This window comes from Daucus carota, chromosome 7 (genome assembly GCF_001625215.2).
Source record: "Daucus carota subsp. sativus chromosome 7, DH1 v3.0, whole genome shotgun sequence".
Taxonomy (NCBI): Eukaryota; Viridiplantae; Streptophyta; class Magnoliopsida; order Apiales; family Apiaceae; genus Daucus; species Daucus carota.
Window position 1 is genome coordinate 29,561,489 of NC_030387.2, and position 60,948 is coordinate 29,622,436.

The 60,948-nt window shown below is 34.4% G+C and overlaps 5 protein-coding genes and 1 long non-coding RNA gene across 6 annotated transcripts; 4 read left to right on the top strand and 2 right to left on the bottom strand.

Moving 5' to 3' along the window:
• The first annotated feature begins 1,354 nt into the window (after nt 1–1,354).
• Nucleotides 1,355–4,492, top strand: LOC108194883 (receptor-like protein EIX2). The gene has a single exon (XM_017361821.2). It carries the CDS (start codon nt 1,355–1,357, stop codon nt 4,490–4,492), a length of 3,138 nt encoding a protein of 1,045 aa, XP_017217310.2.
• A 103-nt stretch (nt 4,493–4,595) lies between these two features.
• Nucleotides 4,596–6,289, bottom strand: LOC108193627 (uncharacterized). The gene is made up of 4 exons (XM_017360364.2): nt 5,809–6,289; nt 5,544–5,736; nt 5,125–5,460; nt 4,596–5,040 (listed from the first exon to the last, which is right to left on the bottom strand). The coding sequence occupies exons 1-4, from the start codon at nt 6,216–6,218 to the stop codon at nt 4,678–4,680; spliced, it is 1,302 nt and encodes a 433-aa protein (XP_017215853.2). The 5' UTR covers nt 6,219–6,289; the 3' UTR covers nt 4,596–4,677.
• A 14,389-nt stretch (nt 6,290–20,678) lies between these two features.
• Nucleotides 20,679–21,874, top strand: LOC135147760 (uncharacterized). Its single transcript, XR_010285557.1, has 3 exons — nt 20,679–21,099; nt 21,190–21,295; nt 21,404–21,874. It is a non-coding gene; the product is annotated as an uncharacterized LOC135147760 (long non-coding RNA).
• Nucleotides 21,875–29,731: 7,857 nt separating this feature from the next.
• Nucleotides 29,732–36,857, top strand: LOC108194884 (receptor-like protein 53). The gene is made up of 4 exons (XM_064082044.1): nt 29,732–30,394; nt 32,106–32,201; nt 36,248–36,408; nt 36,572–36,857. Exons 1-4 carry the CDS (start codon nt 29,732–29,734, stop codon nt 36,855–36,857), a joined length of 1,206 nt encoding a protein of 401 aa, XP_063938114.1.
• A 14,119-nt stretch (nt 36,858–50,976) lies between these two features.
• On the top strand, nt 50,977–54,429 carry LOC108193629 (receptor-like protein EIX1). The gene has a single exon (XM_017360365.2). It carries the CDS (start codon nt 50,977–50,979, stop codon nt 54,427–54,429), a length of 3,453 nt encoding a protein of 1,150 aa, XP_017215854.1.
• A 38-nt stretch (nt 54,430–54,467) lies between these two features.
• Nucleotides 54,468–56,853, bottom strand: LOC108193626 (uncharacterized). Its single transcript, XM_017360363.2, has 6 exons — nt 56,471–56,853; nt 55,832–56,385; nt 55,567–55,759; nt 55,394–55,458; nt 55,058–55,268; nt 54,468–54,973 (listed from the first exon to the last, which is right to left on the bottom strand). The coding sequence occupies exons 1-6, from the start codon at nt 56,636–56,638 to the stop codon at nt 54,611–54,613; spliced, it is 1,554 nt and encodes a 517-aa protein (XP_017215852.1). The 5' UTR covers nt 56,639–56,853; the 3' UTR covers nt 54,468–54,610.
• Between the last annotated feature and the right edge of the window lie 4,095 nt (nt 56,854–60,948).

The following is a 60,948-nucleotide window of genomic DNA, read 5'->3' on the forward strand; positions in this document are numbered from 1 at the left end:
TTGAAGCTGTTTGTTTATTTACTTGGCCAAACCAAGGGCATAAAACAGTTTAGTTACAATCTAATGTTCTTGCATTTATACTGATGTACTTTGTCACTAGATAATGTACTTAACGCTGCAACCAATTTTCAGATTTATTTCTTAGTTGCTAGGACCATAATTCAGTGATTTAAACATTGTTGAAATCAATCTATAGTGTTTTAGGGTCAATAGTACCTGTCAGTACTATTAGATTATATATATTTATTTAACATGTTAATTTTATATATGAAGAAGCTGTGAATGACTTTTTATGAATTGCTTGAGAAATACATCTCTTGAAATACTTGGAAGTTGTTCCTCATGATTCATTGCAATGACAGTATAATTCCAAAATTTTGGATTTCAGTTTTTTTCTAATTAACTGAGTAAAAATTTAATTTCTGTATTAGCTGCATCAAAACTTGAATCTAACATGTACCCAGATCTTCGACCAAGGACCATATATGCAGTTATCATACACAAGAAAGTATTAGGTCTTTACGTGTGCTGAAAAATTCCTTCATGCTACATGTATTATGTCTGCTTATAAATCTTATTGATCATATATAATACTTTGTGCAAAATTTTTAATTTGGCAAAATATGAATTCCCCCTTTTTACTTCGAATTGAAGATGTAATCTTGATTCCTGACCCTAAACTTAGTACTTTTTTTGTTTTACTTTGCTACTATTTGCATGTAATTTTTTAATAACTAGTTTTATTGGCATTGTAAGTGTATACTTTTTTTCTTTTTTCAAGTCACTCTTCTAAGGGGAAAGAATAAGTAGATTTGTAGTCTATCTGGAGAAATTGCTTCCATTAAATTCTTCAAAAGATTTTTCTATCTCTCTTATTTCAGTAAGAAGCAAATACATAGTTATCGTGTTATGCATTTCTTGATACAGCCAAAGGAAAAGATAAGAAGATTTCATTTACAATTGAATATACATATAAATTACGTAACTACACAATTTTTTTAATTTTCATTGCAACCCGCGTATTTCATGAAAACAAATATATTCAATTAATAAAATATATGCCTCTTGTAGATATTTTATCATATTTAGTATCAGGGTGCAATCTTGTTGATATTTCTAAGTTTTGGAGAAGAGCTTTAGACTATGCAGGGCAAGTGTAGACAAAGAGCTTTTGACAATGCAGAGCAAGTGTAGGGCTGCTTGATCAGCTTTGTCTTTAGATGCACTTGTCAAGAGATGACTTTGTCTGTTTACTTAAAAGTTGACTCCAAGGCTTTCAATTATGAATGGCTAGGAGTTAAGGATAAAGCGGCCAGATCCAGAGACTTTCACAAAGTTGATTTTGTCAATGATAATGAAGTCCAAGTTCCTTGTCTACTTCAGTGCTGTCTTTGATATGAATATACACCATTTGGCAACCAAAAGTTTACGCGCACTCCCTGTGATTTATCTGCTTTCATTTCCCTTCTTGATTTCTGGTACAGTTACCGTTATGAGGATGAGTGTGATTTATCCTCTGCATGCATTAGTTGTGATAATTCTGCTATGCATGAAACCATTGTCTTTTGGATCAGAAACCTCATCCATGAACAACAAGACAATGAGGTGCATTGAGATGGAGAGAAAAGCTCTGCTGGTTTTTAAACAAGGAGTTGTTAGTGGTACACAGAGACAAGATCTCCTTCTTTCATGGAAGAATGAAGATGAAGATTGCTGCAAATGGAAAGGTGTTGTCTGTGATGATCAAAATGGTCATGTGACTCACCTTGATCTTTCTTCTCCTTACACCCCACCTTACTCATTTGGAAGCGATGTTAGTATCAGCCATTCGTTGCTTGATTTACCATTTCTTAAGTACTTGGACCTCAGTGGCACATTCTTTGGACGACTGAAAATTCCCGAATTCATTGGCTCTCTCACAAGGTTAGTTCACCTTGATTTGTCACGTACTTATATAAGGGGACCGATTCCCTATCAAATTGGAAACCTCACCAATTTGCGGTACTTGAATGTCAGCCAGAGTAATATTTATGGTCCTCTCCCGAAGTTTATTGGCTCACTTAATAGCTTAAGGCACCTTGATCTTTCTCACTCTTTGTTTTCTGGAGTTATTCCTCAAGAGCTTGAAAAGCTCTTCAAGTTGCAGCATCTTGACCTAGGATATAATTTTTTAGCATCTAGTAGGAACTTTGAGTGGTTGTTTAATCTACATGATTTGGTATACCTTGATATCAGTTATGTCAACATGGCCCATCCTAGTATTTGGGTAAGCTTTATCCAGAGAATTCCTTCCATATCAGTTATGCAGTTAAATTACTGTAACCTCTCGTCTCCATTTCCTACATCAAGCAATTTCTCTACCTCTATCTCCGCCCTTCATCTCCAAGGAAATCACATCAATTCATCTATTTTTAATTGGCTCTCTCACTTGCATGGCAGTCTGGAAGTACTAGACCTGAGTTATAACATGTTAGCAGGTAGAATTCCACATTCTTTTGGTCATATGGCTGCTATAACTCATCTTAATCTTGGTCACAACCTCTTGAATGGCCCAATTCCAGTTTCTTTTTCTCTTTTGACTGACCTAACTTATCTGGATCTCTCTGCAAATCATCTTAATGGTGTGCTTCCGAAATCATTGCATAACTTATCCAGCTTGAAAGTTGCGGATTTCAGTTCCAACAATCTCACTGGGAACCTTGAAGATCTTTTATTAGGACCCTTAGCTCTTTTGGAAGAATTGTTTGTATCTGAAAACCAACTTACTGGATCACTGCCTGATATTACACAAGTCTCATCCCTCAGAAAATTTCAAGCAACCTCCAATGAGTTAAATGGATATCTACCAACAGCTTTTGAGCACTATTCAGGTTTAGTATTTTTGGATTTGTCCAATAACCATCTTAGAGGCTCTTTACCTGATTTTACAGGATTTTCATCTTTGGAAATACTATATCTTGATGGTAATGAGTTTTCTAGAAATCTTCCTGATTTTTCTGGATGTTCATCTTTGCAAGAACTGCGACTTCGTGGCAATCAACTTACAGAATGGGAGACTAAGTCAACTGGACAACTCTCCCATCTTATAGAGCTGGATCTTTCAATGAACTCTATCCACAGTACAATCTCTGAGGCACATTTGTCCAATCTCACAAGTTTAGGGTATATGAGCACATCATATAATTCTCTGACTTTTGAGCTCAGCTCAGAATGGCTTCCTCCTTTCCAGCTTCGGAAACTTTCTTTGGCATCATGCAAATTGGGGCCAAAATTTCCCAACTGGATTCGAAATCAAGAGTACATTGATCATCTCGACATCTCTAACAGCCAAATTTCAGATACCATCCCTATGTGGTTCTGGAATATCTCAAGCAGCTTGTCCCTTTTAAATCTGTCCTCCAACCAAATCACCGGTAAGTTTCCTTGGAAAGATGGCCATATTAGAGAGATAGATTTGAGTTCAAATTTCTTTGATGGACCACTACCACCAATTCCCACAAAGTGTTCAAAGATAAATCTATCTCGAAACAGATTTTCAGGAACACTCCTTTCCCTATCAGTTGTTAAGGATATATCCTTAAGGTTTCTTGATTTCTCACATAACCAATTGTCTGGCACACTTCCTGATAACTGGATCTACTTTCAAGGTCTAGTGTTTCTTAACTTGGGATATAACAATTTTTCTGGAACGATTCCAGAGTCGATAGGTCATCTAGCTTCTTTGGAGACACTGATTTTGAGGAACAATATGCTCTATGGTGAACTGCCTGCCTCTTTGAGAAACTGCAGCAGCCTTGGTTTTGTAGATTTCGGGTTAAATAAGCTATCAGGAAAGGTGCCTTTATGGATTGGGGAAAACCTAATGCATTTGTATGCTCTGATCTTAAAATCAAACAGATTATATGGAAGAATACCATTTGAAATATGTAGACTGTCGAATCTCATAGGTATAACCAGACTTGTCGAACTCAAGGGACTGAATTTGTCTGGAAATGGGCTTCATGGAGCTGTTCCCCTGGAGATTGGCCAATTGAAAGCGTTAGAAAGCCTAGACTTGTCCGCGAACAAATTTACAGGTGAAATTCCTCTAAGCATGTCAGGATTAAATTTTCTTGCATTCTTAAATCTCTCAAACAACAATTTTTTGGGAAGAATTCCCTCTGGCACTCAACTCCAGGGATTCAGTATCTCCACATACCAGGGAAACAGAGGACTCTGTGGTAAACCACTCACAGATATATGTCCGGGAGATGAACCAGCTGATCACGTCCAACCGTCAGTTGAAGAGTATGAAGATGATGGAGATGACAGTGAATATGAGAGATGGCTGTATGTCAGTATTGTGCTTGGTTTCAGCGCTACATTTTGGGGTTTCATCGGAACATTAGTACTAAACCGCCGTTGGAGATATGCATATTACCTCTTTCTGGACAACTTGAAAGAAAGATTATATGTTTGGGTGGCTATGCACATTTCCAGATTTCCCCTGTAGGGTAAAAGCCTTAAGCTATTGCTTAATAATGCAAAATGCTACATCTACTAATAAAAATTGAATTAAGTTCTTGGTAACATAGCAGAGAGAAGAAGCGACTCATTTTATTTTCCATTCAATTGAAGCACAGCCTAATTTAAGTCTTCTGCTCTAGTTTTGTTAAGCAAGTTAACAAGTTTAAAATCTCATTGCTTTTTGTTAAGTTTTTCCCAGTACTCATTTTCCCAAGCCTCTACTTTCCTTGTTGATCCAATCTGAGTATCGATGAATGCTTTTAGAGCTTGAGCATCATAGGGAGGAGGCATGGTGCATGGAACTGAATCCCTCGGAGAATTCACCAAGGAGGCCATCATAAATTTGTTGTAATCACTACCAGCAAGGCATGCCATTGTTTCCGGACACAGTTCTATAGCATTCGGAGGTATGCTAGGCTTGTACTTCAGTAGTTTTGCGTATTCGTTAAGCAGGTGGAACATGTAATCATACACATATTCCTGTTTCAGTTCCTCTTGGATGAAGCGACTCGATGCTTTGCCAATGGCTTGTGCCTGTAAATGACTCATAACGACAGCATAATCATAAAAATGGCATCAATCATAGCTTCTGACAGTAAAAAAACAAATAGAGGTTACCTTTTCGGTATTATTATTTCCCCATTCAACAGCAAATTTGAGAGATCTGCATTTATCTCTGTCTCTGATAGGCCAATAATGTGTCAATGGTACCATGCCTCTTGTAAAGAAATCATAGAAGCGCGGTGTAACGAATAAGGTTGGAGAGTCGCATGCCGGTATGTACTTTTCGCTTACTGACCAAGCCCATCCTTCTATGTACTTTAAAGCCAAATGCATTAAATGTCTGATTATAAATCTCAGGCCTAAATGTATAATGTAAAAGAAAATAATGTGAGTGCACTGATCTTCAAGATTCGATTGCTTGTATCCTACCTTAGATTCTTTATTCCAGTCCTGCAACATAACCATATTAACACATCGGGATTTAATATAAAAAATCCCGATGTGTTTGTGTTTGGTGCATATGTAAGAAGTACCTGAACAAACAAGCGAGCATTCCAGTCTGTTTTATCGGTGACATTGCACCTCATGAGGTGTGCCCTGGTTGCAGCCACAGAGGGATTGCCCTTCCAATACGCGAAGGGCTCCCGGTCTTTCCACTTGGTTCTCTTGTTTCCTTCCTTTATATCCTTCACTACATTTGCCCATGGTTTTATGTTGGTCTCTACCCTGCACCAAAAATATAAAACTAACATACCCCAAAACGACCAATCAGACAAAAATACGTACTCAACAACTCACCATCCCCAAAACGACCAATCAGGGAAGACAATATCCATGCTCCATACATCTGAACAATACCGGAACAATGGTGGGGGGGATGCATTAGGTCCACGATGATCCTTTGATCGAATTACTGGCCGATCATTGCAATCAAACATCATATCCAGATCAGGCAACCTCCCAGGGTACCACCTCAAAAGTTGTACAATACCCCATATAGTATACAAGTCTCTGGTTTGAATAGACTTGACATATTTCTCTACATAAGCCTTGCCATCTATGATCACTAACCGGAAATGGGCAGTCCTATTAGCTCTCTCAACCATGTCTTTCGAAATCCCTGTCTCTCTCCAGTGCCTTAGATCTTCATGAATCCAACGGAAGTACTCAGGGCAGGCCATGTTCATTGAAGGGTCATGATTCAGCATGTATTTGAGCAGCACTGGATTAGATTTCGGACATTTTTGTGTCTCATTCCATGCCAGACAGTCTCTGTCATTCTTGAAATACTAATGATTGGTTTTTCAGCTGAATGCCCTGTATGCACAGTCTGCATTGCAATTCGATAAGGATATAGTCAAATAAATTATCATAATTATCAACAATTTTTGTTTTAGGTGGACTAAAAGACTTACTATGTTGATGTAGCCTGCAAAAACCAAGACCGCGACGAAGAGGAAGAAGAAGAGAAGCAGCAGAGCAGTGGTTGTCGCTTGCTTTCTGAATGACCGTCATCTTTTCTGCGTAAAATTCTGTCTGAGCCAGAAGGTATTCTTGTACTTCTCTTCGTAAAACTTCTTCATAATTATGTTCTTAAGCTATGAACCACTTGGACTTAAAAATCTAAATACGAATCTGAATAAGTGTGTCTAAGTACTTCTCTTTATTGCTGGTTCCTCTTGGTTGAGTTCTACTCTTTCCTCATGGTTCCTCTTAATCGAACAGCATCTGTTCGATTGATGGTTTTGAATTGTAGCTAGATTGATGCTTAATGAATTTTTAATGCATGTATTCTGAATTCCTACTCTCAAATTACTTCTTCCATCTCCTCTCATTTTCTTTAGAGTTTTTTTTTTCATTGACACACATTTCAAAATGTATATAAATATAATTTCCGAAATTATTTTTAAAATTTTTCCTTTTTAATAGAATTTAAATATTAAATTTTATTTCGCAGAAAAAAAAGGTTAAAACTAATTTATTAGAGTATAATACGTGTCTAGCTCATCCCCCAAAATATTGCATAGTCTAGCTAGTCCAACGTATATATATAAAACCGATATTGCATAGTGTATTCAAAAAAGCTTGGGATCATTTATAAATCCTTATTAATTCGGTTGATTCTTTAGAGGTCTAAATTCATGAGAACTTTTAAAAATGTAGAGTTCATATAAGTAATGGTTCATATCTACGTCTTATCTATTATTGAAAGAGTTTTGAAAATATATTTTTACTTTTGAGAAATTTGTATTCATATTAATGAATTAATTTATTGACGAGAGAACAACATTTAACTGGTTGATTTGCATTTACCTGCTAATTAGTATATAATATATTTCTTAGAAATGATCTATTTTTTTTTATTATATCTAATTCACGAGTTTGATTTAAGTAGAAGTAGTAAACAAATAAAACCTGTAATAGATTGGGAGGTGAAAATATTAACACTAGTCTCAAATGGAGGTAAGAGTTTATCTAGCCACTAAATTTTAGTATTCCAATACAACTTTTATATTTTACGAAGAGGCCCCAATTCAAGGGAGGGCATAGACAGCAATTTTATAGAAAAAGGCCCGTAAGCCGGAGGATGTGAATGAGGTGGTTAATGTGGGACTGATAAATATATAGGAAAAATTACAAAACTTGGCACTTGAAATATTTTACGGTATAAGGCTAAATATAAAAGCAAATCTCGACTTGGACAAAATTCTATATATAACAACGATTGTTATATTAATTATGCTAAAATAGTTGGTTAATGGAAATAAAGCTCAAGGGAATTTAAACTATGGGTAACTTAAGATGTCATGTAGGTCTCATTAGAAAAACCTGAGCATTCATTTAGATTTTGGGGAATTACCAAAGATGAAATATTGCTCGCTGTGATAAAAAGTGGGAGGAGGTATTGGTGACACTACTACAAAATTGATCTTAGAAAACGTTACTTGCATATAGAGCCGGTCATTCGGGCGGGACGGGGCGGTTCGGGCCGGTTCAGGCGGTCTTCGAACCGCCACCGGTGGAACTGTAACCGACACGCCTAGACTGGTGGTCCGGTTCGGTTCGGTTGGCTGCATCAATTGGAACCGTAACTGTTTGACATGGTTTACACGGTTATCCGGTTTAAACGGTTTGACGGTTCATGTGGTTAGCGGTTCGGACTGCGGTTCAATCAGCTGTAGCATGTAGCTCTGTGTAGTTGAGGACTTGAGGATGAGGTACTGTACTACTGTGATAGATGTTTAAACTGGGCAGCAATTGATTTTTCTTTTTCTTTTTATTGTTTATTTTGTTTTAAATAACATGTAATAATTCTTAAATTTTAGAAAGTCGATAATAAGGTTTTATATGATATTAGTTTTGGAAATTATTTTTGTTAGCGCATAAATAAAACACTATGCAAGTTGCATAGTGTTTTATTTATGCGCTATTTAGTTAGTATACTTGCATTGCGTTTATCCGAAAAACTGCTATTTAAACTATTTTATATAAAAAATGTATATACATGCAGACACTAACATAGCGTTTTTTGAATAAACGCTATTGAAATGTATTTTATATTGAAGCGTACAAACGCTATCCAAAAAAACGCATTTTAAGTAATTATATATGTTTTTTTGTTTTTAAATATTAATGCATATATAGTGCTTCTACAAGCGCTATCATAGATAACGTATTTTAAGTGATTATATATTTTATTATTTCTAAATACCGATACATATATAGTGCTTGTAGAAACGCTATCCAAGATTACATATTTTAAGTGATTATATATTTTTTTATTTCTAAATACCGATACATATATAGTGCTTGTAGAATCGCTATACAAGATAACGTAGTTTAAGTAATTATATATATTTTTTATTTCTAAATATTGATACGTATATAGTTTTTGTAGAAACGCTAACTAAGTATTTTTATTTTATTTTACTTTTATCAAAATAGTTTTCATTAATTCTTATCTTTTGTGTGACGACCTGGATTTTTAGAAATTATATTATTTTATATTCATTTTTTTTTCGAAATGAAAAAAAAAAAGATGATCCAAAAAAACTAAAACAAATTAAATATTATAGATTACCGAACATAACATGCTTATGGCCTATGGGTGTGTCCAAACTTCATTAATGGATTTTGTCCAACAAAACTTGTTGTCATGCCAGAAAAAAAAAGAGAACAATAGTTTGCAAGTGTTTTGGTCCATTTTTTTTATGATATTATCTAGTTTCACCTGTATTTTTTTTTTGATAGGCAGACAATTTTATTAATCACAGCCTCCAGGGAAGAAAACAGAAGATAGCAGACCTAGAGAAAACATAACAACGCTAACCAACGAGACACAACCAACCTAAACTACTTATTAAGCTTAACAGCCGGAACATATAAGTACTACAGCCGCAGCATCCTATGACAGAGCATATAACTATATAAGTAAGAGTAACTATTTGTATGATCTATTTATATATTTTTTAATTTCTCACATGAGCTCTATTATATTTATGATAAAATAGTATGCATTGGATCTTCATCTTAATAAATAAGTTTAACTAAGAGTTATTAAGAGGTTTTGTATTCTCCTAATAAATAAGTTTATTTTCTTGATAACAAGTATTTCATTAAATTAAAAGAAATCATTTTTTATATAGACATCCTATACCCCACATTTGTTTCATAGAATAAAACAATATTTAAACTTTAAATTTGAAGTATCAAAACAAAAAGATCATGAATTAATTATAAATTTTGAAAGGGTTCAACAAAATAAGGATCAAGCCTCTATTGATTAAAATATATGGGCCCAATATGATAACATTTAGGCCCATCTACGTAATTTAGGTTTTGTATAAATATCACTCTCCTCTACACTCCACACCATTTGCAGCCGCAGCCCCACTCTACACTCCACACCATTAGCAGCCGCAGCCCCACTCTCCTCTGCACTCCACACCACTTGGGGGTGGCCTCATCATAATTCTATAATACAAAAGTTGTATATCTCATTAATAGAAGGGCTGATCATATGAATGAACTTCACCCCCTTTGCACCTTGAAGATTATTGTTCCATTCATGTGTTTTTTGTGGAGCAATATATTATATCTCTATTTATCACCCAAGTACTCTATCATGATTGAACCCGCTAAGAGGTATGATATAAATATATATATATACATATTCAACTTTATAAGATTTTAATTATATATATGATTTTTTATATATGGTTTGGTGGTATAATCACTTTGTCATGGGATGTATGAGTCAAATAAAAATATAAAGTTATGTTGATTGAATTTTTAGCGCATAAAAAGATATCTTCTAATTTTTAGAGCATAAAAAGTACTCTATTATATGATTTGTTTGTTGTGATAGTTGTGGTTCTTTTGTTTATTGCTATATATTTATTTTTTTACTAATCAGATTGCTTGGTCCTTCAGTCACATACACAAGTTTTTGCAAGCACTTGACGTTCTGGGAGAAAAGAGTCATTAACAATAGTAGAACTCAACCAAGAGGAACACAAGTTTTTGCAAGCACTTGACGTTCTGGGAGAAAAGAGTCATTAACAATAGTAGAACTCAACCAAGAGGAACCAGCAATAAAGCCGGCCGGAGTAAAGCCTTGAGCCTCAGTGGCACTTGTTATGACTTTGTATGCCTTCCACTTCACTCTGCCAGATGTGCCTGCCCGAGCTCCCGTATTTTGATACTCCCCATAAATGCAATACTGTAGTTTGTTCGAAAATGAACACTATGGGATAATATTATGTGTATATATGATGGACGTTTATGGATTATATATAAATTGACTGTTTTGTAAAATTGTATTTTGTTTCAATTAGCAGTCGATGCATTGTATTCTTAATTATAGCATCTGTTCGTAATTTGATGGTTTTAAATTGTAGAAAGATTGTACCAAAAATGACCAAAGAAAATAAGAAATGAACAAGTAAAACCTACTGGTCAATTCTTGTTAAGCACCTTACCAGTTAAAAACACTGCAAAATGATGAAGATGGTAGGTTATTGATCGTAGAAAATGTAAGATATGTATAGTAGCAATTGATCTCTAGAATTAATAAGGGACACATAAGTTGATCTGAATCACTAAGGGCAGACAAACTATCTACTTAGAATCACCATCAACAAAATAAGGTTTATTTCAGAAAAATTAAAGTTTCATGTACTTTTCTTTAAAAATAAATCCTTATTTCTGAAAAATTAGTTTAGTAACTGTTGTTTCAATAGACCTAAAATGATATGTGTAATGCTAGTTGGAGTTCTTGCTAGCAGTTGTTTTTGGGCCAGATTAATATAAAAGTATAACGGAGTTTTTAAGTTAAATAACAATTTAATATGTTATCAATTTTTTTTGAGAATGTCATTGTGTCTTGGTCCCTTTACCATATGACGCAACATGGACAATTGTTCCCATGATAGTATTGGTTGTGGCTTCATTCTCGAAGGTGTTTGTATTTGTAATTTTAAAATATTTAGTCTATTGGTTACCAATAAATTCACATAATAATATTTTTTAGTGCCATTGGGGGATATGTTGTGTTCATGGATTATTTTAACTAAGACTTAGTAAGAGGTTTGTATTCTGCTAATAAATAAGTTTATTTTCTTGATAACAAGTATTTCATTAAATTAAAAGAAATAATTTGTTATATAGACATCCTATCCCATATTTCTTTCATAAAATAAAATTGATTTTAAACTTAGTTTTGATTTTTATGCTATATTATCAGAGTAAGTGCCAATTTTTGAAATTGGTAAGTTTTCTTCTTTTTAAGTTTTAAAGTATATAAGTATAAAATTCAACAAAGGATACTTAAATATACAACAATATTTAAATTTTAAATTTTATATATCAAAACAAAAAGAATATGAATTAATTACTCCCTCCGTCTCATTTTACGTGACCTCATTTCTTTTTTGGGACGTCCCAAAAAGAATGAACCTAGAATACTTACTATTTTTAACACTACTTTTCACTATTACACCCACTAACTTTATATTTTATACTCTCTTATTATTAAATAAACACTATTACACCCACTACTTTTCTCCACTATCTCAAATTTATTATTAAATATTGATAGGCCCCACCACTTTACCCACTTTTCAACTACATTTACTATCTTTTTCTTAATCTCCGTGAAATTCAAACTCATTCACATACCTTTTTCTTAATCTCCGTGAAAGTCAAACTCATTCACATTAAATGGGACGGAGGTAGTATAAATTTAGAAAGGGATCAACAAACTAGGGATCAAGCCTATGTTGATTAAAATATATGGGCCCAATTTAACAACATCTAGGCCCATCTAAGTAATTTAGGGTTTCTACAAATATCACCCTCCTCTGCACTCTACACCATTTGCAGCCGCAGTCTCACTCTCCTCTCCACTCCACACCATTAATTGCTGGGTAGCCGAGCTCATCATAATTCATTCAACACAAAACTTGTACATCTCATTAATAGAAGGGCTGATACATATGAATGAACTTCACCCCCTCCTATACCTAGAAGATTATTGTTCCATTCATGTGTTTTTTGTGGAGCAATATATTATAGCTCTATTTATCACCCACAATGATAAGGATTACTCTATCATGATTGAACCCGCTAAGAGGTATGATATATATATATATATATATATATATATATATATATATAGACACACACACACATCTTTATAAGAGTTTAATTTTATGGTTTTTTATATATGATTTGCTGGTATAATCACTTTGTCATGGGATGTATGAGTCAAATCAAATATAAAGTTATGTTGACTGAAATTTTAGAGCATAAAAAGGTACTTATAATTTGATTCTTGTAAGTTACATTTAAATATATTATGAGATTTGTTTGTTGTGATCAGTGCTGTAAAAAGCGGGAATCGGATTTAATCGGTGAAGTCACGGAACAAGGATTAATCGGGGATTAATTGAATTGATCGGAGATTAATCGGATTGATCGGTGATTAATCGGAGAATTAATCAGTTTGGTGAGCTATGGAACAACGATTAATCGGTGACTAATCGTGATTAATCACCGACTTTTAGAACAGAGGTTGTGATAGTTGTTCTTTTGTTTATTGCTTTATATATATTTTTTAACTAATCAGATTGCTTGGTCACATACACAAGTTATAGCCTACTAGGAAGCTGTTTGGGAGAAAGCTAATAGTTAGTAATAAATTTGTTCGAAGATATTGGTTGCAAATGGTTGATTGAGGATAAATTATAGTTTAAGAACAACAATAGCAATTGCTTGTGATCTCTTCAATTTAGTAGTTCAAGCTTTTGGAAGGATTGGAAATTGTGATGAAAGTTGGTTGGCCATAGGAGAATTATGAATGCCGTTGGCTTTCCCTTGATAAATAATTAGTTGTGCGACGACCTCTAGAATATTTCATAATAAGGTTTTGGATTTTGACTTATGCTCTTTATTGTTATGCGGGAAACTTTATCGGTTTAATATACTGTTTTCATATTATTATAGGTATCCAAGTCCGATGGAAAAGAGGTGATGGTCGACAACAAGTATCTCAAGACTAACAATCCTCTTCTGGTGATTAAATTTCTATTTTTGTTCCTCTTTCTCTTTGTTTTGCTAAATTTTTAATGTATATTTTTTATTAATTGCTGTATAATAATACCCTTGTATATATTTACTTGCCAGTTGATAAACTACTACGAGCAATATTTAACTAGAATGCTACAACAGGACCACCGAGGCGTGGGGGGAGACAGTATGCTCTGACAATTACAAACATAGTTCATCTGATGAAGATGTATTTTGTAGCTCGAGGCTTTAGTAGTAGTTGATAGTGAATCTTATTTAGGAGATGTGGTAAATTGTGGACATGTAGTAAATAGCACGATTGGATAGCCCAGTGGTGGGTTTATCCTCTGTTGTCCCGGGACATCTGATGAAGATGTATTTTGTAGCTCGAGGCTTTAGTAGTAGTTGATAGTGAATCTTATTTTGGACATGTGGTAAATAGTGGACATGTAGTAAATAGCACGATTGGATAGCCCAATGCTGGGTTTATCCTCAGTTGTCTCGGGACATCCGGGTTCGACTCTGGCTCATCCCGAGAATTATTAGAACATATACTAATTTGTAAGGCATATAAGCATGCTTTGTCAAAAAAATAAATAGTGGAAAGTTCGAGTTCTATAGCCTGGATCATTGACATGTACGGCCGCATCTTCTATGATTTGCAGACTATCTTGCAACCAATTCAGTGTGGTGTTTTTATAATGCCGATGTTTGTTTTCTTCACAACCAAAATGTTCTTTTCTTTTACCTTAAAAGAAACCCAAACTCGCATGCTGAAATTCGCAATTTGTTTTTTAATATAATTCGTTTATTGATGTCCTTGATTTAAAATAGACTGCCCTTGAACAAATGTTTTATAGATCTCTTAAAAACTTTGAACTTTAATCATTCATGCTTTATTGGCATGAATCATGATTTTATGACTATATGAGGGCGTAATGATCTGATGACATAATACTACTGGAAAATATTACCCAAAGTAGTACTGCCCATATGCGTGCATAGACACACACACACATATGAATGTTCTGAATTAGTATTGATAATTAACGTTTCAAAAAAAAAAAGTATTGATAATTAACAAATAAGAATCCACTACATCTTTAATTACCTTACTAACCCAGTGATCTCCAAACTCTACTAAACCAGTGCTTCCTTCATCCAACTCCCTAAATTTTGAAGGTTGGCCCATCATATGATTACTTGCATCATTGTACAGGTACCATACATTCAAGTCGACTTTTTTCAATTTTTTTTAGCTTTGGATTCATTGCACCTTCTTTGAGCAACAAAGCATTTTCTTTCTCTGTGCTACACTACATCAAAGGAAGGGCATTTTCATCATCCTAAACTTGTGTTAGATTCGCCTTAGTATTTGCTTCTTTGTCACATTTGGGACTATGACACTCAACAGCATAACGTCCCAAGGCATGGAAATTGAAGCACCTGACTCGACTTCTATCACGTCCACCATGACCACCTTGGTTCCCATTGGCGCTTCAAGTTTTTCATTTGGTGACACCTGTGTGGCTGTGTCTCCTCACTCTTTGATCTTTTCATCCACTCATCCTTAGTGATAAAAAGTTGTTTCTCATTGCCTCTTTTGCTGACTTCTTATCAGCCAATGATAGTAACATGTCATCTGGAATAGATTGAAAGATTACAATCACCACCACCTTGTTTGTCTTGTCGTGGCCTTCGGATCCGTAGGTTCTATAGCTTCCCAAATCCTATGTGCTTACATCATGACTCTCATTTTAGCCTATTTTAGTATCTTATAAGTACGAGTAATTATATTTGTAAAATGATCTTCATCTTCATTTGCAAATTAAGAATTTTCCTTCTCAATCCATCAACTCACATGACTTGTTTTTGAGCATTAGAAAAAGATTAATGTGGTAATAATTTTTTGATGTAAGAATTCCATATGCGAATAACTTCTCTAATTGAAACTAATCTCAAATTCCCTAAGCTTGTAAATCTCCCCCAAAAAATTATGTACTTTTAATTGAGGTAGTTTCTTTTAAAACAAAATTTTCATAATTGTCAATTGACCTATATTTGATATTAACCATTTTCTTATTAGGACAAGATTAAGGATGCCCTAACCAATCCCATGGAACTTAGAAAATTATTATAATTCTTAAGTATTTTTGAGTTTTTTACGGCTGTGCTATATAATTTAAGCTAATATTTACTCTTTTTATTTAATATTCCCGGTCATCGAACAAAAGCCGAAAGTTCTACAAAAAGAAAAATGTTGATGTTGTTCAAATAGAAACTCAAGGATATATCAAAGAATTCATGTAGTTACTTTTTATTTAATGAAATGTTTGCTCACAAGAGTTATTAAGAGGTTTTGTATTCTCCTAATAAATAGGTTTATTTTCTTGATAACAAGTATTTCATTAAATTAAAAGAAATAATTTGTTATATAGACATCCTACCTCACATTTGTTTCATAGAATAAAATTGATTTTTATGCTATATTATTGGAGTAAGTGCCAATTTTTGAAATCGATAAGTTTTCTCCTTTTTAAGTTTTAATGTAAATAAATTTTAAATTCAACAAAGGATACTTAAATACACAATAATATTTAAATTTTAAATTTTAAGTATCAAAACAAAAAGAAATTGAATTGATTATAAATTTTGAAAGGGTTCAATAAAATAGGATCAAGCCTATGTTATATAAAATATATGGACCCAATCTAACAACATCTAGGCCCATCTAAGTATTTTAGGTTTTCTACAAATATCACTCCCCTTTGCACTCCACACCATTTGCAGCCGAAGTTTCACTCTCCTCTCCACTCCACACCATTTGCTCGGTAGCCGGCCTCATCATAATTCTTTCAACACAAAACTTGTATATCTCAATTATAGAAGGGCTGATTCATATGAATGAACTTCGCCCCCTCCGGTACCTAGAAGATTATTTTTCCATGCATGTGTTTTTTGTGGAGCAATATATTATAGCTCTATTTATCACCCTCAAAGATAAGGATTGCTCTATCATGATTGAACCCACTAAGAGGTATGATATATATATATTCATTCATCTTTATAAGAGTTTAATTCTGTATATGGTTTTTTTATATATGATTTGCTTGTATAATCACAGCTTTGTCATAGGATGTATGAGTCAAAGATAATCGTGGAATGATTCAATAATAAGCTTAGAAAAGATAATCGTGGAATGATTCAATAATAAACCCAGAAAAGATTAGCAAAATCGTGGAATGATTCAATAATAAGCTTAGAAAAGATAATCGTGGAAGTGCTTGTTGGAAGCTGCAGGTTAAACAACGTCAAAATGGGGACAGAACCACAATCAATTCAGGTTGGGATCAATTTGCAGATGATTTGGGCTTAGCAGTGGGTGATTTATGTGTGTTTGAAGGTCCACTTAACTCGTTCCATCATTTTAGTGTTCGAATTACAAATGGTGATAGTGATGTCTGAAGATAACTTTGCCTATATTCAGTTGGGTGTATACTCCCTCCGTCTCAATTTATAGGTCCATTTTTGAAAAAAAAATTTGTCCCAAAATACTTGTCCCTCTCTTCTTTCAATACAAATTTATCTACATATTAATTGTGATTTTTTTGAAACTCAACATTATTCTCATTTCTCAATGCACTAAATCATTATATTTATTATGATTTTTTTGAAACTCAACTATGTTCTCACTTATCAATGCACTAATTAATGATATATGAGATAAGATTCTATCTAACCAACTTTTTTCTTAATATGCGTGTTTATTCCAAAATGGACCTATAAATTGAGACGGAGGGAGTATTTTTCCAAGGTGGAAGACAAATGTGATTACTTAAAGTATGGTTTCTTGTTGTGAAATATATGATATTAATTCGTAAGAACTAATTTAATTACGTATACATTCGAGGGAATATTGTTGTTTTGAAATTTAAAATTTTATTTTTGAATTCGGATTGTGTTACTTCCATTGTACGTGACTCTTTAAGTCGATCAATCCAGAATACTAATATATGTTGATCTCTACGTTATTCAAAATTTGGCAAATAGATTTTTGGTAAATATATCACTTTGTCATGGGATGTATGAGTCAAATTAAATATAAAGTTATGTTGACTGAAATTTAAGAGCATATATAAAAAGGTACTTATAATTTGATTCTTGTAAGTTACATTTAAATATATTATGAGATTTGTTTGTTGTGATAGTTGTTGTTCTTTTGTTTATTGCTTTATATTTATTTTTAACTATTCAGATTGCTTGATCCTTCAGGATTAGTCACATACACAAGTTATAGCCTACTAGGAAGCTGTTCAGGAGAAAGCTAATAGTTAGTAATAAATTTGTTCGAAGATATTGGTTGCAAATGGTTGATTGAGGATAATTTATAGTTTAAGAACAACAATAGCAATTGCTTGTGATCTCTTCAATTTAGTAGTTCAAGCTTTGGAAGGCTTGTGAATTGTGATGAAAGTTGGTTGGCCATAGGAGAATTATGAATGTCGTTTGGCTTTCCCTTGATAAATAATTAGTTGTGTGACATATCAATAATTAGTTGTGCGACAACCTCTCGAATATTTCATAATAAGGTTTTGGATTTTGACTTATGCTCTTTATTGTTATGTGGGAAACTTTATCAGTTTAATATACAGTTTTCATATTATTTGGTATCCAGGTCTGATGGAAAAGAGGTGATGGTCGATAAGAAGTACCTGAAGGCCAACAATCCTCTTCTGGTGATTAAATTTCAATTTTTGTGCCTGTTTCTCTTTGTTTTGCTAATTTTTTAATGTATACTTTTTATTAATTGCTTTATAATAATACCCTTGTATATATTTACTTGCAAGTTGATCAACTACTACGAGCAAAACACTACATCATATTTGGCCTATGGCAAGCCCCAAATGATTAAGGTTGCATAAAGTGTTGCTATAGAATATAAATTTCCAAATCTACTGTAACAGTTTATAATGTGTTAAAACAGACAAAAAAATGTTGCACTAATTGTCAACATTTTTTAAGAAATTACAAAACCGTGGGCAATTGCAATGCTTTAAGAAAAGTTTTGCAAGAGAGTTTACACTTTGGTCAACTTGACCGAATTATATGTTAAGCCGGTAGTTTGGTTTTTCATTGGGTGGGTGCTTTTTAGTACCAAATTTTTTCTAACACCAAAATCTCCTAATTTCTTCCATTTCAGTCGACTCTCTCATTTCTCTCTCAGGTCTCTCTCTCTCTCTCTCTCTCTCCTCTTATCTTCCTCTCATCTCTCGAGTTTCATTTATCTCTCTCAAGCATCATCTCAATTAGGGTTCATCTCTGTCAATTAGGTTTCATTTCTATCATTCACCTCTCTTAATTTGTGGAGATTGAAGGTTACAGACCCGTGTGACTTGAAGGTTAAGGGTGCATCTCTCTCATTAAGTCAACAGTTTACTCAATTAATATATATGTTTTGTGCTATTTGAGGTCAATAAAGAGTATATATTTTCGATTATATGTATATATTCTCTCTTAAGGTTTATATGTGTATTTGCTATGTTGGGTTGTATGTATATTTGTTTGTTGAGTTATATATTTTTCCAATTTCGCTCACTTAAGTTATATCTACATTTGCTATAACCACATTTGCTCTGCTAGGTTATGCATATCTAGTGTGTTGGTTGTTGCTCTTGTAATTATAGGTGTTAATAATCCTAATGTCAACAATTTTCCGGGATAATGAAAGCATGGATGACACATAGGTCTATTGTTTTATGACATTTGTGGAATTCGATTTATCTTTTTATATAAGTGTTTCCTGCAACTTTGATGTAGAGACTTTTAACTGCGCTAAGAATCTATAAGCCCTAAAGACATAACCTGACAATCCTCAATGACATTAGTGGTGAAGTGAAGCTACACTGAGGTATGTATTTGTTAAAATTCTTCTAAAAGTGAGTTTTTTTTAAAAAAAATCATGATTGAGAATATAAGGTAAATTATAGATTTGTTAGCAATTTCTATTTTGATACTTGTTTGCCCTCTTCTGGTTGTGTATCTGGCTTGTTTTTAAGCAGATTTTGGCCGAATAATAATAATAATAATCGGATGTATGTCTTGAAGGGGGTAACTTCTTGTATACATAATATGCAACTACAATCTGTTCATAGAGGTATAAAACTATCTTACGGTTTACTAAAAGATTATTAGTGCTATATATATTTTCTTTAGTGTTCATTTTGTATCTAAAATTATTTAGTATCCAAGTGGTTCTTATAATCATTAAATAAAATTGAAGATTGTTTAAAAATCACAAGTTTCTGTAGATGCCGAAACTTGGGAATGAGCTATGAGGACGGAAATAAGAAAACAGAGAATGCAGAGTATTTCCCCATACCTAACTACTGCTTGTTTGGTTTAAGATATGATGATATTCAATACTAGTATTTGACATGTACTTATAGAAATGCTGAGTATAGTCATTTGGGATTACAATTACTAATCAAGAATAGACCAACCTATCGAGTATCGACTTTGATTTTTCAAATTGTTAAAAATTTGTCCAGCAACTAGTCAACCAAAACAAACTGAGTTTATGTTCCGCATATTCTTTTGGCTTTTTATAATTATACACATATTGCAGTTGATGCTTCAGTTTGCTTAAAGCTAATGGAGCTACAGAGTGATAAGGGTTATACTGCTCTGTATATAGCTACTGAGAAGAATCATGAGAAAATGTTTATTTATTTGCTCTAGTTTTGTGATCTCAAGATTGTTAAGATCTCTTCTAAGGCTTCTGATTTAGATGTTTTTCATGTTGCTGCTAAGCATGGGCATTTAGGTACTCACTTATAAATCTCTTAAAATATATATATATGAATTTGTGGGTATATGTTTGTTGGTTAAGTTGTTTCATTGTGTTTATACTTATTATGTTCTTTTTGTTCTGTGTTTGTTTGATGTTGTCCATATGATTTGTTTCTTTTGTTATTAAATTCTGTCACTTATACTACAAATAATAAATAATTATGTTTAAAGAAATTAGTGAGGGGCCATATGACTTAATTAATTAATCTCCCCTCTTGTATAATAATATATATTCAAGTTTAATTATTATTTTATTTTTGTTTTAAACTTAACTTAGGTTTAATTGATAAGCTTGTTATATATTTTTAGATTCAGATTAGCGGTAGATGTTAATATATAAGTGGTCCTTTAAGTTCCTGTCTTATTATTAGCCTGCCTATTTATTGAGATCAGTTCAAAGTTCAAAAGCTAAGTTTTATTTGACCTGAGGCTGTTGATATGAAATGAGCAGGTATTGGGGGCATAACTTGTAGGTTAGCATACAGAAATCATAAAATGAGAATGCCTCTGGAACTCATCTTAACAACAAGAATTTTTTTGAACACTAGAGTTGAATATTTTAATCTGTATATTAATGAATTGCACCATTATGTGTAATATTTTGGCAGTGTATATGATCTCATCTTTGCTGGTAAACTATTATTCACTTGTGGCACTGACATATTAATCAAGGTTAGTTTAAATAATTATAAATGTATTTATAATTGACATATTTTAGTTCTAGAAAGCAGCAACGTATGTAAGAACTTCCTGCAAAAACAGGTTTGGGATGTGGCTGCTAATTGTCAGCTAGTATGGGTTATCCAAGACTGTAGACTGTGATGCACCTGCGTACTCTCTGTGTCTTGTTGTTTGTGGTGAAACTCGTGTAAGTGTCAGTACAGTGGTATATTTATTTCTACCTAGTGCATATGTCTATTATATATGGTGTATGTATTCAACTATATCCACTTTGTAATGTTTTTGTTTTCTCTAGTTTCTCGTATCACATTCATTTGACGGGCAACTGAAGATATGGAGCCAGCACAAAGCAAGTCCAAAATGTTTATTTCGTAGTTGGAAGTGCACAACAAAGTCTTATGCTCATTAAGAAATCAAATAAGTGTTGCACAAAAATATTGCACGGAAAACTATGAAACGTTGTAAGAATTCAAATAAGTGTTGCACAAAAAAGTTACAATAGGCTATTGTAACGCCTAAAAAGTGATACACAAAGGGCTAAAGATGTTGCAATATCAAAGTTATTGCAAGACATTTAAAGTGTTGCGTTACAAGGAAAAGTGTTGCATTTGACGACCTATTGCAACGGCCGCAAATGCAAGCCCTAATTTTAGGTGAAATGTTACAATAGACTCTATTGTGATACTTTTAGGGCTTTACGCAACATTTTTTCGGGCTTGCAATAGGCCAAATATGGCGTAGTGAATATTTAACTAGAATGCTACAACAGGACCACCCAGGCATGGGGGAGACAGTATGCTGTGACATTACAAACATAGTTTATCTGGATGTATTTTTGTAGCTCGAGGCTTTAGTGTAGTTGATAGTGAATCTTATTTAGGACATGTGGTAAAAATTCATTAAGCATCAATCTTGCTACAATTCAAAACCATCAATCGACCAGTAGGTTTTACTTGTTCATTTTTTATTTTCTTTGGTCATTTCTGGTACAATCTTGCTACATTCAAAACCATCAATCGAACAGATGTTGTAATTAAGAATACAATGTATAGACTGCTAACTGAAACAAAATAAAATTTTACAAAACATCAATTTATATATGATCCAGAAACATCCATCATACACATAATATCCCATAGTGTTCATTTCCGAACAAACTACAACATGTAATTAAGACAATCCAAAAGCACCAGAAGCCAAGGCATCATCACAAGACAAAGGCATCATTGACACAAGCAAAAACGTGGTTTGAGCTGCAATAATTTAAATTCAAAATTAACATCCTCTTCACTTAACAAATGCTATTCTTAAATTAACATTCAGAACCGATGCATTAGATAAATATTCAAATAGCTAGGTAGTTGCACCCTCATTACCATTGTCATCATCGTCTCTTTTTTATCCGCGCATTTACCTCCAGAGATAATTCACCTTGAGCCCCTACACCTCCGTTGCCCTCACCCTTTTCATCACAAACATTTGTCATATATGTATGGCCATCATTATCCTCGTCCATTACCTATTATTATATAAAAAATACAAGAATCTATATCATTTATTAATGAGTGAAATCTCATTTAAGTGAAACATCACAATAATCACAACTAAAAGACTTTCATGCTCCTCTGGATTTTTCTAGAATGGAATTATATGGCGAATAAAATTATTCATTTTAAATTTTAAAACTCAAATAATTTAATTTATGAAATAACTCTATAAAATTCCTTTAATGTGTTAGAATTCAAATAATTAAGGAGTTCATGTTTGTATTATTAAACAAATCTATATTAATAAAAAATTTAATTCAAGCCCGATCTTACAAGATTGTGATAAAGACAAAAAAAACATTTGGTGGAACACTGTCATGACAAAAACAAATCATCATAACAATGTCACCAACACTACTATTGTTTAAAATCCAAATAATTAAGCATAGTGTATTAGAGCATCTCCAATGAGAGATGCCAAAAGGGGTGCCAATGCCATGTGGCATGACATGGATCGGCACTCTCGTTGGCACCCCCATTGGAGATGTTGGAGTGCTATTGGCACATCTGGGAGAGTGAAGTGGAAGGGATACAAAGTCATAACAAGTGCAACCGAGGCTCAAGGCTTTACTCCGGCCCGCTTTATTGCTGGTTCCTCCTGGTTGAGTTCTACTCTTTCCTCTTGGTTCCTCTTAATCGAACATCTGTTCGATTGATGGTTTTGAATTGTAGCAGGATTGATGCTTAATGAATTTTAAAATGTATATAAATATAATTTCCGAAATTATTTTTAAAATTTTTCCTTTTTAATAGAATTTAAATATTAAATTTTATTTCGCAGAAAAAAAGGTTAAAACTATTTATTAGAGTATAATACGTGTCTAGCTCATTCCCCCAAAATATTGCATAGTCTAGCTAGTCCAACGTATATATATAAAACCGATGTTGCATAGTCTCTTAAAAAAATGCTTGGGATCATTTATAAATCCTTATTAATTCGGTTGATTCTTTAGAGGTCTAAATTCAAGAGAACTTTTAAAAATGTAGAGTTCATATAAGTAATGGTTCATATCTACGTCTTATCTATTATTGAAAGAGTTTTGAAAATATATTTTTACTTTTGAGAAATTTGTGTTCATATTAATGAATTAATTTATTGACGAGAGAACAACAATATTTAACTGGTTGATATGCATTTACCTGCTAATTAGTATATAATATATTTCTTAGAAATGATCTATTTTTTTTTATTATATCTAATTCACGAGTTTGATTTAAGTAGAAGTAGTAAACAAATAAAACCTGGAGTACGTAATAGATTAGGAGGTGAAAATATTAACACTAGTCTCAAATGGAGGTAAGAGTTTATCTAGCCACTAAATTTTAGTATTCCAATGCAACTTTTTTATTTTATGAAGAGGTCCCAATTCAAGGGAGGGCATAGACAAAAATTTTATTGAAAAAGGCCCGTAAGCCGGAGGATGTGAATGAGGTGGTTGATGTGGGACTGATAAATACATAGGAAAAATTACAAAACTTGGCACTTAAAATATTTTACAGTATAAGGCTAAATATAAAATCAAATCTCGACTTGGACAGAATTCTATATATAACAACGATTGTTATATTAATTATGCTAAAATAGTTCGTTAATGGAAATAAAGCTCAAGGGAATTTAAACTATGGGTAACTTTAGATGTCATGTGGGTCTCATTAGAAAAACCTGAGCATTCATTTAGATTTTGGGGAATTACCAAAGATGAAATATTGCTGGATGTGATAAAAAGTGGGAGGAGGTATTGGTGACACTACTACAAAATTGATCTTAGAAAACGCTACTTGCATATAGAGCCGGTCATTCGGGCGGGCCGGGGTGGTTCGGACCGGTTCAGGCGGTCTTCAAACCGCCACAGGTGAAACTATAACCGGCACGCCTAGACTGGCGGTCCAGTTCGGTTCGGGCCGGGTTGCATCAATTGGAACCGCGCGTAACTATTTGACACGGTTTACACGGTTATCCGGTTTAAACGGTTTGACGGTTCATGCGGTTATCGGTTTAAACGGTTTGACGGTTCATGTGGTTAGCGGTTCGGACTGCGGTTCAATCAGCTGTAGCATGTAGCTCTGTGTAGTTGAGGACTTGAGGATGAGGTACTATACTACTGTGATAGATGTTTAAACTAGGCAGCAATTGGTTTTTCTTTTTATTTTTATTGTTTATTTTGTTTTAAATAACATGTAATAATTCTTAAATTTTAAAAAGTCGATAATAAAGTTTTATATGATATTAGTTTTGGAAATTATTTTTGTTAGCGCATAAATAAAACACTATGCAAGTTGCATAGTGTTTTATTTATGAGCTATTTAATTAGTATACTTGCATTGCGTTTTTCCGGAAAACCGCTATTTAAACTATTTTATATAAAAAATGTATATACATGGGACACTAACATAGCGTTTTTTAAATAAACGCTATTGAAATGTATTTTATATTGAAGTGTACAAAAGCTATCCAAAAAAACACATTTTAAGTAATTATATATGTTTTTTTTTTTGTTTTTAAATATTAATACATATATAGTGCTTCTACAAGCGCCATCATAGATAACGTATTTTAAGTGATTATATATTTTTTTATTTGTAAATACCGATACATATATATTGCTTGTAGAAATGCTATCCAAGATTACATATTTTAAGTGATTACTTATTAAGCTTAACAGCGGGAACATATAAGTACTACAGCCGAAGCATCCTATGACAGAACAACCTAAGCAGCGACTGAACGAAGAGAGGGACTCGCATTTAGTCGATGTCCTCGAGGGGGTGATCTCCAGCGAAGAGAAATCCATCTGCCAAACCTGCATGGAACACCTCTTCGTACTCAGCTACTTCCTCCACTTCCTGAGCTCCAAGCATGCCACCATTGACTCCCACGGCTCCATTGACACCATACATCGATCAATTTATAGTGCTGATGCTTGCAAATCTAAGCAAGATTTAATATGACTTCATGCACAAAACAGTCGGAAAGGAGCATGCATTCATGCAACTGAATATGACTTGCACAAATATGATTTAATATACAAGAAAGAGCTTGAACCTCAGCATCATAACTGGACTCTGCAAGAACTGGTCCTGAAAAAATTAATTTGGTGGTTCCTTCTTTGCTTCTCAGCAGGCCTCCAATCCCTATATAGGTATGATCATTTGATTTTCTTTTATAAGAACCATCGATGAAACCTAAGAGAGGGTATAAGGAAAACCAATGAGACATTAGCAACTTGAGCTCCTGCCTTCCGTGGAGATTAATACATGCTCTTGGGTCCAGGTTCCAAATATTTTCCATCCCAGGAGCAACTAAATTGCTAACTTGGGCCCATGTGAAAGCTCGGTACTTAATAATTAGTTCTAGATTTCTGTCTGAAATTCTCGACTTATTAAATACGAAATCATTCCTCGCCAACCAAATCGACCACAACATTGAAGCTAAACATATACCACCACCTTCTTTGGAGTATTTACGTCGAGCTAGCGCAAAATGTTCTATAAAATCTGTGCAGTCCCTTATAGAAAGATCCACTTCCAACTAACGTTTCAGAATCAACCATCCGAATTATGCTAAAGAACATCTGAAGAACAAATGGTCCTGATCCTCTTCTTCAAGTCCACACAATTGACAGCTGGAATCTATGTTAATCGAACGATGTTTCAGAAGAGCTAAGGTCGATAAACGTTTACGACCACATTGCCACAAAAAAAATCTTGATTCACCTCTATTTGATAACTATATGTCCAAAGGATGTTTACACAAAATGTAAATATTTTTCTACGTACTTGCATAAAGTGGTTGGTGCACCGAACTTGGAGTTGTATAAGTAAGAGTAACTATTTGTATGATCTATTTATATATTTTTTAATTTCTCACATGAGCTCTATTATATTTATGATAAAATCGTATCATTGGATCTTCATCTTAATAAATAAGTTTAACTAAGAGTTATTAAGAGGTTTTGAATTCTCCTAGTAAATAAGTTTATTTTCTTGATAACAAGTATTTCATTAAATTAAAAGAAATCATTTTTTATATAGACATCCTATACCCCACATTTGTTTCATAGAATAAAATTGATTTTAAATTTAGTTGTGATTTTATGCTATATTATTGGAGTAAGTGCCAATTTTTGACATTGGTAAGTTTTCTCCATTTTAAGTTTTAAAGTAAATAAGTATAAAGTTCAACAAAGAACACTTGAATATACAACAATATTTAAACTTTAAATTTGAAGTATCAAAACAAAAAGATTATGAATTAATTGTAAATTTTGAAAGGGTTCAACAAAATAAGGATCAAGCCTCTATTGATTAAAATATATGGGCCCAATATGATAACATTTAGGCCCATCTACGTAATTTAGGTCTTGTATAAATATCACTCTCCTCTATACTCCACACCATTTGCAGCCGCAGCCCCACTCTACACTCCACACCATTAGCAACCGCAGCCCCACTCTCGTCTGCACTCCACACCACTTCGGGGTGGCTTCATCATAATTCAATAATACAAAAGTTGTATATCTCATTAATAGAAGGGCTGATTCATATGAATGAACTTCACCCCGTCTGCACCTTGAAGATTATTGTTCCATTCATGTGTTTTTTGTGGACCAATATATTATATCTCTATTTATCACCCAAGTACTCTATCATGATTGAACCCGCTAAGAGGTATGATATAAACACACACACACACACACACAGATATATATATATATATTCAACTTTATAAGAGTTTAATTATATATATGATTTTTTATATATGGTTTGGTGGTATAATCACTTTGTCATGGGATGTATGAGTCAAATAAAAATATAAAGTTATGTTGATTGAATTTTTAGCGCATAAAAAGATATCTTCTAATTTTTAGAGCATAAAAAGTACTCTATTATATGATTTGTTTGTTGTGATAGTTGTGGTTCTTTTGTTTATTGCTATATATTTATTTTTTTACTAATCAGATTGCTTGGTCCTTCAGTCACATGCACAAGTTTTTGCAAGCACTTGACGTTCTGGGAGAAAAGAGTCATTAAAAATAGTAGAACTCAACCAAGAGGAACACAAGTTTTTGCAAGCACTTGACGTTCTGGGAGAAAAGAGTCATTAACAATAGTAGAACTCAACCAAGAGGAACCAGCAATAAGCCGGCCGGAGTAAAGCCTTGAGCCTCAGTGGCACTTGTTATGACTTTGTATGCCTTCCACTTCACTCTCCCAGATGTGCCTGCCCGAGCTCCCGTATTTTGATACTCCCCATAAATGCAATGTTGTAGTTTGTTCGAAAATGAACACTATGGGATAATATTATGTGTATATATGATGGACGTTTATGGATTATATATAAATCGACTGTTTTGTAAAATTGTATTTTGTTTCAATTAGCAGTCGATGCATTGTATTCTTAATTACAACATCTGTTCGTAATTTGATGGTTTTAAATTGTAGAAAGATTGTACCAAAAATGACCAAAGAAAGTAAGAAATGAACAAGTAAAACCTACCGGTCAATTCTTGTTAAGCACCTTACCAGTTAAAAACACTGCAAAATGATGAAGATGGTAGGTTATTGATCGTAGAAAATGTAAGATATGAATAGTAGCAATTGATCTCTCAGAATTAATAAGGGACACATAAATTGATCTGAATCACTAAGGGCAGACAAACTATCTGCTTAGAATCACCATCAACAAAATAAGGTTTATTTCAGAAAAATTAGAATTTCATGTACTTTTCTTTAAAAATAAATCCTTATTTTTGAAAAATTAGTTTAGTAACCGTTGTTTCAATAGACCTAAAATGATATGTGTAATGCTAGTTGGAGTTCTTGCTAGCAGTTGTTTCTTGGCCAGATTAATATAAAAGTATATATAACGGAGTTTTTGAGTTAAATAACAATTTAATATGTTATCAATTTTTTTTGAGAATGTCATTGTGTCTTGGTCCCTTTACCATATGACGCAACATGGACAATTGTTCAACAATCTTCGAATTGTTCGTTCAAAGGAGTTACTCCACATAGGCCGAAAGACCTCCCCAAGTTTCAATATCTCAATCTCCCTAAGATTGCGTTCGGGAACATATCTTTCATTTCAAATTTTAGATTTTAAATGATATGATTTGAGTTGTCATTTCAAAATCTTTGCTTTATTATATACTTGAATGTCCATGATTTCGAATGAAATCCAAATCCAACTTTCTTTGTGTATCCAAACATGTCATTTGATTAAATCCAGGATTTCAAATGAAATTCAAGTTCTGCCATTGTCATTTCGAAGTTCCTATCCCAAAGTTTATTGGCTCACTCAACAGCTTGAGATACCTTGGCTTGGCATTATCCCGCATATGCTTAATGCTCATAGAACTCTCCTCTTTCTAAAGAACTTGAAACAACAATCATTTATGTTTGCCAATGAGAGTCTAATACTGATGTTGTCATCTATCTACCTCGCTGAGATGCTCTAAATGAATTCCGGGCCTTTAGTCCTATCCCAAAAGATTTTTTTCCTTCACGTTAAGTTTGTGTTGGGCATAAACCTTTCAATATTACGCTATGAAGTAACATCGCGAACTTATGAACTTTTTACATTGTAGTTGAATTCAAGTCTTCAGAACAGTGTGAAGTAGGTGTACAAGGGTTGAAAATTTTAAAGAAAGAAAATCCAAGTCCTTATAATCCCCTTGATTTTCACTGCTCTGCTGAATCAAAACTAAGTGAGTGCTAATCGTAAATACGAGAAACAGACGTCTAGACTTTGAGAGGGTTGATTCATGATTGTGTCAATGAACGCGTAGTCCAAGTCTCGTGTCCAGTGTCCACTTGGGTTTAATTGCTCTGCTTGGTATAGATTGGTAAATGAAAACCTGCAATGATAGCATACACCAATTGACAATATAAAAGTTTATGTGTATTTCTTGTGATTAATTTTCTTTTATTTAGCATCTTGATATATATATTATAATTACCAATTTACCATGATAATGAATGTAGTTTATCCTCTGCATGCATTAGTTGTAATTTTTCTGCTATGCATGAAAACATCGTCTTTCGAATCAAAAGATTTATTGAAATCTGGCACGACGATGAAGTGCATTGAGAAGGAGAAAAAAGCTCTGCTGGTGTTAAAAGATGGTGTTTTAGGTGCACACAGACACTATGGTCTTCATTCATGGAAAAAGGAAGAAGAAGATTGTTGTTTATGGAAAGGTGTTGGTTGTGATAATCACACTTGTCATGTAACTCGCCTTCATCTTTCTTCTCTTATCGCACCATCTTACGTAAACACAACCAGTGTCGGTATCAGTCGTTCTTTGCTTGATTTACCATATCTTAGCTACTTGGACCTCAGTCGTAATTTCCTTGGTGGAACGACGATTCCCAGATCCATTGGTTCTCTTACAAATTTAGTTCACCTTGATTTGTCAGTTTCTCATATATGGGGATCGATTTCTGACCATATTGGCAACCTCTCCAACTTGCAATATCTGAATCTGAGCTTTAATGATGTTGATGGTCCTATCCCAAAATTTATTGGCTCACTTCACAACTTAAGATACCTCGATCTTTCACAGAGTTACTTTTCAGGAGCTATTCCTCATGAGCTTGGAAATCTCACTAAATTGGAGCATCTTGATCTTGCTAATAGTGATCTAAGTGGCGGTGAGAACTTTAAATGGTTGTACAATCTATCTTCTTTGACACACCTTGACCTAAGTGGTATCAGCTTTGCTGCTCCCAGTACGTGGGTAAGCTTTATTCAGAGGATCCCTTCAATATCAGTTTTGCATCTAAGTGGGTAAGTTTTGTATCTTGAAAAGATTTTATGTTGTTTGACATGTATCAGATAAATTTATAAAAGATGCTGGAGATAAATAAAGTAAAAGTAAATAAAAGTTAAAACAAGAAAAAGCAATTCAAACCACTTCTGAGCCGTGGAGCCATGCATTTAAGCAGTGGACAGACCAAAATGGTTGCTTTCATTTTATTTGACCACTCAATTTCTCTCAACATTGTTGTCATAATGATGAATGCAGTTCATCCTCTTATTTGCTGGTCTGCCAACTAATATGATTGTATTTGATCCCTTTTTCCAAAGTGTTGAAGTCTCACTACATGACTTCCAAATTATAATATAATATGATTTGGTGACAAGAAAATTCTCAAGAAAAATAATCTGCCCTTCCTAAAATAACCAAAACTATCCAACAAACTAACAACTGATTTCCGATAAACGAAATGTATTGGAACTACCTAGTAATTAAGTAGTAACAGATCATGAGCTAGTGCCTTTAGAATTTTATAATCATCACAACCAAATTCAGAAAGGAAATGTAGCAAAGGTTTGAGAAATTTTTTTCTGTTCAGACTTTAGAGTATAGATAAAGCGAAAGAAAAGCTAAAAAATCATACCTTATGTAATTTTGAGAGGTGGGAGAACACAAACCATATATGATTTTCCTTATTAGCCACGGGAGGATGGTCAATTAAAACAAAAGGTTTTTCTACCTTGTTGCGGTCCTAAAGGTACGCAATTACTAAGCTACTGAGTTTTTTTTATACTCAATTCGCACCTGCGCTGAGATATGCTCACTGAATACTTTATGAACCTGCTGAAATGGATAAACCTTCCACATATCAAAGTTTTGTCCTTAATTTTACATAATTACATAATATCGTGTAACGGTAAAAAATTACATTATCTGAATATTAATTTTTTGTTTTCTATATTATCATTTTGGTATCCACCATTATAATCAAAGTGGACATGACTTATTTAGGTTATGAAACGGTAAAAATTTATATGATATGAATATTATTTTTTTTCTTGTGTTCATTTCAATTAATCATCGCCACAAAATATTATATACGACCTCCTTTACTTTCGGAGCTGGATCCGTCACCTATTTGGTACCCCCTCGGATAAGAATTTTGAATCGTATTTCGTGAAATTGGTATTACAAATTTTTAATTTCTTTATTTTTCTTCTAAGTGTAACGTTTTCCATTCATGTAGTTATTACGTCACCATTGACTCCTGGCAACTTTATTCCCCGCTTGGTATGATCACTTATTTAAGTAATTTGTATTATATTTAGATGAACTTGGTTTATGACAGTATTAGCTAAATGGACAAAGGTCACCCTTGAGTACGTTTTATACAGAATAATTATTTTTCTTATAATTTTTGTAAATTATTAATTGAATGTTGATACACCTTTTATTAGAGAACCGGTCTATAACACCCGTGGCATTTTTTTACTCACGCAGAAGTCTCCACACCTACAGAATCGAGTAAGGTTTGGGCCTATTAGAAAGATTCGGATCTTGCTCAAGGTATTTAATTTAGCATTGTAATACAAATATTCTATTATTCTCGAAATTAAGTAGTACGACATATTATTTCTAAAAAAAATAATCCTAGTATGAGAGTATGACATATAAAATGGCCGGGATGCAGGCAGACATCTTGTGCTCATTTGCTTTGGTGGAGTTTGAGGAGATCAGTGTTGTCACAAATGCTAAGGTCCAGTATCTTTTTATGGACGGGCATGTGGTTAGTGTAGGCAAAATATAGTTGGTGGTGGACAAATAGATAGTTGGCGGTGGACATGTTTTTACAGGTATTATAATAGGTCTTTATCATGATTTTAGCTCTATTTCTTAGAAAGTGTTTTTTTTGTTTAAATTTCTTTTTGTTGGTGGTATACAATGAGTTGGTTCTGTCAAAGTTGAGAGCACGGGGATTCATGGACTCTGGGCATGCAATATAGTTCACAACACAACTGTTCAGTTATCTAACGCGAAACCTGTGTCACATGAGTTGTACAAAGAGATCAAGGAGTTATGCTTGAGTTTAAGGAAGAATTCCGAATATCTGATCAACAAGTTCATGTGGAGGCCATTGGAGAATTTTAGACCACAGTTGCACTTTTGGATTCACGAGTGCAAGGCCATTGGAGAATTTTAGATCACAATTTATTATTATGCTTGGCTTAAAATTTCTACTTTCTTGACACTGTGTGTGATGTGTTGGTATGAACTTGTACTAAAATTGGATTTAAATGTTGGTTGAGAATTATGGAAGAGATGGATATATAACTATGAATTTCTTGGTTTCTCTATGTTTATCTTTCTCCGGTTTTGTTTAATTATAAGACTTTTTGGTATCATATTTTATTTAAACTTTTGTTTAATACCTTAACTTTTAACTTCAACTGCAAACCCATGGATATTTTGACACCCGACTCTCTTATTTGTTATAGTCATCTTCTTTTTCCACCGGATTTAATATATTCTTAAAAACTGCTTGATTTTTAGACTTGTAGGCTAGATATTATTTTTAAACAGATTTCAGCATATTTTGGAGTTTTCCAAAGAATTGTACAATCAAAGCTGCCTAATATGCTTAATGATTGTTGTTAAAATAATCATGTGTTTGCAAATACACAACAGACCCTCTAAATTCTCCTAAATAGGCTACTTAGCAAGCAAAGAGTAACCCAGAGTTCTCCAAGGAGGGCTTATTTTTTTTTGCTAAATCTCCAAGGAGGGCTTCTTTATCTATATAAAACCACATTGTCCGCGTATTATCCTATTTTATACTCTGAAATAGTATACTAAAACACATAGAGACGTCTAAGGGGGGACGGAACGAAAAGATGTTATAGTAGCCTCTGTTTCATTATACTACAAGATTGTTTAAAATTGTGTTGCATATGTAGTTCTGTTTAATGACTTGACTTTTTTCATGTTAAGTTTCCAATCCTATAATTAGTTTGTTAGCAAAACTATGAATGATCCGCCACCATATTCTTTACACAAGTATGTTTCTACTGTAATTTCCTTGCTGTTATTTAGTTTCGCACACAAAATATGGTATGTATTAGGGGTGTAAACGAGCCGAGCCGAGTCGAACACTGTCAGGCTCGGCTCGAGCTCGACTGAAAAGTTTGGGGCTCGAGCTCGAGTTCGACCGAGCCTTTAACTTCAAGCTCAAAGCTCGGCTCGTAAATAGTTCGATAGGCTCGAGTTCGGCTGGAAATCTCGAATCGAGTCACCAAATATTGACAAAAAATCGAAATATGATCGGTTCGACTCGAGTTCGATTTGATTAAATATATAAATTATAAATAAAATATTAAATATATTTGTAAAAATATATTTATAATAAAAAAATTAAAAAATAGAGGCTAGATAAGGCTCGCGAACCTTAGGAGCCGAGTAATTTGAAGCTCGAGCTTGGCTCGGTAAAACATCCAAATAGCTCGAGTTCAAGCTCGGCTCGATTATTACCGAATCAAATTCGAATGTTTTCCGAGCCGAACTCGAGTAGCTCACGAATAGTTTGGTTTGTTTACACTCCTAGTATGTATATTCTATTTCTACTCCCTCCGTCCCAGTCATTTGTATACAAATGGCTGGGACACGGAGACCAATAAATTGGGTAAGAAATGAGTAAAGTTAGATGAAAAATGGGTAAAGTGGTGGGACCCATTAATATTTAATAATAGATTTGAGATAGTGGAGGAGAGTAGTAGGTGTAATAGTGTTTATATTATTATAGAATAGAGATAGTGGAGGAAAGTAGTTGGTGTAATGATATTTTATATTATAAAAGTTTACTACTTCTGGAATGTATACAATTGATGGGACGTCCCAAAAAGGAAACTGTATACAATTCACTGGGACGGAGGGAGTATTTGCGTAAAAGTTGTTGATCCTTGTTCATATATATGCGTAACCTGGCCAATGATGTGACGAAAGGATGGGTAGTGCTGAGTTCAAGAAATTCAGAGCTAAAGGCTTTTAAGAATTGAACCTACATTCCTGGACCATATCCGACAGGGTATAAATAATGTACTATCTTGTTATAAGTATCAATTTTTTTAATTTATTGCACTAACTAAATTATCGCATTCCAGATTCTCTGAAATCACTGCTGCAGATGCTGCCCTTAGGTTAATTTTTTTAATATTTGCTATTCTCTATTGTAATTGAAAATTTGTGCCAGCTTATTGTAGGCAGTGTAGCTCAATGACTTACATAAGTCCTAATAATTTCTTTCCAGGTGAGTATCTGATGAAAGTAAGAACCTAGGTGGATATTTACTTGTTTTTTCTTATTTTGCTTGCTCTGTATGTTGATAATTGGACGGATATTGTAGAAACAAATGGTATCTCAATATATTTGCTATATATATGTTTAAATGGGCGTAATTTGACTTTGTGAATTATGTGTCTGATAATGGCTGGAAAAACATAACATATTTAGAACAAATTTGGGCAAATTGATCTTCTTATACATTTGTTTGGGGCCAATAGAAACGGAATGTCTAAAGTTTGAATTTCTTTATATAAAATTGGAATTTCAAAATTCAGTTTCATTCTGACCCGGGATTGAGAGGTTTAAAAGATTGTGTAGCCATATAATGGTGTATATAAATTAACTACCCTTGGTGCTCACTGAGCCTTAGTCCCTAGAACACATATAGCTGCAGTGTTGTGAAAATAGAATGGGTAGTTTTTCTTTCAGAAAATTGTAGCTGCTCGGAGACTTGTACAGCCATTCTTAGTTCCAATCAGAGAATTGAACAAAGCATGTAAGCTCTTACCCGTTAGTACTATTCAATACTACCTCCAGAGAGTCCATGATCTATAATATTGGTCTAAAATCTAAATTCTCAAGGCCCGGCAATGATACTCTTCTCATTCCACATTAAGAAATTAATTAACAATAATTAATGTGCAGGTTGGCTGCATAGTTCTCCGTTTCATTACATTATCATGTTTAGTCATTTTTCATGTTTCTTCTTAGGATTTCAGTTCAGTTGTTTAAAGTAATTAGCAGTATTTTCTTAGCTAGTTGCAGTTAGACTTGGTCCTACTTGGAATTTGTTGAAACAAGTGGTTCGATGTGTGTAAGGAAATAGTGCACTTAAAATCAGCAAGTTAGGGAAATCGTGAAGTGTGCCTAGAAACAGGAAGACCATGCAGTCATCTGCCCCTGAACTATTTTTGCTCGAGGTACCAGATTGGATACCAAAATCGAATAGTGTTGGCATTAATAACTTGACAATTTAAAATAGAGTAAGGATAATGCTAGAGATGTCAAATTGTATAACAAAATTAGGTCCGAGATGATGTGATAGTACATATGTGACCATCTAAGATTATTTTATTGGTGAAATTTATGTGAATGTAAGGGGATTCACTATCATTTAGTTTACAACCAGTCACACAATGACACTTGCACACTTTGGATATCAGACCCTTAGTATTATTCTTTGAAATATATTCATTGATGATTTATGTGAATACACGGGAATTCACTACTCTATTATATTAGTTTGTAGCCAATGAGATCACCTGCCATTCTAGATTCATTTTAGGTATCAATTTGATATTTTTAGTATTTTCTATTTTCTTATATATTTAACAACAAGTTCTCAGGAACACTCATTTAGTTATCTGTTGATAAATACTTACATTTAAGCTTTCTTGATATCTTACATAACCGATTGTTTGGGGCAATCTCTGATAACTGGATGCACTTTTAAAAACTAATGTTCTGTAACTTAGGATATACCAAAAGTTTTGGCAGAAGTCCAGTGTCAATAGCAATTTATATAATCTTCATGCACTGGTTCTGAAAGACAATAAGTTCAATGATGAAGTGCCCAAATCTTTGAGATACTGCAGCAGTCTTCGCTTTGTAGATAAGCTATCAGGAAATGCACTGTCATGGATTGGGGAAGAGCTACGGTATTTTATCACTTTCATCCGGCTTTTGTAGGCAAAGGAATGCTTATGAGCCACGATGCTTGTGTCTCATGTTCTTGCCCAAGGTCAGTTCCCAAGTCCTCACTAGCTGTAAAATTTAAGAAGCTAACTCCACCAAGTTAGCTTTAGTTGACATCCGAACTAGAGAGCTTGGACAAAATGGACCTGAACCTGCAGCAGAGGTTGAAATACTGGTTCTTAAGGTTGATTATGCTGGCCATCAAGTGTTCAACAGAAATCTTAGTAAAACGGAAGGAAAGACATCTGTATTTCAAGGTACTACGACACTGAAGCTAAAAGAAGGCATCAGCAGCATTGATTATCTTTCTGTCACACAGAATTCAGGCTGTTCAAGAATTTCAAAGTTGTGCCTTGGGGCAAGAGCTGTGAATAGATTTCCAGGAACTACAGTAGAGCCAGCGAAGACATAATCCTTCAACCTTAAAGATCATCGTGTGACATGTGAGTACCTTAAAGATCATCTATGATCTATATGTGCACACACACACACATCCACACATGGAAGCCAGTTGACAGGTTCAAATTACGACATGATTACCATTGTTACAGTTTTATGCAAAAAATAAGAAACTACTGAATGCAGGAGAGAAGAGAAACATTTTTCTGTGAATAGACATTTTTCCATGTCCCTTGTATTCAATTCATTTTTCAGCGACTAGATATGTATTTTATATGTTTTTCCCAATTTAATATACAGTATAAGTAAGCATGGACTCATTCCTATTTACTTTCTATGTGTTACACTAATCTAGCTTAATGCCTCACATGTACTCACTATTATTTTTTAGAAATTTTTTAGCAAACTTCTGTGTTAATTATCAATCTTAACTGAAGAAAGGAGCTATTGCCAAAATCATGCAATAAAAGTATATACACTGCAGTAATTTTGTGCAATTTATGTGCTTAAGAATAAATACTATGATTTTAATGTTAGTCCTAAAATGGAGAAACCAGTGTGGATTGGGATAAATGATAATAACAGTAAAAAGTTTCACAAAGTTTTCATTATCTAGTGCACGGTCATTGAAACTAACATTCGCATAGCAAACTAACAATTTGAGTTATAAGTTGCATGCACTGAGATCATCGGAGACCCCAACCTTGTGTCATTAAATTAAGAATTCACCACCCTCCTCCTTTATCCGGGCTTGGGACCGGCTATGTCAGTGTAGTGACATAGGCGGAGTTACCCTAACCCCCCACCCCCCAAAAAAATAGATTAACAACAGTTATGCTGAAAATTAACTTAATTTCATGTCCCGATCTCAATACTTATACATGTAAGTTGGGATAAAGAAAATGCAGATTACATATAAGATTCTATTACACATAAACATAAGTAGGTTACTGCCTTATACATGTGGTCATCATGTAACAATTATCCTAATCAACAGGGTACATGTACTTGGTAACCAAAACCTGGTTTTTGTGCCCAGTAATGTTTTAAACTTATAAAATGCGGAAAGCTTCTGGTTTCAACACCAGGATTTGTAACCAAGCCGCGGATTTGTTTACATCATCAGACGAGGAAGCTTCAAAGGGGATTTTCCATCATGGGTCTCCTCAGTGGTTGGATTTCTAAGGTGCATGTCAAAGTATACTCGAATTTTTATTTTTGTGCCTTTTTTTTTTGCACGGATCAAATTGTAGCCCATTTTTGTGCCTTTTTTTGCACTGATCAAACTGTAGCCCATTTTTGTGCCTTTTTTTTTTGCACGGATCAAACTGTAGCCCATTTTTGTGCCTTTTTTGCACAGATCAAGTTTTGCCCAGTCGAGATGAACCAGCAATGCTTACCTTAGAGTCTATCTTACTGAGGATTGTATGATGGTACCCCCGAGACATCACTCAGGCTGCAATAACCGATCTTGCTTAATCATCAAAGCCCTCGGAAACTAAAGGATGATCTTAGATCCAGCATCCAAAGACATTAACTAGTGCAAAATTGCATGCTTAGACTCACCAAAGTAAATGTATACTACTTTTACAAGGATAACGTCAATTTAAACTTAACATGTTTAAGGCAGTGAACCATACCGGTATGTGTCATAAAACCTCGTGTATAATAGGCAATACTTTATAACACACACATGTAGAAGCATTTACAGAACAAAAAACTAAATTATACAGCATAACTGAATTTTTTTTTTTAAAAGATAGCAGGAGAACCCTAAAAAATCATTATTCTTGCACTTTGAAAAAATTGCTGAGCAGTGATTTATGAGTAAAAATCGTACCTTATAATTAATCTGTTGCAACCTCAACATATCATCTCCTCCTGAAATATTCAGCAGCAGCCTCAAAAAGCACTCTCTCTGTTTTCATCCTCTCTACTCCCAGTATTCAGAATTCTCTCAGTGTTGAGCATAAGATTCAGACACGGTTTGCTCGAGTTACATGTATCCAAGACTCTTCCACATCCAAGACTCTTCTACTAGCCTCAAAAATCTTACAAATCCTTCCGAATCGTGTGTCCACTGTCCACTCAGTAAATCATAAATTTCCTCGACACCTCCAAATATCACAGAGACCTTTTCTATCCATAATGTCCTGATCAATACAACACATCTTTCATCCGTTAGAAGTCAAAAATCATGATCTACACCAAGTGATTCATCCATTAAAGCCTGACACTCCTCCTTAATTTGATCAATAACCACCCAAAACGCCTCAAAAACTTTCAGATGGCACCTTCAAGACGTACGACACTCCTAAAGTTCATACAGTGGTGGTTGTGATGATGATGACGGTGATGAGTACGAATAAGGCGAAAAGGAAGGTTTCTAGGCGGTGGAGATGCGTGCATAAAGGACATCGATGATCACGAGTCAAGGCAGCACGAATACAATCTTGGTGGAAAATATGTGTGCATGGTAGCAGAGTTATACTCTCCCCTAGACTGAAACTTTCTAGACAGATACTACAACTACTAACTTGTGTGTTTTCCTCCAGAATCACACTCGTAACCATGGCTTTTCGAAGCTTACGAAAACACGGCGCAGACATTCTGTAATCTCTCACTGTCTCTCTCTTTTTTTTTGGGTTAGGGTTGCGTGATCATTATTTATAGAGGGCCGGGAGATGATCTCGCTAGCTTACGGTTAAAGCTTTGTTAGCCAATTAATTGCTTGGAGCTAAAGTAAATCGAGAGTAAATTTGGTGATTGAATTATTTACGTTGATTTGTTATATTTTAAAGGGGTTCATAGGCGAAAAGATAACTAAACTCATGACCAACTTGCAATTAGGTCACTGAACTCATAAAATTTGCAAATGGATCACAGAACTAGATTTAACTTGCAGACTGAACTAGTAAAAACTTGCATTTAGGTCATTACGCCATTAAGTATCAGTTGACTTTAACGGAATCTGTTAAAAAATTAAAAAAACTTTGAAAAAAATATAAAAATTCGATTTTTTAAAAAAATTCTGAAAACTTAACAAAATCTAAAAATTTTGAAAAAAGCTTTAACAAATATGTAATTTTTTTAGAAATATGAAAAAATGTAAAAACTTCGGAAAAATCCAATAATTTTGAAATTTTAAAATATCGAAAAAATCTGGAAATTTGGAAAAAATTCTGATTTTTTTTAATTTCAAAAATTTAGGTATATTTTTTGAATTTCCGGATTTTTTCGATGTTTTAAATTTTTTTCAAAATATTTAGATTTTTTCAAAATATTTTACATTTTTTCATATTTTTTTAAAGTTTTATCAAAATTTTCAGATTTTTTTTAAGTTTTCAGAATTTTTTTAAAATCGATGTTTAATATATTTTTTATATATTTTAACGGATTCCGTTAAAGTCAACTGATATTTAACGGCGCAGTGACCTAAATGCAACCTTTTATTAGTTCAGCGAGTTGACTGCGGGTTAAATCTAGTTCTGTGATCCATTTGCAAACTTTTTGAGTTCAGTGACTCAACTGCAACTTCGTCAAGAGTTCAATGATGTGTTTGCCTATTTACCCTATTTTAAAGCATTTCCTGTTACATTTTTCCGAATGAAACTTTCTCAATCACCGGACATTTTCATTTTTGTATCATCCATTCAGCGCAAATAAAAAAAGATCTTGGCGTTTCATAACGACAACTTATGACAGGCCATGAGATTAGGGCTCTTCACGGATCGAGACATCGAGTCGAGCCGAGTTTTGATGATATCAAGTCGAGTTTCATTTTTTTTCTTCTGACGGACCGAGTCGAGCCAAGATTCTTTGTCAAATAGAAATTCATGTTCAAGCTCTAGTTCGTTAATTAACGAGCTGAAACACGAGTTTGTTCGTGAACAAATACAATCCGAGTCGAGCCGAAGTAAAAATTCAGGTCAAACCGTTAGTTGAAAATAACATACTAAATGAATTTACTTTTTTCTGAATTTTTTGTCATATGACTATAATGTATATATTTTGACATCCATACGGTTGGATCATTGACACATATTTTTTAAGAAAACGAAATATCAATTCACACTAGTCAAAAGAACTAGCAAATCACTTGTTGATTATTGAAATATCAAACTAAATAAATTTAATTTTTCGTGACATTTTTATCATATCACTAAAAAAGATATATCTTAACATCCATACGATTGGATTTTTTAGAAATATTTTTAAAAAAAATCGAACGATTAATTTGAAACTAAACACTAGTCAAAAGAAATAGACAAATCACTAGTTTGACTATTAAAATATCAAACAAAATAAATTAAAAATCTTGTCATATCATTAAAATATATATACCTTGAGATCAATAAGGTTGGATCATTGAAAAATATTTTCTAAAAGATAGAAAAATATAAATTATGTTTTTGAATTTTTTTGAATTTTATCGAGCAGAGCCCGAGCCGAACATGCCAATAGCTCGGCTCGAGTTCATTTTTTTAACGAACACATTTTTGTGTTCCCGCTCGAGCTCGAGTTCTTAACGAACCGAGTCCTTAACGAGCCGACCTCGAGTTTGTCTGCGAACAGCTTGGTTAGCGAACAGCTCTCCTTGATATAGAAAGTTGAATATTAGTTGGAAGCATGGACATAGTTTGTTCATTACTCCCTCCGTCCCACCAGGTTCTTTACGTTACTTTTCGGCACGCATTTTAAGGCTTCTATAAAGTATACCTACATTATATATATATTTTTAAAAAAAATCTTGAAAAAAAGTTTGATGTCTAAACTTTTATTCAGAAAAAAAATAATTTTAAAAAATATTATTGACCTATTCTTTATAAGAGCCTCAAAATGCGTGCAAACAGTGAACGTAAACTACCTGCTGGGACGGAGGGAGTATCTTATATGACAGTTGTGCAACTGTCTCATATATGGGTTTTCTGAACACTTTGTAAGGTTATTCCTATCTATGGTCGGTCTTTCACAGATTAAAAATTGTTGTCACCCTATTAATCGTCGCGTCTTTTAGGTAAGTTTTGTGTGAATAATACCATGGGCTAAGACGTAAGGTAATGTCTTAAACATAACACAAACTCTTTTATATGTTCTGCACTAAATTGATGGTCTCACAGAAGAAGTCTCCCTATCTGACCTTTGTTTGTTTTTGTATGTGTAGGAAATTTCTCTTTCCGCTCATTTCATCGTACATCCCGGACGATATAAACAAATTTTTGGTCTTAATTTGAAAATTTATACATGTACATGTGTGTGTGTATATTATAGGTGACTATAATAGAATTTTTGTTTATATATATATATATATAGGGGAGGGTTCTGGTACAAACTTACAAACTTACAAACTTTTTTTGTTCAACACATATATAACTTGAGTTCAACATTTTTTTAACATATTTTGTTGAACATCGATTAAAATAGTAGTGGAGAAGTACGTAAACCAATTTTTAAATGTAAGAACTAAGGTAAACATGTTATATAACTAATATTTATAATTCTAGACCCTACCCAAACCCCAGAGGTATAGTTTAAACATCTTTTTAGATATATTCAACACAATGATAATTAGTGTTCAACACCCGATGTTGAATCCCAGTTATAAATGTGTTGAAAACGCGATTTATTTATGCGTTTTTTTTAAAAATTGTGATGTTTTTCGAAAAATTTTCATCATGGATACTTTATATAACTAAGGATTAACACGATGAAAGAATAAAAAAAAGTTTGTAAGTTTGTAACTTAAAAAAGTTTTTATTTGATCCTATCCCTATATATATATATATATATATAGGGGAGGGTTCTGGTACAAACTTACAAACTTACAAACTATTTTTGTTCAACACATATATAACTTGAGTTCAACATTTTTTTAACATATTTTGTTGAACATCGATTAAAATAGTGGTGGAGAAGTACGTAAACCAATTTTGAAATGTAAGAACTAAGGTAAACATGTTTTATAACTAATATTTATGTTTCTAGACCCTACCCAAACCCTAGAGGTATAGTTTAAACATCTTTTTAGATTCAACACAATGATAATTAGTGTTCAACACCCGATGTTGAACCCCAGTTATAAATGTGTTGAAAAAGCGATTTATTTATGCGTTATTTTTAAAAATTGTGAAGTTTTTTGAAGAATTTTCAACATGAATACTTTATATAACTAAGGATTAACACGATGGGAGAATAAAAAAAAGTTTGTAAGTTTGTAAATTAAAAAAGTTTTTATTTGATCCTATCCCTATATATATATGTATGATCTGCATGTATACTCAGTACATTCCAGAATCACCTCGGGTTATCACACCTCAGGTCATCACACCTGCTCCTATTTCTGGTATTAAAATTATTTGCTCGCTCTTTTGATTTTGTTACACATTTTTAAAAATTAAACTCTCAATTTCCTGTGCTTAATTTTGTTATGTACATGGACTACTAAGGTACTACACCCCGGTGGGAGCTTTGGTTCCCCCGGGGTAAGCATTTTGAATCGTATTTCGTGAAATTGGTATTACAAATTTTTAATTTTTTTATTTTTCTCCTAAGTTTAACGTTTTCTATTCGTGTAGTTATTACGTCACCATTGACTCCTGACAACTTTATTCCCCCAACCTGGTATGATCACTTATTTAAGTAATTTGTATTATATTTAGATGAACTTGGTTATTCTTTGTCTATGACAGTATTAGCTAAATGGACATAGGTCACACTTGAGTACGTTTTATCCTCTTAATATTGCAGAATAATTATTTTCTTATAATTTTTGTAAATTATTAATTGAATATTGATACACCTTTTATTAAAAAAAAACTGGTCTATAACATCCGTGTGATTCACGCATTTTTTACATGTATGTCACGCAGGAGTCTCCACACCTATATTCGATGATTATTCCATATCTTTGTGTAACTTGCCGTACAATGTAAGGAAAGAAAGGATCGAGTAGGAATTCATAGGGTTTGGGCCTATTAGGAAGATTCGGATCCTGCTCAAGGTATTTAATTTAGCATTGTAATACAAATATTCCATTATTCTCGAAATTAAGTAGCATGACATATCATTTCTTAAGAAAAAAATCCTAGTATGAGTGTATGACATATAAAATGGCCGGGATGCAAGCAGACATCTGATGCTCATCTGCTTTGGTGGAGTTTGAGAAGATCAGTGCTGCCACAGATGCTCTTTAGGTCCAATATCTTTTTATAGACGGACATGTGGTCAGAGACGGATCTTGATATGGGCAAGAGGGGTCCTTTGAATTTTTGTTCTTAATTTTAATTACATAATGTTTTGAAACGGTAAAAAAATTGCATGATATGAATACTAATTTTTTGTTCTTTCTATGTTATAATTTTGGTATCCACCATTCTAATTAAGGTAGACATGACTTATTTACGTTGTGAACGGTAAAAATTTATATGCGCACACTCAATGGAATCTATATGATTCATTATCTCTTTTAAGTTGTACAGAGCCGTAATCTACTGATTTCAGTATCTTGTATAGGTACATATAACAGGACATTAACAACATATATATGTGTAGATTAACGAGTTCACAAAAAATCGGCCTAAATCCGTAGATGTTTCTTCGTATTTTAGCGAGCATACACCAAGTCTCATGTTTCTCCAATTTTTAGCGCTCGCTCACCATGAAACACGCACAGTTTGAACAAAATCACAATGTAAATACAATCAATCCAGTAATGTATAAAAGAACACACTCAAGACCTAATCTACTGATCGGAATGTCTTGTATACTACAAATAACTAGATGATACACAATATCTGTATCCTAAGCACAGACACGCAATGAATCAAGCAAGTTTATTTGATTTCAAGCGTACACACAGAACAAAGGCATACATATACATATGCAGATTACAGGCATACACTAAAATCGCCTAATCAATCATGTTTCTCCAATTTTTAGTGCGCAGACACTAAATATCAAATGTTACTCAAATTTTTAGCGCGCGCACACCACGAAACTCGCACAATTTGAACAATATCACAACGTAAATGCAATCAATTCAATAATGCATAAAAGCATAGACTCGATGAAATCTAAAGACCTAATCTACTCATCGTAACGTCTACGATACAAGTAACTAGAGAATATGAACATACACACAATATTTATAGAACATGAACACACACACAATATCTATATTCAGAGAACAATTCGAGAAAGTTTTCGATTTCAGGCATACACACAGAACAAACGCACATATACTTAGGAACGTATATATGCATATTACATATGTGACCTTGTCGCGCGGTCACATATAGTATTATTTTTTTTAAATGGATGAGACACATGAAAACCCTAAACATAAAGCCCCCTCTTTTTCTATTATGTCCCAATTATTCTATGTTCAACTGATGTTTCTAAACAAACTTAGATTTGGATCTTTTTACATATTGTGTTATCTTCTTTTGATATAAGTGTGCTATCGTTACTATAAAAAATTTCTACTTGCTAAAATAACAAACTTACATGAAATTGAATCTTTATTGCAGAAAATTTTCTTTATCAATGACGGGTCCATAGTATTTTATTTTCAAAAAAATTAAAATCACATATTTCATTAAAGAATAAAAATCAATATTTATGATTTAAATAACATGATGCTACATATGTATGATCGATTTAAAACATAATATTAATTATAAAAATAGGTACTTATAATTATTATTTTATATTTATACAACAATCAACGCCAACCCATATGAGCAACTTTATTTATAATATATAATATATATACCTATTACTTATAAACATATTATATAATATCTCTTACTTATGTGTGTGTGAGAGAGATCTCTTATTAAATATATTCTTTTTAGTTTATTTTTCAACTCCAAAAAGTTAAATTTATTATATCCACTTATATTTTAATCAAAAATTTATGTTAGTATTTGACATATTTTTTTAATAATAAAAATATTCTGAGATCAAGAGAATAAATACTTATATTACGATAAATGTAACATAATAATTTTTGTTGTTATTCAATATTTTCATTTGCAACTAAATAATTTCATATTTACATGAAAATATTTGGATATAATTAAATTATTAATAAATATTATATATCTAAAATCATAAAAAGAATCTCTATTTAGAATAAAAAAATTAAATCACATATCAAAAACATTGTTTTAAAAGTCTGGTTTAATTCTTTTTAAGAAAATTCAAAAGTCTAATTAATCAGTTAAAAATCGATCAATTGCAGAAAATTCATATATGTTAAATCATATTGGGTTAACACTACATGTTTGAAAATTTCGGGTGATGAGCGTGACTATCACATTGTTAGAATATGGACCTAAATCTCAAGATAACCCATGGATACCATTTAGTGAGCGTTTTGCATTTTACGGCAAAATACTATATTGTGTAACGTTTCAAGGGTTAAATGCAACTCTACGTAGCGTTATTAATTTTCAAAACGCTACATCATGTAGCATTTTTTATTCAACCTTAAAATGTTTTTTAACTATATATAAATTAATCATTATTGATGACTATTTAGTAACATTTATGGTGATCATTATTGAATGTTTGAAGCGCTTTAAATTTTAATTGTGCCTTGATTGAGGCGTATCTGTACCATTCATGGGTGACCATAAGTGATGGCGTATATTTCGGCTTGTAAGGAGCTATTAACTATATTTTAGTTACTTTTGTGTCTAACCAAAGATCCTCCTTTGGTTGAGACTTTATTTTATTTTTTTACTTTAAAAAATATGTACACACACTTTTAGAAATAATTTATTTTTTGGATATATTATCCTTTATAATTTGTATAATGTATATAATTTTATATATGAACTTATGTCCTTCTTGTTTCGCTTGTTTTTTGCAGGATCCTTGGTAGAGATTTTTATGGGTTTTTTCCTCTCAGACATTAAAGTATTATTATCTAAACGTCCGGAGATATCTTGTATATCTTTCGGTTAGATGATAATCTTTTTTGGATGACTGAAATTGATCCCTTGTAGCGGCTGTTGTATCTCGAGATACAACTCATCTACGAGTATGTAAAACCTGACAAAAAAAAATTAATCATTATAAAATCCAACCGTGAACCTTAAAATATTAACAACCGTGAAATTACTACTAAACTGGTTCCTCGGCTTTAGTGTCCCACGGCACTAAACCCCTAATTCTAAACCCTAACCGTCAGTCAATTTAATTTCAAGTATAAATTAATCATTCTAAAACCAACCCTAAAATATTTACGGCCGTTAATTTACATTCTAATTATTACTTATTAAACTGGTCGTTCCTCAGCTTTTCGGGTCTCACGACGCTAAAGTCTCGAATTGATTAGGGTTTAAACTCGAGGGTTTAGGGCTTACTCAATCCTAAACTCTAACCGTCAACCAATTGAAATTCAAGTATAAATTAATCATTCTAAAACCCACATGTGAACCCTAATGTCAACCAGTTTAATTATTTTTTATTTTTTTAAAGTTAATACGCTACTTAAAATGATGTTTTGGATTCAAAACGCAACTTTATATAAGTTGTGTTTTGGTGCAAATTAAACGCAATTTCATTGTGGGTCACCAAATTATTTTTTAAAAAAAGAAAGAAGAAAAAAAGAATAAAATCGTCCAACGCAACACTATGTTGCATTTTGATAGTTTATAAGTTAAGCCAACACGATCACACGTTATTCAGGATCATTTTTTTTGACTTTGATATTTGGGACATTTTAAGACTATATAATGATATGGTGGGCTTTTTTTGAAATTTTTGAAGATAAAATGTTAATGCTTGTTAGCAAAGTTAAAATTAACCTAGTTAGCAAATATCTGTAAATAACAGCTGTTCTTTTATAAAGATTTTTTAAATCCTACTGCTGTTAGACCTAGCTAAGGCGGTGCTGTACTACTATATAAACTTTGGTTCACGTTCATTATTAACAATTATACACGTTCCCTTTTAGCCGCAACAAGTTTGGATTATTCACCACGTTGTTCTTATATTTCTCCTGTTATTAGCAGCTACATTATGGCCTTGAAGCTTCCCACAGGCTTCAAATTTTGCCCTAGTGACCAAGAGTTGTTGATGAATTACTTGAAACCCAAGATTCAGGGTAATCTATCTTGGGATCATGTCATCGAAGAGAAGGATATTTACGGTCCCAACGCCAATCCATGGGAGATTTTCGATGACTCGTCAACTCAATGGATAACCTCTGGTAATGAGAAAACTGTTTATGTTTTTGCTCGGTTGACAAAGATGGCAGATAAGGAATCATCTGGCGAGGGACCTGAAGTGCACTATGTTAGGAAAGCGGGGTGTGGTACGTGGCATGTTGAAACAGGCCGTAAGTTCGTCAAGGATGGTGATAATACTATTGGGGAGACGAGGATGTTGGTTTTCCAGATTAATGATGTTGATGGTGTAGGGAATGGGGGTAATCATTATTGGAAGATGCATGAGTTTTTCTTGAAGGGACATGAGGATTATGTGGTTTGTCGGATTACTCTGGATATGATAAAACCTGCCAAGGTTAGCACCAAAGATGTTTCTGGAAGACGTCGTAGTACTAAGTCTAAAGCTGACAAAAAAATTAGTTCTAGTTGTAGGACTAAGGATGAGAGTGTAAAAGCAGTGTCGGTTGAAAGTTTGAGTGATTCAGGAAAGGAGGTGGCCTCGATTCATGATTCTGGTGTAGTAGTTAATGGGAACGACGTAGTTGGGGGAGGAGAGACTAGTATGAATGGATTCAGTTATGAGAATCAGGGATGTTATGAAGAGAATAGTAAGATGATGATCTATCAGACTCTGCAGGAACCGATGAATGCTCTTTGTTGGAATGGCTCTGACCAATGGCCAATTTTGAACGATGGCATGCCACGTTATGTTGATGCAGGGGGGAGTTCTGGTGTTGAGGGTCAGGGGTTGGAAGTACCTAATGATGATCAGAGACAGAATAATGAAGAAGCCGCCCAACCAGTGATAGGTATGTGTGGGGGTTTTCAGAATCCGGGGACAGTGTTATCAGATGGCGAAGTGTTTACTGACTTGGATGATTTGTTTAGTGATGATTTCTGGTCAAATATTGACAATGTGCTGATGATGGAGCCTCCAATGCCCAACACTGATGTATCTTTCGGCTTCGAGGATTTGTTTGATGCTGGTTCTTGGGCAGATAAAAATTTGGAGGAAATTGGGCAAGTCAACAACAATGTGGAGGAGCAACAGCAGCAACAACCACAACAGCCTGAGCGAAACGTGAGTTGCGTGGTGGGGAAAAGGGAATCATCTGAAGCTCAAGAGGAAGGACCTACTAAAAAGCCTCGCATCTGATTTTGTCTTAATGTTCTGATTATTATTTTAGGCTTGCTTGTACAATGACCAAGGTGGTTATTGAAGCTGTCTGTTTATTTACTTGGCCTAACCAAGGGCGTAGAACAGTTTAGTTACAATCTAGAGTTCTTGCATTTTTACTGATGAACTTTGTCACTAGATAATGTACTTAACTCTGCAACCGATTTTCAGATTTATTTTCTTAGTTGCTTGCACCAATTCAATGATTCAAACGTTGTTGAAATCAATCTATATTGTTTTAGGGTCAATAGCACCTGTCAAACTGTTAGATTATATATATTTATTTAACATGTTGATTTTATATATGAAGAAGCTGTGAATGACTTTTTGTGAATTTCTTGAGAAATACATCTCTTAAAATACTTGGAAGTTGTTACTCATGATTCATTGCAATGACAGTATGATTCCAAAATTTGGGATTTCAGTTTTTTTCTAATTAACTGAGTAAAAATTTAATTTCTGTATTAGCTGCATCAAAACTTGAATCTAACATTTACCCAGATCTTCGACCAAGGACCATATATGCAGTTATCATACACAAGAAAGAAAGTATTATGTCTTTACGAGTGCTGAAAACTTCCTTCATGCTACATGCCTACATGTATCATGTCTAGGCCCGACAATTTGACAAGTAACACGCTAACACGAAATGAAACGACACGAAAAAAATGAATATGGGTTTTGATTTTTGATACACGAAACACGAAAGTACACGAACACAAAATTACACGATAGATTTCGTGTCGGATATGGGTTTTCATTTTGGGTACACGAAATACACAAAAGTACACGAAATATTTGTACATAATTTTTATTATATATATGTTATAATATATTATATAAATAATTATGTAAAATATATATATTTATATGTATATGTAAATATATATTAGAGATACATTAACAAAGTTGTAGAAAATTGTATGCAAACATAAATATATCATTCATATTTAGTTAAACTATATAGGAAAATATATATTAAAACTATTTTTTGATTAAAATTATATTAATATTTTATATATAATATACACGAAACGTTTCGGATCGGATACGGGTTTCAAATTAGGTACACGAAATCAATAACGAGCAGATACAGGTTTCACCTTCAAGTACACGAAACACGAAAATACACGAAACGAAAGTATACGAAACGAAACGATTGCCCTGTCTGCTTATAAATCTGATTGATCAGAATACTTTGTGCAAAATTTTTAATTTTTTAATAACTAGGTTTATTGGCATTGTAAGGGTATACTTTTTGTTTTTTCTAGTCACTCTTCTAAGGGGAAAGAATAAGTAAACTAGCTGGAGCAACTGCTTACATAAATTCTTCAACAGATATTTCTATCTCTCTTATTTCAGCAAGAAGCAAATACATTGTTATCATGTTATGCTTTCTTGCTACAGCCGAAGGAAAAGATAAGAAGAGGAGTGTTTATAAGCCAGTCATGTAATTCACCATTGAATATACATATAACTCTTGTCTTTTTTTTCCATTGAGACCTGCGTATTTTACCCAAACATATATATTTTATCATATTTAGTATCAGGGTGCAATCTTTTTGATATTTCTAAGTTTTGGACAAGAGCTTTTGACAATGCAGGGCAAGTGTAGGGCTGCTTGATCAGCTTTGTCTTTAGATGCACTTGTCAAGAGATGACTTTGTCTGTTTACTTAAAAGTTGACTCCAAGGCTTTCAATTATGAATGGCTAGGAGTTAAGGATAAAGCGGCCAGATCCAGAGACTTTCACAAAGTTGATTTGTTCAATGATAATGAAGTCCAAGTTCCTTGTCTACTTCAGTGCTGTCTTTGATATGAATATACACCATTTGACAACCAAAGGTTTACGCGTATTCCCTGTGATTTATCTGCTTTCATTTCCCTTCCCGCTTCCTGGTACAGTTACCGTTATGATGATGAGTGCAATTTATCCTCTGCATGCATTAGTTGTGATATTTCTGCTATGCATGAAAACATTGTCTTTTGGATCAGAAACCTCATCCATGAACAACAAGACAATGAGGTGCATTGAGATGGAGAGAAAAGCTCTGCTGGTGTTTAAACAAGGAGTTGTTAGTGGTACACAGAGACAAGATCTCCTTCTTTCATGGAAGAATGAAGATGAAGATTGCTGCAAATGGAAAGGTGTTGGCTGTGATGATCAAAATGGTCATGTGACTCACCTTGATCTTTCTTCTCCTTACACCCCACCTTACACATTTGGAAGCGATGTTAGTATCAGCCATTCGTTGCTTGATTTACCATTTCTTAACTACTTGGACCTCAGTGGCACATTCTTTGGAGGACTGAAAATTCCCGAATTCATTGGCTCTCTCACAAGGTTAGTTCACCTTGATTTGTCACGTACTTATATAAGGGGACCGATTCCCTATCAAATTGGAAACCTCACCAATTTGCAGTACTTGAATGTCAGCCAGAGTAGTATTTATGGTCCTCTCCCGAAGTTTATTGGCTCACTCAATAACTTAAGACACCTTGATCTTTCTCACTCTTTGTTTTCTGGAGTTATTCCTCAAGAGCTTGAAAAGCTCTTCAAGTTGCAGCATCTTGACCTAGGATATAATTTTCTAACATCTAGTAGGAACTTTGAGTGGTTGTTTAATCTGCATGATTTGGTATACCTTGATATCAGTTATGTCAACATAGACCATCCCGGTATTTGGGTAAGCTTTATCCAGAGAATTCCTTCCATATCAGTTATGCAGTTAAATTACTGTAACCTCTCGTCTCCATTTCCTACTTCAAGCAATTTCTCTACCTCTATTTCTGCCCTTTATCTCCAAGGAAATCACATCAATTCATCTATTTTTAATTGGCTCTCTCACTTGCATGGCAGTCTGGAAGTACTAGACCTGAGTTATAACATGTTAGCAGGTAGAATTCCACATTCTTTTGGTCATATGGCTGCTATAACTCATCTTAATCTTGGTCACAACCTCTTGAATGGCCCTATTCCAGTTTCTTTTTCTCTTTTGACTGACCTAACTTATCTGGATCTCTCTGCAAATCATCTTAATGGTGTGCTTCCGAAATCATTGCATAATTTATCCAGCTTGAAAGTTGCGGATTTCAGTTCCAACAATCTCACTGGGAACCTTGAAGATCTTTTATTAGGGCCCTTAGCTCTTTTGGAAGAATTGTTTGTATCTGAAAACCAACTTACTGGATCACTGCCTGATATTACACAAGTCTCATCCCTCAGAAAATTTCAAGCAAGCTCCAATGAGTTAAATGGATATCTGCCAACAGCTTTTGAGCACTATTCAGCTTTAGTATTTTTGGATTTGTCCAATAACCATCTTAGAGGCTCTTTACCTGATTTCACAGGATTTTCATCTTTGGAATTACTATATCTTGATGGTAATGAGTTTTCTGGAAGTCTTCCTGATTTTTCTGGATGTTCTTCTTTGCAAGAACTGCGACTTCGTGGCAATCAACTTACAGAATGGGAGACTAAGTCAATTGGACAACTCTCCCATCTTATAGAGCTGGATCTTTCAATGAACTCTATCCGCAGTACAATCTCTGAAGCACATTTGTCCAATCTCACAAGTTTAGGGTATATGAGCACATCACATAATTCTCTGACTTTTGAGCTCAGCTCGGAATGGCTTCCTCCTTTCCAGCTTGGGGAACTTTCTTTGGCATCATGCAAATTGGGGCCAAAATTTCCCAACTGGCTTCGAAATCAAGAGTACATTGATCATCTTGACATCTCTAATAGCCAAATTTCAGATACCATCCCTATGTGGTTCTGGAATATCTCAAGCAGCTTGTCCCTTTTAAATCTGTCCTCCAACCAAATCACTGGTAAGTTTCCTTGGAAAGATGGTCATATTAGAGAGATAGATTTGAGTTCAAATTTCTTTGATGGACCACTACCACCAATTCCCACAAAGTGTTCAAAGATAAATCTCTCTCGAAACAGGTTTTCAGGAACACTCCTTTCCCTATCAGTTGTTAAGGATATATCCTTAAGGTTTCTTGATTTCTCACATAACCAATTGTTTGGCACACTTCCTGATAACTGGATCTACTTTCAAGGTCTAGTGTTTCTTAACTTGGGATATAACAATTTTTCTGGAACGATTCCAAAGTCGATAGGTCATCTAGCTTCTTTGGAGACTCTGATTTTGCGGAACAATATGCTCTATGGAGAACTGCCTGCCTCTTTGAGAAACTGCAGCAGCCTTGGTTTTGTAGATTTCGGGTTAAATAAGCTATCAGGAAAGGTACCTTCATGGATTGGGGAAAACCTAATGCATTTGTATGCTCTGATCTTAAAATCAAACAGATTCTATGGAAGCATACCATTTGTAATATGTAGACTTTCGAATCTCCATTTCCTAGATCTGTCAATAAACAGAATTTCTGGAACTATTCCTCCATGCTTTAGTAATTTTACTGCCATGGCCCAGAAAGGAATCGAAGACACGGATCATCTGTACTCTTCATCAAATTTATTTACAGATTCAGTTATTCCATCAGAACATCCAAGTGCTCCAGCAGAAGCACAAAGTCCAAGCAATAGTTATTATTATGATGATGTATATGCAAGATGGAAAGGACAGGAGCTTGAGTATGGAAGAAATTTTGCCTATTTGAAAATGATCGATTTGTCATCCAACGAATTGACTGGAAATATTCCCATAGGTATAACCAGACTTGTCGAACTCAAGGGACTGAATTTGTCTGGAAATGGGCTTCATGGAGCTGTTCCCCTGGAGATTGGCCAATTGAAAGCGTTAGAAAGCTTAGACTTGTCCGCGAACAAATTTACAGGTGAAATTCCTCTAAGCATGTCAGGATTAAATTTTCTTGCATTCTTAAATCTCTCAAACAACAATTTTTTGGGAAGAATTCCATCTGGCACTCAACTCCAGGGATTCAGTATCTCCGCATACCAGGGTAACAGAGGACTCTGTGGTAAACCACTCACAGATATATGTCCGGGAGATGAACCAGCTGATCAAGTCCAACCGTCTGTTGAAGAGTATGAAGATGACGGAGAGGACAGTGAATATGAGAGATGGCTTTATGTAAGTATTGTGCTTGGTTTCAGCACTACGTTTTGGGGTTTCATCGGAACACTAGTGCTAAACCGCCGTTGGAGACATGCATATTATCTCTTTCTAGACAACTTGAAAGAAAGATTATATGTTTGGGTGGCTATGCACATTCCCAGATTTTCCCCTGTAGGGTAAAAGCCTTGAGCTATTGCTTAATAATGCAAAATGCTACATGTACTAATAAAAAATTGAATTCGGTACTTGGGAACATAGCAGAGAGGAGAAGCGACTCATTTTATTTTCCATTCAATTGAAGCACAGCCTAATTTAAGTCTTCTCCTCTGGTTTTGTTAAGCAAGTTAACAAGTTTAAAATCTCATTGCTTTTTGTTAAGTTTTTCCCAGTACTCATTTTCCCAAGCCTCTACTTTCCTTGTTGATCCAATCTGAGTATCGATGAATGCTTTTAGAGCTTGAGCATCATAGGGAGGAGGCATGGTGCATGGAACTGAATCCCTCGGAGAATTCACCAAGGAGGCCATCATAAATTTGTTATAATCACCACCAGCAAGGCATGCCATTGTTTCTGGACACAGTTCTATAGCATTCGGAGGTATGCTGGGCTTGTACTTCAATAGTTTTGCGTATTCATTAAGCAGGTGGAACATGTAATCATACACATATTCCTGTTTCAGTTCCTCTTGGATGAAGCGACTCGATGCTTTGCCAATGGCTTGTGCCTGTAAATGACCCATAACGATAGCATAATCATAAAAATGGCATCAATCAAAGCTTCTGACAGTAAAAAAACAAATAAAGGTTACCTTTTCAGTATTATTATTTCCCCATTCAACAGCAAATTTGAGAGATCTGCATTTATCTCTGTCTCTGATAGGCCAATAGTGTTGCAATGGTACCATGCCTCTTGTGAAGAAATCATAGAAGCGCTGTGTAACCAATAAGGTTGGAGAGTCGCATGCCAGTATGTATTTTTCGCTTACTGACCAAGCCCATCCTTCTATATATATCTTATATCTATGTAAATGAAATGATTGATATGAGAAAAATGACTAACAATGTGATTTTAAAGCCAAATGCATAAAAATGTCTGATTATAAATCTCAGGCCTAAATGTATAATGTAAAAGAAAATAATGTGACCTGTAAGTGCACTGATCTTCAAGATTCGATTGCTTGTATCCTACCTTGGATTCTTTATTCCAGTCCTGCAATGTAACCATATTAACATGTACTCTATAAATGAATAGCCTATCAAACTAATTTAATTCAAAAAAACCCGATGTGTTCGTGTTTGGTGCATATGTAAGAAGTACCTGGATAAACAGGCGAGCATTCCAGTCCGTTTTATCGGTGACATTGCACCTCATGAGGTCTGCCCTGGTTGCAGCCACAGAGGGATTACCCTTCCAATACGCGAAGGGCTCCCTGTCTTTCCACTTGGTTCTCTTGTTTCCTTCCTTTATATCCTTCACTACATTTGCCCATGGTTTTATATTGGTCTCTACCCTGCACCAAAAATATAAAACTAAAATACCCCAAAACGACCAATCTGACAGAAATACGTACTCAACAACTCACCATCCCCAAAACGACCAATCAGGGAACACAATATCCATGCTCCATACATCTGAACAATACCGGAACAATGGTGGGGGGGCTGCATTAGGCCCGCGATGATCCTTTGATCGAATTACTGGCCGATCATTGCAATCAAACATCATATCAAGATCAGGCAGCCTCCCAGGGTACCACCTTAAAAGTTGTACAATACCCCATATAGTATACAAGTCTCTGGTTTGAATAGACTTGACATATTTCTCTACATAAGCCTTGCCATCTATGATCACTAACCGAAAATGTGCAGTCCTATTAGCTCTGTCAACCATGTCTTTCGAAATCCCTGTCTCTCTCCAATGCCTCAGATCTTCATGAATCCAACGGAAGTATTCAGGACAGGCCATGTTCATTGAAGGGTCATGATTCAGCATGTATTTGAGCAGCACCGGATTAGATTGCGGACATTTTTGTGTCTCATTCCATGCCAGACAGTCTAGAGGTGGCAGAAGAGGAGTCTCTGCCATTCTTGAAATACTAATGATTGGTTTTTCAGCTGAATGCCCTGTATGTACAGTCTGCATTGCAATTCGACATGAATATAGTCAAATAAATTATTATAATTATCGACAAATTTTGTTTTAGTTGGACTAAAAGACTTACTATGTTGATGTAGCCTGCAAAAACCAAGACGGCGATGAAGAGGAAGAAGAAGAGAAGCAGCAGAGCAGTGGTTGTCGCTTGCTTTCTGAATGACCGCCATCTTTTCTGCGTAAAATTCTGTCTGAGCCAGAAGGTATTCTTGTACTTCTCTTCGTAAAACTTCTTCATAGTTATGTTCTTAAGCTATGAACCACTTGGACTTAAAAATCTAAATACAAATCTGGATAAGTGTGTTTAAGTATTCTCCTTGTCATAATTTACATGCCCTGTTTTTCTCAACTTTGTGCATGACATGCATGAGTTGAAGCTGGTTTTTTATTAAAAGCCACAAAAAATGGAGACAGACTTGTTTTTGAAGGTTAAATCACGTTCTGCACCCCTAAATGCTGCCTTGTTAACTGCTCTTTAAGAGGAAAATAAAGTCAAGCTCACTTGAAGAAAAAGAAGAAGAAGTTGGTTAGGAGTCAAAATCAGGATAACCGTATGAAATTAAAATATTGACTATTGAAGCTCGGAGTAGGCTTCCGTGTCAGCAGGAGTGTATAGATGCATTGTGCGTGCACGGTGTACAAATTATTCATAGTCTGATGGTAGAGTGTTAAAATCTAAGAAGCTACATTTGAACAAGACTTCAACTTCCATGCAGCTTTAAAGATCTGCAGAACTAAAGCGACAGCTTAGCATACAAGGAGGAGTTTGTGTTGAAATACAATATGATCCTCGTAAGCCCTCCTCTTAACATATTGTGATTTTAGGAGAACCGGTCACTTAAAATGGACGGGAGACTCGACTTGGACTCTGTGTGACCCCCGATATTCTCGTAATTTATAATGGATACGAAATGCAAATTTATTCCCCAAAGATGGACGTCTGTGATCCACTCTGATCAATCCAAAATGGACTTTCTTTTTCACAATTTTCACGGAACAGAGTAAAAAACTCTTATGTTTTTCGTTACATATCCATGCCCTGTACCCTTATATGCTTTGTAAAGTAAGGTTTTCCTGCATCTAGTCCTCCCTCGGCCCTCTTCTAGAGCTAAACCCAAGAAAGTAGGCAAGTTTAGTTCATCTGAGTTGTTCTCTTAGCATCCGTTTTGACACGTCTTGATCAATTAAGGCAATCAAAAATGGAAGACAAATAGCATGATCCTTGACTTCATATAATTGGCACAAGAAAACCTCTGAATTAAAACCCATATATAATGCAGATTCTTGAAGCTTCAGTCTACAATGCAGATTCTCAAAGCTTTTAACTCTTCGTAAACTAATTGAAATTAATTCAACAAGCGATACATCGACGCTCACGAAGTATGAAATATGGAAAGGCATCTATGGAACCATAATGAGCACGTATGCAACTGCATGTGGAAAACAATATTGTAGACATTGTTCATATAAGTCTAACAGCATTGTTGTCACAAATCACAATCGTCGATTTATCATCTTTATGTTCGGTTCTTGAATAGGCTGAACTTAATAAAAGCTTGAACATACATAATTTACAGTAAAATTACATATATATATATGACCAGCCGTTCAGGCTGTTAAGTACTAACAAGACTCTGGACAAAAATATTCCCAGGATGAACTTAGTAAACCAGTTTTTAGTAAAGAAAAGTGGGGTGACACTTTTGTAAATATTTTGTGTTGGAAATTCTGATTATTATAACAACATAGAGGCAGTTATATATCATATTAAACAAGCCAAGGCCAAGCAAGTTTAAACAAAACGCGAAGGTAAAACACATGCATATCAGTGACTGTAAGACAAGAGGAAGGAGAGAAATTGTACCAGTAGCCATAGCCTGAGGCAACGACATGTACAACACGAAAATGACAAGAACAGCTGAGTCGTCAGGCCTTATACGAAGACCTGACTGCTCTTGAAGAGAATATTGCCCCCACCTGCTGCACTGGGGATGCTTGCAACACCTCCTCCAGGATAAAACAGCTCAGAGCTTTGAACTACAGCACCTTCGAAGCTCAACAACGACTAACTCCTCACTCGCCAGAAAACCAACTTCTGAACTGACTGTGTTTGGGAGAGAAAGTAGAGAGGAAGAAGAGAATGTAGGTGTGGTGTGTAAAACTCAGCAACTTAGTCCTCTATTTATACTAGAGGCTAAGTGTAACTGACCACCCAAATTTAATATAAGAATTTAAGCTGCACATTAAAAATAAATCGTAACAGCTGATTTATTATAATGTAACAGCTGATATATATTAATCCACACATTAAACCAGCCGTTTTATATATATATATTTTAATTTCTGAATATATCATCAGTTACAAGTCCAGGTTCATTGTATCTGACTTAGCCCACAATTGTATAATCCGACCCAGTCCAATTGAGCCCAACAGACACAACCCAGCCCAACTGATAAATAAATTCTAATTAAAATATTATATTAAACCAATACGAAATAAAATTCCCCGCCCAGGTCGCCTCGCGTACGCGAGACGCCGAGACATTCGCCCAAATCGCCCTTCGACCCGACCCGTCCCGTCCCGTGACGTGACGTGCCGAGCCGAGGCGTGGCGGGGCGGGGCGGCGGCGGCGGCGCGCGCGTGGGCTCGTGAGAACACCACGCACCATAACACACCTTAGTAGTTATGCACTACCCATGTGTGTTATACTATATAAAGCCAACACCCCCCTTTATTTCTTTCAATGTGGGACAAACAACATTCTCTTTCAAGCTCTTTCAAGCCACTAACTTCAACTTCATTTCTCTTATGGATTTCCTTAAGAAAATTCTTAAACCCATACATGAAAGTTTAAGTTCTAATATCTAGAAACAACTTCCAATCATTAGATTATGGAATTAACAACAAGAACATAATAAAATTATGAACTTAAAACACCATTTTCTAACAATCCCCCACAAATCCATACAGAAATGCGTTTCAGGTTTCTTATCATGACTTGTTTTTCAGAGTCGGTACCCTTCCGGGTTTGAACCCTCCTAAGTTCTCTACTTCAATGGCTACCGGATTCAGATGGAATGTTTCACCTTGAATCTTAATCCGTTGGGTGTAACCACTTTCCATAGACAACGACAAATCAACGGCTATGGAGCCAATCTACGGCTTTGAGACATTAATGGTCATGTCTCGATCCTGTTCGTCGAATGCTTCAAGGAATAACCCTTTCCTCTAATTGCGACCACACAATTACATTCGCTTAGCTGGGCATCTCTAGAGATATACTGCTAATATCTCGTCTAACGACTTGATCCCATTCAGAGTTTGTAACACTCTTACTATCTTAGCAGTCACAGTACCTTCTAGGTTTACAGGGGATAGACTCAGATACATAAGTATCATCTATGTAGCAAAGGTACTACCAATTCACCCTTACAGCTTGTTATTACCACATTGAATACACTTCGAGGGATCTCCTCTCATGTGTATTGGGTTCCCACTGTTGATGAATTATGATGGGTTGACAGTCCCATCCCCAACCTTGACTTAAGGACTACTGCAGGTTCCAGTCCTTTAGTCAAAGGATCAGCTATATTATTCTGAGTTCCTATGAACTCTATAGCTATAATCCTGTCAGACACTAACCCCCTTATAGACTTAAGTCTAACTTGGATGTGTCTCTTTGTTTTAGCATTATGCTTTTTACTGCTAATCTTGTCAATAGTTGTTCGACTATCACAATGAATAGCAATCGCAGGAAGCGGTCTGCTTACTACTGGTAACGTGGACATAAGCCCATGTAGCCATTCAGCCTCCGTCCCAGTGGCATCAAGTGCACACAACTCAGCCTCAAACGTCGACCGAGTCACAATAGTCTGTCTAGTCGACTTCCAGGATACTGCTCCACCCGCAAGGGTAAACACATATCCAGTCACTCCATTGGAACCAGACTTCTTAGCTATCCAACTTGCATCACTGTACCCTTCAAGTACACCAGGAAACCTCCTGTAGTGTAAACTAAGGTACATTGTGCCTTTCAGATATCTAAGTACTCTATCAAGAGCATCCCAATGAGTTCTGTTTGGACAGCTTGTATATCTAGCCAACTTAGACACAGAATATGAGATATCTGGTCTAGTACAGTTAGCAAGATACTGCAAGCTCCCAATAATCTGAGAATATCTTAACTGAGACACAGGAACTCCAGAAGTATTCTTGACAAGGGCAACTTTAGGATCATAGGGTGTACTAGCGATTCTACACTGTGAATAACCATATTTCTCAAGTATAGATTTCTCTATATAATGAGATTGAGTCAAGGTTATTCCTTCAGTTGACTGAATCAGTTTGATTCCAAGAATCACACTAGCCTCCCCCATATCCTTCATTTCAAAGTGCCTTTTTAAGAATGCTTTTGTCTCGTTAATAATCTCAATATTGGTTCCAAACAATAAGATGTCATCCACATATAGGCATAAGATGACATACTCACTGCCTTTAACTTTGATGTAGACACACTTATCGCTTTCATTAACTTTAAAACTGAATGG

Bases quoted from the DNA above. Each gene is read 5' to 3' on its own strand.
- LOC108194883 (XM_017361821.2), top strand. From the start codon at position 1,355: ATGAAGTCCAAGTTCCTTGTCTACTTCAGTGCTGTCTTTGATATGAAT.
- LOC108193627 (XM_017360364.2), bottom strand. From the start codon at position 6,218: ATGCTGAATCATGACCCTTCAATGAACATGGCCTGCCCTGAGTACTTC. The intron at 5,461-5,543 runs GTACTTCTTACA...GTTATGTTGCAG, and splicing joins ATGCTCGCTTGTTTGTTCAG to GACTGGAATAAAGAATCTAA. The intron at 5,041-5,124 runs GTAACCTCTATT...AGTCATTTACAG, and splicing joins GAAATAATAATACCGAAAAG to GCACAAGCCATTGGCAAAGC.
- LOC108194884 (XM_064082044.1), top strand. From the start codon at position 29,732: ATGAAGTGCATTGAGAAGGAGAAAAAAGCTCTGCTGGTGTTAAAAGAT. The intron at 30,395-32,105 runs GTAAGCTTTATT...GCCGGGATGCAG, and splicing joins TTGCTGCTCCCAGTACGTGG to GCAGACATCTTGTGCTCATT. The intron at 32,202-36,247 runs GTTAGTGTAGGC...AAGTTTTGGCAG, and splicing joins TTTTTATGGACGGGCATGTG to AAGTCCAGTGTCAATAGCAA.
- LOC108193629 (XM_017360365.2), top strand. From the start codon at position 50,977: ATGAAGTCCAAGTTCCTTGTCTACTTCAGTGCTGTCTTTGATATGAAT.
- LOC108193626 (XM_017360363.2), bottom strand. From the start codon at position 56,638: ATGAAGAAGTTTTACGAAGAGAAGTACAAGAATACCTTCTGGCTCAGA. The intron at 55,459-55,566 runs GTACTTCTTACA...GTTACATTGCAG, and splicing joins ATGCTCGCCTGTTTATCCAG to GACTGGAATAAAGAATCCAA. The intron at 55,269-55,393 runs GTCACATTATTT...TCATTTACATAG, and splicing joins GAAGATCAGTGCACTTACAG to ATATAAGATATATATAGAAG.